Source organism: Passer domesticus, chromosome 27 (assembly GCF_036417665.1).
Source record: "Passer domesticus isolate bPasDom1 chromosome 27, bPasDom1.hap1, whole genome shotgun sequence".
Taxonomy (NCBI): Eukaryota; Metazoa; Chordata; class Aves; order Passeriformes; family Passeridae; genus Passer; species Passer domesticus.
In genome coordinates, this window is record NC_087500.1 from 1911394 (window position 1) to 1966126 (window position 54733).

The 54733-nt window shown below is 55.1% G+C and overlaps 4 protein-coding genes across 7 annotated transcripts; 1 reads left to right on the forward strand and 3 right to left on the reverse strand.

Moving 5' to 3' along the window:
- Positions 1 to 419: 419 nt before the first annotated feature.
- On the reverse strand, positions 420 to 10667 carry ADAM11 (ADAM metallopeptidase domain 11). Its single transcript, XM_064399782.1, has 26 exons — positions 10442 to 10667; positions 8966 to 9153; positions 7598 to 7674; positions 7182 to 7248; positions 6722 to 6807; positions 6578 to 6644; positions 6382 to 6430; positions 6218 to 6285; positions 5845 to 5919; positions 5686 to 5757; positions 4942 to 5108; positions 4783 to 4867; positions 4611 to 4701; positions 4403 to 4454; positions 4147 to 4246; positions 3810 to 3881; positions 3639 to 3731; positions 3455 to 3535; positions 3324 to 3374; positions 2737 to 2800; positions 2569 to 2668; positions 2376 to 2495; positions 1896 to 2064; positions 1707 to 1821; positions 1146 to 1236; positions 420 to 728 (listed from the first exon to the last, which is right to left on the reverse strand). Exons 1-26 carry the CDS (start codon positions 10497 to 10499, stop codon positions 683 to 685), a joined length of 2304 nt encoding a protein of 767 aa, XP_064255852.1. The 5' UTR covers positions 10500 to 10667; the 3' UTR covers positions 420 to 682.
- A 1251-nt stretch (positions 10668 to 11918) lies between these two features.
- DBF4B (DBF4B-CDC7 kinase regulatory subunit) lies at positions 11919 to 25166 on the reverse strand. 2 transcript variants are annotated; one of them, XM_064399723.1, is made up of 11 exons: positions 25035 to 25166; positions 21895 to 22086; positions 20546 to 20596; positions 19866 to 19935; positions 18949 to 19019; positions 18214 to 18250; positions 16314 to 16356; positions 15321 to 15437; positions 15033 to 15159; positions 14299 to 14408; positions 11919 to 13801 (listed from the first exon to the last, which is right to left on the reverse strand). In XM_064399723.1, the coding sequence occupies exons 1-11, from the start codon at positions 25143 to 25145 to the stop codon at positions 12424 to 12426; spliced, it is 2307 nt and encodes a 768-aa protein (XP_064255793.1). In that variant the 5' UTR covers positions 25146 to 25166; the 3' UTR covers positions 11919 to 12423. The 2 variants fall into 2 exon arrangements, with proteins under 2 accessions (XP_064255793.1, XP_064255794.1); XM_064399724.1 differs by lacking the exon at positions 25035 to 25166 and adding an exon at positions 22235 to 24964.
- Positions 25167 to 25477: 311 nt separating this feature from the next.
- Positions 25478 to 34786, forward strand: CCDC43 (coiled-coil domain containing 43). The gene is made up of 5 exons (XM_064399725.1): positions 25478 to 25702; positions 29110 to 29197; positions 31361 to 31496; positions 32059 to 32114; positions 33404 to 34786. Exons 1-5 carry the CDS (start codon positions 25478 to 25480, stop codon positions 33589 to 33591), a joined length of 693 nt encoding a protein of 230 aa, XP_064255795.1. The 3' UTR covers positions 33592 to 34786.
- Positions 34787 to 36386: 1600 nt separating this feature from the next.
- On the reverse strand, positions 36387 to 54463 carry MEIOC (meiosis specific with coiled-coil domain). 3 transcript variants are annotated; one of them, XM_064400009.1, is made up of 7 exons: positions 54414 to 54463; positions 47500 to 47657; positions 47268 to 47372; positions 44045 to 45884; positions 42002 to 42136; positions 39776 to 39956; positions 36387 to 37952 (listed from the first exon to the last, which is right to left on the reverse strand). In XM_064400009.1, the coding sequence occupies exons 1-7, from the start codon at positions 54417 to 54419 to the stop codon at positions 37660 to 37662; spliced, it is 2718 nt and encodes a 905-aa protein (XP_064256079.1). In that variant the 5' UTR covers positions 54420 to 54463; the 3' UTR covers positions 36387 to 37659. The 3 variants fall into 3 exon arrangements, with proteins under 3 accessions (XP_064256079.1, XP_064256080.1, XP_064256081.1); XM_064400010.1 differs by lacking the exon at positions 54414 to 54463 and adding an exon at positions 52130 to 52247; XM_064400011.1 differs by lacking the exons at positions 36387 to 37952; positions 39776 to 39956 and adding an exon at positions 42310 to 42428 and having other exon boundaries at positions 42001 to 42136.
- Positions 54464 to 54733: the final 270 nt, after the last annotated feature.

A 54733-nucleotide genomic window follows, 5' to 3' on the forward strand; every position in this document is an offset into this window, starting at 1 on the left:
CCCAGCCCAGGCACTGGGCAGGGGGGACAACTCCAGGCCCTGAACTGGGGAAGGGCACTGGCCTGGTACTGGGGACACTGGCCTGGTACTGGGGACATTGGCCTTGTGCTGGGGACATTGGCCTGTGTCCCTGACACTTTTGGGGTCCCAGGCCCGGCTGGAAGATGCTCTGGAGGGCAGGGGCGGGCCGGGGCTCCGCTGGCCCCGCAGGTACATTCATTCCTCCAGGGCCGGGGGGGCCGGGGGTCCCCGTACATTCGTGGCGCTGCGGGGGGGCCGGGGGGCGCTCCCGGGTGCCCCCCCCCGCTCTCCTCCTCGGCCGGGCCCTCGGCAGCGCCGCCCCATTTAATTGCTGTTAATGAGGCGCTGGGGGGCTGGGGCGGAGCGGCCCCGCTCAGGCCCCCCCGGACCTGCAACACAGAAGTGGGGTGCGTTTAGTGGGGGGCTGCGACAGGGGGGTGACACACGGGGGACACTGAGCTGAAGTGAGCCAGCGCCGGGGGAGGGGCTGCTGCCAGAACCCCCCAGCCGCTGCTGCCCTTCAGCCCCGGGGGCACAGAGATGGAGACAGCACGGCCGGACACACAGCACACGGACAGACGGGCCCGGGGGCTCCCACGCCGTCAGGCTGCCGGACGGTGACGGTGACAGGGACGGTGACGAGACGATGGGGGGGACACGGTTACACTCCCTGCTGCGCCGGGTCGTACCTTCCTCGGCGGATGTTCCTTGGGGGGGTGGCGGGGGAGAGGAGAGCAGCATTAGTGCCACCCCCGTGTCCCCGCTGTCCCCCCCGGTGCGTGCCCCCACCCCAGGGTCCCTGGTCCCACAGGCAGCAGCGGTGTCCCAGGGCCAGGCAGGAGCACCCCATGCTTGGGGACAGACACGGCCATGGGGGCCGGGTGACAGTGACACCCCAATGGCTCATGCAGGCAGGGCAGGCAGGGCCGGGGGGCAGGCAGGGGCTGGGACAAGGGACCAGGCAGGGTCAGGGGACCAGGCAGGGTCAGGGGACCAGAGGCCACACCCGGGGGGACTGCAGTGCCCCGGCAGGGCACGGCCCGGCCCTGGCGCGGTGTCGCTGTGCAGAGGGGACGTGGCCGGTGACAGCAGCACAGGGGACGAGCCATGCGGTGGCTGCTTACTTAAATCCCCAGCCTGTCCCCCCTAGGACGATGGCAGCCACCAGCACGGCCCCCGCGATGGAGCCGATAATGATATTGGTGCCACTGGGACCTGTGACAGACGGGACAGGGAGGAGGGGACAGGGTCACACATCTGTGGGAAAGGGACATGGGGACAGGGGGACATGGGGACAATAGCCCCAGGGATGCCCCAGGGTCATGGGGTTCGGGAAGGGGACAAACCCAGCCACAGGGAACGTGCCAGTGGGGAGGGGACAGGGGGACACAGGGACACAGCCCCAGGGCAGTCTCAGTGCTGCGGGGACCCAGGAGGGAGACAAACCCAGCACAGGGACCCACCTCAGTGGGGACGGGATGCGGGGACAGGGGGACACAGCCCCAGGCATGACCCAGAGCTGTGGGGACCTGGGAGGGGGCACAAACCCAGCCCTGCCCAGCTGAGCTGCGGCACCAGGGTGGGGGGACGCTCTGGAGCCGCGCTGTGGCCGGGGACAAAGCGGGACAGCCCGGGCTGTGTGGCCTGGGGACAGCAGGGAGCCTGGTCCCCGCGGGCACACGGACCCTTGTATCGCTCCGTCTCCCCCGTGGGCTTCCGCTCCGGGATGGGGTCGTAGACGCTGCAGTCCTTCCCCGTCCACTCCGCCCGGCAGATGCACTTCCCCTCGTTGCTGCAAACCTGTGAGAGGACGGGTCATCCCCCGCCACCGTGACACTGCCCGGGTGTCCCCCTGTCCCCGGCGCACCCCTCACCCCGTGGTCGAAGCAGATCTTCCCGTCCCAGCTGCCGGGGCAGGAGCTGAAGTTAAAGGCGGTGGCTGGAAGGCATTTGCGGTCGAGACAGAGCATTCCGGGCCCGCAGGGCGTCCCGTCCTCCACGTAGCTCAGGTCCGAGCCGTCCACCAGCTGCACGTGGCCGCCCCTGTGCCAGGACAGCCTCAGGGTGACACGGGCACCACTGGCAGCCGGAGCCCTGCCAGTGCCCGCGGTGGCATTGCCCGCGGTGGCACTACCCGCAATGACAGTGCCCCTGGTGGCAGTGCCTGTGGTGGCAGTGCCTGTGGTGGCAGTGCCCGCGGTGACAGCAAGTGGCAGTGCCCCTGGTGGCAGTGTCCCTGGTGGCAGTGCCTGTGGTGGCATTACCCGCAGTGAGAGTGCCCCTGGTGGCAGTACTCGCGGTGGCAGTGTCCCTGGTGGCAGTGCCCGCCGTGGCAGTGCCCGCGGGGTCAGTACCTGCAGTCCACGTAGCGGTTCTGGTGGTAGAAGGTGGTGGTGGCGATCTCCCCGCTGAGCTCCCCCAGCCGCGGCGAGCCCGAGATGTTGGCGCAGAGGAGGAAGCCGCAGAGGACGTCCCTTCAAGGCAGCGGTGGTGTCACCAGGGCGGCGGGTGGCACCGGGAGGGGCCGCGGGGACAGGGGTCACTCACTGCTTGTTGCACTGCAGCCAGCCCAGGCCCTCGCGCCCGCAGTTCCCCCGCTCCGTCCCCTCCACGTTCAGCTTCTCGTAGCAGAAGCGCTCGGCCGAGCCTGGCAGAGAGCGATTGTCACCTGCTCGTCACCCGCTGCGTCCCCTCCCGGCCCCGGCCAGCACTCACTGCGGCCCCACAGCGCGTTGCACTGACGGTCCCGAGTTTTGCAGCGCCCGCCGTAGCATCGTCCCTGCGGGAGGGGACAGGGGTCAGGGCGGGGACCCAGGGGCTGGGGAAGGGTCAGGGGACTGGGGAGGGGTGACAATGCTGGGGAGAGGCTCACACACGTGCCCTGCAGGGAGGTGCTGCAGGGACAACGAGCTCCCCACACACACATCTCCCCATGCCTGGTCCCAGGAGCACGGCCCTGGCTCATGTGGTGCAGGGATCAGAAGCCACATGTGTGCACAGCCAGGGGACAGCAGGATCCCCAAAACCCACACCCAGGGGCTCAGGGCCCCCAAAACCCCCAAACCCAGGTGTGTGTGCATGGCTCAGCTGTGGCTGTGATTGCTGACAAGAAGTCACAAACTGGTTTGGGTTGGAAGGGATCTCAAAGCTCATCCAGCTCCATCCCCTGCCATGGGCAGGGACAGCTCCCACTGCTCCAAGGCCCGTCCAGCAGGGCTTTGGACAGTCCCAAATGCACTTTTAACATGCAAAGCCCTGGTGCTGGAGCCTGTGGGGATGTGCCCAGCCCGGGCTGAACTCACCTGCTCGTTCTCACAGAAGTATCCATCCAGCTTGTGGAGGTTGGGGGGACACTGAGGGGACATGGAGAGGAGGCTGGGTGGTGGCACAAGGCCCCACAATGTGTCCCACCGTGTCCCCTGGCCCCACTCACCTGGCTGGAGTCCCCGGTGCAGGTCTCGGGGATGTCACACTCGTTCACAGCCTCCCGGCAGGACACTCCACGTGGCTCGTACTGCCCGGGGCACAAACCCAGCTCAGCAGGAACGGAACAGGATCCGACTGGATCCCCATCCAGACCCTGCCCCCGAGCCCGCTGGGTGCTCCCAGCCCCGCACCTTGCAGCCCTTGCAGCAGAGCCCATCGCTGCACATGGCGTCGTGGGTCAGGGTGCATTTCTTGCAGCAGTTTCCGCCGCTCCTCGCACACTCCTGCCAGGATCAGCCGGGATCAGCCCATGGCAGCCCTGCAGCCCCCGGGGCGGGGGGAGCAGCCCCGGCCCTGCTCACCGCCAGCGAGCCGCAGTCGCACTCCTCGCCCGCCTCCACGAAGCCATTGCCGCACTCCGGGGGGTCCAGGAGCTGCGGGGACCGAGCGGGGACAGGACACAGACACACGGGAGCTGCTGGGGACCCCGAGCCAGCCGCTGCCGTGAGCCCCCCGAAAAAGGCATCACATCCCCGGGGAATGGCAGCACCCCCAAAGCGCTGCCAGGCACGAGGTCCCCCCGCCCTGGGAGCTCAGCAGCAGCTCCCTGGCTGTGTCGGGGGCTGGGGACACCGCCAGGGACCCCGGAGCTGCCCCCAGAGCAGGGCTCCCCACTGTGACCCCCCGAGGGGCCGTTACCTTCAGGGGTTTGTTGAAGAGGCAGCTGCCGCCGCCGTCCTGCAGGAACTGGTTGTACTCATCGATGCTGCAGCGGGAGAACTTCCGCGGGAGGTAGTACCTGTGGGGTGGGTCACTGTCACAGCGCCACACCCCGCCCGGGGGCACTGCCCGACACACGAACCCGGGCGGGGCCGCGGCGATGTCCCCCGGGCAGGCAGCGGGGACGCGAGGTGCGGCAGGGGATGTGGCAGTGCCACCCCGAGCGGGCACCCACCCTGTGTCCTCCATGATGCAGCCCAGCCACGAGTCCGGGCAGCGGCAGTCCCCTGCGAGGAGAGGAGAGGGCTGCGGCTGCAGAGTCCCGCCGCCAGCCTGGTGGCACTGCGGCGTGCCCCCACGGTGCCCGTGTCCCCAGGTGCCCGTGTCCCCAGGTGCCCGTGGCCCCAGGTGCCCGTGGCCCCGCGGGAGGTGGCTATGGCTACCTGCGGCAGTGCGGTGCTTGTTCCACATCATGCCCACGTTCTGCCCCAGGGTCTGCGCCAGTGTCACCGCCATGGCCGCCACGTTGCCGTACTGCGCGGGAGGGACGCGGTGTCACCGCGGGGACCCCCGTGCCCGTCCCCAGCCCCCGCGCGGGGGTCGCGCCGCACCCACCTCGTTGACGCCGCCGGCGCGGGCAGGGGAGCAGATGCCCCCGACAAAGGCGGTGCCGCTGCGGCTGCTCTGAAACGTCCGACCCCTGCGAGGAAGAGGATGGTGGGGACGGGGACGCTGTCCCCGGCCCCGGGGGGGACACGTGGCCACAGCGCTCACGAGAAGAGGTGGACGGTGTCACTGTGCTCTGCCAGCCCCTCGCGCCGGTACTTCACAAACTCGTTCAGGGTCTCCAGGGAGTCTTGCCCCATCCGGATCCGGTCCTCGGCCGCCCACGTCTCCATGGCCACCAGCACGATGCGGGTGTTCAGCTGCTCCTTGTAGATCTGTGGGGACAAAGGGACCCCTCCCAGGGACAAACCCACCAGCTCCTGGGGATAAACCCCTGTGGATAACTTCAGGAGCTGGGTACACACATCTGTCACCAGGGACAATTCCCCCGGGACAAAGGACTGCTGGGACAAACCCACCATGTGCCAAAGAAAAAACAAGAGTAGGACAAACTCCCTGGGGACAAACTCTCAAGGGACCAACCCAGCAGGTGCTGAGGACCAAACCCCGGGGTAAACCACCAGGAACTAGGGACAAAGTCCCTGGGAACAAATCCACCAGCTGCGGGGAACAGTCCCCTCAAGGATAACCCCCGCAGGGACAAACCCACCAGGATGCGGGATAAACCCGGGAATAAACCCACTGGGGATAAATCCCTTGGGAATGAAGGGCAATGAAGCCCCCAAGGGACAAACCCGCCAGGATGGGGGATAAATACTCACTCCAGGAATAAAACCCTTGGGAATGAAGGGTAATGAAGCCCCCAAGGGACAAAGCCATCAGATGCCAGGAATTATCCTCCCAGGGACAACCCCCCCAAGGGACAAATTCCTTCCAGGGGCCCCCCCTCACCATGTCAGCCAGGTTGACCACGGACTTGGCGAAGTTGCTGGTGAGAACTACGGACTTGCGGAGCTGCAGGAACTGGGGGCACACCAGGGCCAGGTGGGACTGGGGGGGGGCAGACGGACCCCTCACCGCCCCCGCCAGCCCCGGGACCCCCCCGCTCACCAGCTGGTGGTCGTTCACCACGGCCAGCTCGATGTACTTGGTCTCGCTGTGCACCGTGTGCTGGGCTCGGCGGACCTGCAGGGGGAACCCGCGCCTGGGCTGGCACCGGCTCCCGGGTGGGCTCCCGAACCCTCCAGGGATGTTTGGGGTGCAGGGAGCGGGCAGAGCCACCGGGTGGTTGGGATGCAGCCCCACCAGTGTTCCAGGGGGTGCCCTGGACACCCCTGAGCCCCGGCAGGAGCAGCACTCTGCAAACACCCACGGAGGAGCCTGGCTGCACCCGCAGCCCACGGGCGGAGATCAACCAGGGTCCAGCACACTCGTCCCCTGCCCGTGTCCTCTGTCCCCTGCGTACCCCGTTGTCCCCACTGACCTGCCGCCGCCGCCGCAGCTTTGGAATCCCACCCGGGACACGCTGGCTCAGCGCAGGGAAGAGGCAGCCTGCAGGGAAGGGACAGAGCTGGTGTGACACCAGGACACGGGGCCAGCGAGGCGACGGCCGCAAATCCCCGGGAACAGCTTCGTGAGGAGGCTCACCCAGTCGGGGGCAGCTGGGGATGCGCTGCACGATGTGTGGTCGAAGACCCTGCCACGGGGAGAGGCGTGTCACGGCCACGCGTGGGAGAGGAGGACTGCCGCGTCCCCGTGTCCCCAAGGCTGTCCTCAAGCCACAGGCAGACCCCTAAAGCCGCCTTGGGGTGCTCGGGCAGCACCTGGCGGTGGCAGCGCTCACCTGCCCGCGCTCGGCGCCCGCCTGGGGCTCGATCAGGTACGTGGCTCGGCCGTCCGAGAAGACCCCGCTGCAAAGAGAGGCGGCGTGTCGGGGGGCAGAGGGGTGCAGCCCCCCGGCCCCCCTGCGGGCACTGGGGATACTCACCGCAGGCCCTGGCAGCTGGAGAGAGCGGCGAAGGAGCGGGGCTGCCCCCGGAGCCGGCCCTGGTAGTAGCAGTGCTCCCCCGCGCCCTGCGGAGGGGGACGGGCGCTGAGCCTCGGGTGCCGCCCTGCCCCGCACCCCCAGGGCCGCAGCAGGCTCTGGGGTTCACTGCCAGGCACCCCCAGGGTGTGCGTGGTGCCCACAGCACCCAGGATGACCCACTCGAGAGATCCCAGCACCATGGCAGCAGCACCCGCCAGGCAGGGGCTGGGCACCCAGGGGCACCCAGGGGCGGGTGGGGGGATAACAAGCTGCTGGGGACCATTCCTGGGCTTTTGTGGGATTTAGGAACTGGCCACCACCACCCCTGCACTGGCACAGCACGGTTTGACACAGCATGGCGCAGTTTGGCACAGTGTGGTTTGGCACGGCATGGTTTGGCACGGCGTGGCACACATCTTACCGTGCTGTGGCTGCCGTTGCTGCCCGCGCCGACGTGCCGCTCCACGTAGTGGGAGGCGAGGAGGTGGCTGCCGGGAGCAGGTGGGGGGTAAGAGGCCGTGGGGTGGGGAGGAAGACGAGGAAGAGGAGGAAGAAGGAGACGACAGCAGCGATCCACGTGCAGGGAACCACCCCGGCGTGGGAGACCACCCACCATCCATACACAAGGTGCCACCCCAGCACGGGACCCTCCAGTTTGGGAGGGCGCTGGCATCCCATGGGTCCCTGTCCCCTCTGCTCCACCCCCGGCCGAGCCCGCACTGCTGGGATGGCTCAGCACAGCTCCCCCATCCCGGGCACCCCCAGCTCCTGCCCTCCGCCCGGGGGGCAGCAGCAGCCCCGCGCTGGCTCCCCCGCCAGGACCCCCGGGTCACTCACTGGTTCAGCCGGAGATCGAGCGTGAAGGCTGAGCCGAAGGCACGCACCATGAAGCTCACCTGTGCCAGGTGCAGCCCCTGCAGGGGGCAGAGCCAGAGCAGTCAGCCCCCCAAAACATTCATAACTAAAATAATCATTAAAACCCCAACCCAAATACGCCGCCTGTGAAGATGCACTTTTTTTTTTTAACCCAAAAAATCAGCATAAAGAAAACCTTTTTTTTTTTTTTTCTTTTTAAACGCATCTCCCCTGGAGCACTGGGATGGCACCTGCGTCCCACCGCCCCTCCGCGGCTGCCGTGCTGGGGAGGGGGTGCCGGGGGTCCCCGGCGCTGGGCCCAGCCCGGCCGCGGCAGCCGAGCCGCCGCTCCTCCCGCCCTGCGGCGCCGCCGCTCCTGACCTAATTCCTGATTCCCAATTCCTGCCGCCGGCAGCGGGAGCCGAGCGCTGCGGCGCGGCCTCAGACCCGGCAAACTCGGCGCACGGGTGAGAGCCCGGCACGGGCTGCGGCCCCCTCGGTGCTTCACACGGGGAAACGGCACAAAAGCCAAACCCCTCCTGGCGTGCCCCGTCCCCTTGCTGCGAACCCGGCACAGCTCGGGATGAGGACAGAGGGATGAGGAGCCGTCTGTCATCGCAGGGAAGGGATATCCCGGGCCCTGACAGCATCCCTGGGGTCCGGCAGCACTGCCGGAGGGGGCTGTGTCTCCGGGAGCCAGCCCCGAATTCCCGCGGGTCTCCGCTGCCCCTCCCGCCGCGACACCCCGGTTTAACACCTCCCTGGCCCCCCGCCAGCGCTGCCGGCGCTTCCCGGCGTCCGGCGGCTCCACTCGAAGCCGGGTGTAAATCACCTCTGCGGCGAGAGCAGCGCCTCATCCCGCCTGCATCCGGCGCGCACGGGGATCGATGGGCGCCGGCCCCCGCGGCTGCCGGCACCGCAGCTCCCCCGTGCCGGACGGGGCGCGCTGCTGCCCCCCGAACCGCAGGGACAGCAGCATGGCTGGGGGCACTGCCCGAGCCTGGGCTGGGCTGGGGAGCGGCACTGTGGGGCCCGGGGCCGCTCCTTCCTTGCCGGAGCCACGAGTCTGTTCCTGTGCTCGCCACCCGCCCGCTCCCGCTTCATCCCTCCCCACACCCGCGCGCTGCCGGTTCCCAGATTTAATGGGGTTTTGCGGCACAGGTCCGTGTCCCTCCGGGGAGCACGGCAGCGGGATGGTCCCTGGGGCACGAGGGCTCCGGTTCGGGGTGCCGGTACCCGCGCACACGCTGGGGTGTGGCTGGGCCAGCGACGGCGGCTGCCTGGGGACCTGGAGCTGCCACCTGCCCGGGACCCCGCAGAGGGAGCGGGTTGGGGCTGTCGTTCACTTACGGGTCCTCCTCCTCCTCCTCCTCCGGGCTCATGCCTGACCCTGGTGTCCAGCTGATGCTTTGGGACTTCTCCGCCCGAGCTCTGCCCCACCAGCCGGCTGGGGTGGGTGATTTGGGAGAGCACCCGCCCCTCCTGCCATGCGGCCCGCGGGAGCCTCCGCGGCAGTGCTCCGGCCTGCGCGGCAGCACCTGGGGAGAGGGGACAGGGTCGCGGCCACCCTGGGAGGGCTGGGGGCACGGGGACCTGGGGAGGAGAAGGGACAGAGACACAGGGGCCTGGGGACAAGGGGACGTGAAGGTCTGCAGGAAAGGAAGAACAGGGAGATGGCAACATGCAGGGATGGGAACTGGAGGGGACAGAGTTGGTGAATGTGCTCAGGGGGTGGCCCAAGAAGGGGACACTCCTGTCCTGGATGGGATGCCCAGGGAACATGGAAAGTGGGCACAGGGATTGTCCCAGGGTGCACAGCTGGGGGACATCCAGGTACCTCGGTGTGCCCAGGAGGGGACAGCCAGCAAGCACAGGGTGAGAGGGGTGCCCAGGGCATGGGGGTGAGCAGGAGGGGAACACAGACAGGTGGGGAAGCTCAGGAGGTCTCAGATACCATGGCATGTCCTGGAGGACACACACAGGGGACATGGGTGGCTGATAAAGTGATGCATCCCAGAAGGGGGCATGCAGCAGAGAGGGGGCTCAGAAATGCCAGCACACCTGGAGGAAAGGTTGGGGTGGGGTCAGCATATCCTGGAGGGAGCATGCAGGGAAAAGGGGGGGCTGGAATGGGGACACACCTCAGAGGGGACACCCAGGGGACAGAGAGGACCGGGATGGGCCCACCGAATGGGAGGTGGAAGACTGGTATGGGGACACCCCCCTAGAGGGGACAACGAGGGGACAGCAGGAATGGTGCAGGGACACCTTTGGAGGTGACAGCCAGGGGACACGGTGCGTGGCCGCTATGGGGACACATCCCAAGGGGACGTGGATGGTTGCTATGAGGACATCTATGGGGCATGCAGGGAACGGGGGATGCGAGACGGGGACACATCCTGGAGGGGACACAGGGGCTGCTATGCGGCCACCTCCGGAGAGGGAGCGCGGCGGGGGCCCTGCGGGGACAGCGCGGTGGAGGGCGCGGGGCCGCCGCAGGTGCGGGGCCGGGGGGGACGCGGGGCTGCGGGGCCGCTGCGGGGCCGGGGCAGGTGCGGGGCCGGGGCTGCGGGGCCGGGGCCGGGCAGGTGCGGGGGGATCGCGGGCCCGGCCCCTCCCGGGGCTCTGCGGGGCGGCGCTGCGGAAAAATGTGTCGATGCAGCGAAAAAGCCGCAGCGGCGGCGGCGGGGCCGGGAGCGGAGCGGGGCGATGCGGGGCCGGGAGCGGGGCCGGGAGCGCGGCGGGCGCGATGCGCGGCCGGTACCGGGGGCCGGTACCGGAGCCGGTACCGGGGCGATGCCGGAGCGGGAGCGGGTCCGGACCTACCTGCCCGCGGGGCGAGCGAGAGCAGCGCGGCCAGCAGCCACCCCCGCAGCGGGCTCATGGCTCCCTCATGCTCCGCCAGCGGCCGCGCCGGGCCCGCCGCGCCGGGGACCGTCACCGTCCCGTCCGGCCCCCCCGCCCCGGGCCGGGCCGGCAGCGCCGCCCCCGCCCCGCCCGCACGCGGCCCCGGGCCCGCCGGACCGGACCGGCACCGGCAGCGCCGGCAGCGGCACCGGCAGCGCCGCCCCGGGCCCGCCCCGCCCCGCCCGGCCCGCCGCCCCCGGTACCGGCCCCTTCCACCCTCCCCGCCCCGGCTGCCGCAGCGCCGCTGGCACCCGCGGCACTGCAGCACCGGAGCCCCGCTGGCAGCACCCCCGGGCCGGCAGCACCCCCGGCCGGCACCGGAGCTGCCGGTGCCATCACCCCCCGGAACGGTACCGGAGCCCCGGGCCGGCGCTGGGCACCCCGCACGGGCAGGGACTGGAGCGGAGCCGCCAGTGCCAGACCCCTCCCAGGCAGATCAGTGTCCCCCCACAGGCACCGGGACAGGCACACCAGGACAGGGACACCAGGATGAGAACGCCACAGTCAATACTGGAACCTCGGGACAGAATCAAACCCCCCTCAGCCAGTGCAGGACCCCCACAGCAGTATCAGCCCCTCCAGCCAGTCCCAAACCCCCCCAACACCAGCACCAGGCTCCCCAGCCAGTACAGGGCCTCCAGCTGGGATTGGAGGCCCCCAGCCTGCACCAGGCCCCCCTCAGCTGGTACTGAGGCCCTGACATGTCCCCAGCCAGTCCCAGAGCCCCTGCACAAACCAGTACCAGGACCCACACCATGATCAGAGCTCCCCAGCTGGGACTGAAGCTCAGGAGGAGCCTCTAAAGCCTCATGTGTCCCAGGTCCCTGCTCCCACTACATGATCCCACTTCAAGCCTTCCCTTGGAGCCCAGAGTGAAGGAGGGAGTGGTGTCCTTCACTCAAGGACTGAACATCTCCAAGGACAGACAAACCCCACTCCTCTGGGTGCCTGGTCCAGGGCTGTCCCACCCTTCTGGGCCCTGAGCCTTTCCTTTTCCCAACCTGCAGCTTGACATCTGGCACCACAGAAGCTCCATTCTGCTTGGAACTGCCCTTCAAGAAGCCAGAGGTTGCTTTCAGACACTCCGGAACATCCTGTTGGCAAGCCCAGCCTGTCCCTGACCTCCCTCCCTCGGCCCCATGCCCAGGAGAGAACAGGCTCCAAGCAGCTGCTCTCCAGGTTCTCCACACCCCTCCTTGCTGGGCACCACCCCTGCACTGGGTACAACAGCTTCCCAGTGCCTCTGGCAAACCACAGATGGGGTGAAGTTCTGGGGCTGGACAAACTGCTGTGCCCATTGCCCACAGACCCCTTCCAACAAACCTTCCTCCACCCAGCCCCTACTGCTCTGCTCCTGCCCCCAGCCACGTTCCACTCACAGTAAGGCAGAACAGAATCTCATCCCTCCATTTTATTTCAAAGTTTAAAAGTTTGTAAAAAAATCCAAAACAAGTTAAAAGCACCTGAAAATACTCAAAGACAACCCCCAGACCACATGAGGAGCACAAATCTCATCTCCATGACCCTCCTTTCCTAAGTCTTTGCAGCTCTGGGGACCATGTGAGAGGAGGAACAGCTCTTCCTCTGGAAGGGCAAAGAGCGCATTGGTGTTGGACAGAGACTTCCAGAGGCACCACTGTGTCAGTGGCGAGTCCTGTGAGGAATTAGAGGAAGCTGCTGGCTCTAAACGTGGCCAGCAGAGAAGAGGGAAGATCACAGCCAAGGACAGGGAAGCCACTGCATCCCCATCAATTCCCACTGGGAGAGCTGCCCACGCTGCCAGTGCTGTCCTCACTCCTGGATGTGCCTCCTGGTCCTGGCATGGAGGGTGCCTCTGTAAATCCCATCCCAGCCCCTCCTCAGCTCCCACCGAGGGTCCAGAGAGCAGCCTGCAGGTGATTTTAGCTGCCAAACAACGTCCCAAGTATGGGGAAAGAGGTTCCTCTGGTCTCTGTGCAGCAGTTCCTGCAGCTCTTGTCCTCTCTGGCTGCCCAGGCCAGCTCTGACTCCTCCAGCACAGGGCAGAGCTGAGACTTGTACCCGCTGTCCCTCAGCCTGACGTGTGGCTGCTGCAGCAAGTCCCTGTCCACAGCTGGAATCCTGCAGCCCTGGACACCTGAGAGGCTGGGGAGCAGCTGCACGTCCCAGTCTGACTCCAAGGAACTCCTGAAGCCATGAGCAGCCTCTGGGCTCTGGGGAGCAGGCAGGAGGAGTTTGGGGCTCTGCGCCCGCTCCGTGCCCTGCCTGGGCACGCCGGGAGCTCCAGGGGCTGCTTCTTCTGCTGCCCTGACACGGAGCGAGCAGCAACATCTGCCTGCAGCCACAGGCAGTGTGGGAGAGGGCAGGCAGCCAGCAGGGCAGCTGGTCCTGCTCGCTGTGCTCTCCAGAGCAGGCCTGTTCCCATCCCTGGGTGTGTTGTCACCGTCCCCTCCGTGCAGTTTCCCTTGGGATCTGTCCCTGCTCCAGCCACGCTCGCTGGCAGTGCTGGCTGCAGCTGCCTCCCCAGCATCCAAACCTGCAGCCACGGCTCCCGGGGATCCCGGCTGGGATACAGGGTCCCCAGGGCTCTCACACAGGCACAGATCCAAAGCAAGGGAGCTGTGAGTTCTGCTGGAGAGCTCTGTGCCCAGGGGCAGGCTGCCAGCCCCTACCACAGCGGGCAGGGCTGGCTCAGACACCTGCCCTGCGCCCTGTGCCCCCATCCCACCACCCACCCGCTCCATCTGCTCACCCAGAGGGGAGAGGCCAAAACCCAGCTCCAGCCTGGGCCTCTTTCCCACCTGGGAGCTCTGTCTGGAGCACAGCTGGCGCTTCCTGGAGGCAGGCTGTGCTTGGGGAGGGTGGCTGACAGACCCAGGCTGTGTATGAGGTTCAGATGAAGAAGGCATTGCCTCTCTGACAGGAGTGGGTGCTGCACAAGGCCCCCAGCCCAGCTCAGGAGCCAAGCCTAAACCTGAAGCCCCCTGCCCAGCCCCCTCCATGGTACCATGGGCAGCACAGGCCCCACTGCTGAGCCCTGCTCCCCTTGGCAGCTGCAGGGAGCTGTGCTTTGACAAGTCTCCTCCTCCTCTGGGATCTCTGACCCTGTCCTTGGGCAGGCAGGGGGAATGTCCCTGGGTTTTCAGGCCATGATCCAGCTCTGTATCCGTTACCAGTTCCACAGCACCCTGTTCAGGCTGTTCCCCTTCCTTTCCCAGCTCTGCTGGCAGCAGCTGCATTCCTCCAGTGCTGTGTGCTTGAGGCATTACACGTTCCTCTGCCAGGCAGGACCAGGGCACCCTGGGAGGAACCATCAGTTAATGCTCACCCAGCCCCAGCAACACTCCCCCCAGGGAGACAAGGCCTCTCCTGCAGTGCAGGGTGTTTGCAGCCCTTGCTCAGGAGCAGGGAAGCAGTTTTAGCCTGGTGAGGCTCTGGATGACTCTGCTGCTGGCAGAGATGGGCAGCAGAAGGGATCTCAGCCTCCTCAGCCCAGTGCCCAGGCACAGGGGGCTACAGAGCAGCAGGGTTTGAGTCAGACACAGGGACAGAAGAGGTAGGCTCAGCTGCCCTTTCTAGTTTAGGAGGCACTAGGAGTCCACAGGGAGTTCCCTGAAGGAGAAACCCCATGGAAATGCAGAACACCTCCCATGGTTTGTCTAAGCTTTGCCCAGCAGGTACCAAGTTGGGCCAGCTTCAGCCTGAGATCCCCAGGCACAGGGACCCCATTCCATGGATGGGCCATGCAGCACCCTGCTGCCTTTGGGCTCCAGGAGTTCCCAGATCCCCAGACTTACTTGGCTGACCACTCCACGAAGCTGTTGGTGAGCTGGGAGATGACACGATCCACAGGGATGTACTGGGAGCTGTCCCTGGCAAACCTCTGGTGCTGGGGGCTCTGGAGATGCTGGAAGGTGGCAGAGGCCCTTTAACAACACTCAAAGCTTTGCCAGGAGGGGAATTTGCAGTAACAGGCACTTCCCACAGCCTAACAGACCAGAGGGCAAAGGGACAAAGCCAGTGCCTGCTGGTTTGGGAACACACAGTGTCCTGTTCCAGCTCCTGCTGATGAGGAGGCTATGTGTGGATGCAAGGGCAGCCCACAGCCTCCCCACAGCAGGAAATAGACTCCACCACCACTGTCTGGCACTAACAGCTGGGCTCTGAAAGCCCCCTTGCTTGGCACCTTCCAGGAGATAAAAAACATCCTCCCACCTTTTCAATCTGCCTGTGCCCCATGGCTGCCATGGAGCAGCCTCTTCACCTTATCATCATGGATCATGCAACAGGATGATCCTTGAGGCTCTTGCACCCCAAGAGAGGAGCATGTTGTGCTCCAACCTTCAAACCCCCTGTGCTCTGACCTGCTGGTCTGGGCACACAGATATACCAGCTCCCATCTCACAGGCAGATCCTGCTGGATGCAGCAATTCCTCCCGAAGGAGCTCATAACGAGCATGACACGATTAACAAAGCCTCTGAGTGCTCCCCACAACTCCTGCAAGGAACCAGCTCCCAGGGGAACCTTTACCTTCTGCAGCTCTTCAAAGGTCTCCTGGCAGCACTCGCAAAACCCCCTCCTTTTCCTGGGCACGGTGACGTGTGTGGAGCGGGGGCTCTTCCCCCCGGCGCTGTGCAGGGCACAGCCCTCAGCACCCCTGCAAGGGACAGCACAGGGTCACCCTGCCTGACAGGGACAGCAGGGGCCAGCACAGGGCTCCTTGTGCCCACACCCAAGGGCAGGTGGTTCCCAGAGCCCAGGAACCAGCAGTGAGCAGGAGCGGGGTTAAACTCTTGCACAGAAGGAGCTGCAGCCTACCTGGCTTGGCAGGAATTGGAGAGGCTTTTCAGAGGCTCAAATGGGCTGGAGCTTTTGGGTGCCAGGAAGTTGAGGTCAGGAAAGCTTTGGAACTGGTGATGGAAGGGCCGGAATTGCCTGAAAGCAGCAGATCAGGACATCAGACTCATGGTAGTGCTGGCAAGGCTTCAGAGCTGTCCCTGCTGCAGCCTGGAGGGGCTCAAGGTGCCACCTCATTCATGATGAGGTGCTGCCCATTGCTCTCCTGTGCTGTGCCAGAGTTCCCATTTCTGACTGCACATGAGAATGAAATTCTCATTTCATTAAACACATTTAAAGTGTTAAACCCAGTTTCTAGTAACAGCCCCAATGGGGCATGTTTTGGACAGAAGGCAAGTTTGCCTGCCCAGCCCAAATTCCACCTTCTGTCCCAGGGCAGAGCAGTGCAGTATTTCCAGCTACCCCACTGCACAGGAGGGTTTTGATTCCCAGGCCACATCTCTCCCCTCACACTTCACTGCATGCAGCATGTAAACCACAATATCTGACTCTTAATTGAGATGCCTTAAATGTTGCCTTTGGAATAATTAATTGGCCCTGTGGATGCTGGTAGAGTTACAGAGTCCTCAGAAACACCACAGGGATCAGGTCCCCTGTGCCCAAGGCTGTCCTCAAGTTACAGGCCCTGACCTCCTGTGCTTCAATCTCACTCCTCACTGCTGAGGGCTTGGGTGGATTAAGTGACCTGCTGAGGATCACACATGGAATCTGAGCAAGGAAGGAAACTGCTGTCAAGTCTCGTTTAACACCTTTTTTCTCCCTGACACACAAGACACCTGGATTGTTTCTCTAAACTCCATCTGCCTCCCTCTAGGAGAGAATCAACTTCCCAGTGTGGAACAGGGACTGCAGAGAAGCCAGGCTCTGCCTCATGGGCAGAACAGTCCCTGGGAATGAAACCAGTGAAGGAGAGACCCCGAGGTTTTAGGGTAGGATATTTAGAAAGGTCTTTACCTGCTCTGGTCTTCAACTTTCAGAAAAGGGGGCTTCAATTTTCCTGCCAGAGAGAAACCTGGTTAGTATTCCTGGCCAAATGCCCTATTTAGTCACTCATTCCCCAACAGAACTGGGCTCCAGAGCTGAGTGCATCAGAACCTCTGGCACTGGTGAATGCCAAGTGGTGGCCAAGCACAGACAAAACATCTCTAGGTGATCCTCGACAGCCCTGGGCCAAGTGTGTAGTGGGGTAACCAAATCCTAGGCAGCCCACTTGGGACACTTCCACCTTTGAAAGTGTATTCAGCCATTCCCTCACATCTTTAATGCCTCCTCAGCCATACAGCCACTGTCCTAACCCTAAGCCTTCTGACCCCAACCCCAAGAACTGTCACACAACTCCCCCACAATGTGCTACTGAGTATGAGAAGGGAACTCAGGGACTTCAGCAGCTGCTGCACTGGCTCAGAGCTCTGCACCAACTTTCAGCACCTTTTTCTCCATTCACCCTCCCCCAAGTGCAGAACCTGGCTCACAACCCTGGCTCAGGCCAGGATGGTGATGTCAAAGCAGCAAGAGATGCTGGAGACAAACCAAGGTGCTGCCAGCCAAACCTGGCACCAGGACACTACTCGAGAGCAGTATCTGGCCTCTGCTCAGTTCCCAAGGAGGGCAAACAGCAGCTTTGCTTCCTTTGGAGAGGAAGAAGAGAGCAAAACAGTCTCAGCAGTGCATTGAGGGAAAATGTTTTCAGAGCCAGGCTGGGAGGGGAGGTTCCAAGGTCCCTCCTGTCCTGCAGGTACGTTCAACTCACATTACGCTCACCTTGGAAACCCGAGTCCTGATCTGGCTAAGAAACAAAAAACACCAAGGTGTTCCCACAAGGCATCTGCCTGACCCTGAAACCAAGCCTCTCCTGCCTCCCTCATGGCCTCTGAAGGGCGAGGAGTTTTGTTTTCTTGTGATCCTGGCACTCAATGCTATTTTTTCCAAAGATATTTCACCCTCCTTCCCCAGAAAGGCTGAGCCCACCTGTCCTCACCAGCCTCACCCTCTGCTTGCCTCAAATGTGCTGCTACATCACTGAAGCTGCTATTTCAGTACAGTTTTTTCCTTGCAAACACTGCCAAATGCTCAGCACTTCTGAGAGAGAGGCCACGTGCAGGCCCCAGATCCAGCTCAGATGGTGCACGAGTCCCAAGTGATCCCAGCAGAGACAAACGGCTCTGATGGCACTGTGAGACCCTGGGCCAGGCTCAGAGTGTGCCCAGCACACATCTCAGAGCTTGCAGGCACAATCTGCCACATCCAACAGCTTCTTGAGCCTTTCTTCAGCACCTTCCCCTCACCCCAAACTGGGAAATAACTCCCAAGTGTCTCACACACCACCCAGGTTGGAGTCTGCTCCAAACCGGCGCAGACCAGCTGACGTCACCAGGGCCAATTTCAGCACCACAATTGGCTCTTGTCTAATTGCAGATGAGAACCTGGCTGTTCCCCCTCCCTCCTCCCTGCAAGAGCCATCCCCAGATTGGTGTCTCAGCAGCACATCTCAGCCCAACAGAAGTGAGTGGGCTGGGAGGAACACGCTCTCCTCTGCAGGATGCATTATTCCTCAAAACCTCCTTTAAGCTGCTGGATTCAGCACTGTTCTCAGGTGCCTTGGGATTCTGGGAGCTGGCAGCAAAGGGTTTTTAGGTATTTTTAAACACAGTGTGAAAGCAAAGGTCCTCAGCTGTCCTGGGAGGCTGCAGCCAGACTCCAACAAGGAGTAACAGACCCCATTCAAGGGGAACTCCTTGAAGAGTTGGCATATTTTGGGATTGAAATACATCAAAACCTTTGGCAAATTCTAAATGAGGCTTCTCCAAGCAGCTCCACATCTGAACATAAATAGCAGCACAACTTCCAGGCCTACCTTTGTGAATTTTGGATCTGGAGGCAGGGCATTTCACCTAGAGAAAAAAGGGACACACTCAGCATGGGAGCAGCACAAGCACAGTTGCAGTTGTTGATCCCAGAGCAGCAGCAGCCTCACCCACCACTTCAGAGCTCCTGTACCACCTAGAGCACCTCCCCTCATTCTGTCTCCCAAGTTACCCAGGGTTAGTTGAAGTACAGCATAAAGGCTGCCATGCCCTGTCTTACATCCCACCTTCCCTCTGACCTCTCCAATGCATTAACCAATCCTTTGGTGAGCCAGTGTACCAGCCACATCACCATCATCATCTTACTTTGATTTGCTTGTGTGTGTGGTTTTTGCTTTCCCTACTAAATCATCTTTATCTCAATTAATGAGCTTTCTCACTTTTTTCTCTCTCAGCCCCCTTGCCATCCCAGGGGGATCCCAGAGGGTGGCTGTGTAGGGCTGAGTTGCCATCTAGGGTTAAACCATGACCCTTAGTCCCTTAGGGTCAAAGTCAGTATTAGCTGTGCTATGAATGCTGATACTTAGCAACATCTGCCTCACTCTCACCTGGATTTATCCCCAACTTTATAAAAATAAAAATTCTTTGATTTTTTTTCATCTTCATCGCTACCACAAGCACCAGATTGGATCCAGCACCCCCCTGACTGGCCCAATGGCACTGAAACTGCTACAAGAACTGTTCAAACCCTGAACTCCTGAAACTGGCTGCAGGTGAGTTGTTACCTCTGTCTTCTGGCACTGCTTCCTTGCTCCCGAGATGGCTCGCAGCAGCTGCTGGGCATAGGACAACATTTCTGTGTAGGTGGGATGTCAAAGAGCCAAAGCCGAGCCAGGGAAGGGAGCTGTTCCCCTCAGACTGCAGCCCACCCCCCACGGCACTGGGAAAAGCTGGAGCCTGCAGCCCCTGGCAGAGCATCTCCCCAGGAATGGTCCAAGATGAAGCCAAGAGAACACTTTGAGGGACAGCCCCTCTGTTTGCTCTCTGGCAGAGCTGGAGGCTGCTGGGGCTCTGCAGGAAGGAGACACTGGCAGGAGAAGTGCAGCACACAGAGCAGAGCCCAAGGTCTGGCAGCCCCAGAGGCTGAGCAGAGCCCAGGGACATGATCCAGACAGGCTCAGCCACAGCTGTATGTCACTGTCATCAGACACTCAGGAACCTTTTACTCCAGACCTATTATTAGTATCTGAGTTCTACCATCTGTCTTTCCCATCACCCCCTCCCCATCCATCATGGGGACAGGAGGTGCCTTCCAGAACAGGTCCTCAAACACCAGCACTTCCTAATTAAACCCGACCAAATCCTGCCCTTATCATGATTGTACTTCCAGGTTAATTAGCAAAAACTGTCTTTTTGGAACAAATTGATGTACTGACCAAGATATTGACATTTCCTAATGTTCCACCTTCAGTAGATGACAATGCAGCCTGTGTTTGCTGTTGCAAATGTGACAGTGGCACATTCTGTACACACTGATCTGGTGTTTGAGGGCAGACCCGGCCTCGGCCAGGATGGCATCACTCCAGGATATTTGCTTGCAATTTCTTCCTTCTGTTCTACTCTTTTTACATCACTTTTGCTCCACCTGTCTCCAAAATCCCTCATTACCAGCAGCCTCCTTGCACCCCACAGGGAAGGATACCATCCACATGCAGGATCTGGACTCCCCACAGGCGAGCGTTGGCGAGGATGCTGCTGCCACTGCAGGTGTCCTGTACAGAGAGGTTTGGCAAAGCACAGCTCAAAGCACAGCCACGTGCAGCTCTAAGCTGAGCCCAGAGCCCTTCCTGCTGCCCAACTGACAGAGTGTGGCTGTTACTAAAAATCAGGGCACAGCAGTAAAGGATCGAGCTCATGCTTTATCCATCTCAAATTAACAGCAGCACCTTGGGTAAATGTTTAATCCCTGCTAAATCATGAGCTTCTTAGTGGGCACTGAGATTTATCTGGCCATTTGTGACCTCAGGGAAAGGACTGCAGGGGAGCCTTGTGCCCCAGCTACATTGCTTTAGTTCTTCTTAAGCTAAAAATTCATCTAACAACAGGCCTTGTATTAATAATTCTCTTGTGCTGAGCACCCAGGCGGCTGGGACAGGCCTCAGAGGTACAACACTGGGTGACATGGCTCCAGAAATAGCAGTGACCAAGAGCACTCCACAATGTTCTGCAGGCCACAAGCAACTGCTTCATGCCTTTCCCAGCCCCAGGATCTGCTGTGTCAGCAGGGCAGGGGCTCTGCAGGAAGGCTGGCACTGGTTCTGCTCTGCTCAGCAGAGCTCTGAGCACGCCCAGCCCCAGCAGAGCCCATCCAAGGCTGCCCACCTGGTTCTTCATGGCCTTGTTCAGCAGCTCCTTCCCCCGGCTCAGCAGTGCCTGTGGAGAGAGGAGACATGAACAGGTCATGGCAAAGAGCTGGAGAGCAGCAATCCCTAGGGATCCCCACACTCTGCTGGGCTCATCTCTGCCAGTGCAGAGAGCCTTTCAGAGAATGCAAGCTGCAGAGAGGACCACTCAACTGCACCTCCACACCAGCCAAGGCTTGGAATTATCGACCAGCAGGGAAATGAAGGCTCCAGAGTGAGCCAGGAGGGAGCAGCAATTTAGCCTGGAAACTGCCTGCTGCATCATGGAATTGTTCAGGCTGGAAAAGCCCTGTAAGGTCATCAAGTCCAACTCCTCCCCAGCACAGCCAAGGTCACCACTGACCCCAAGTGCCCAGCTGCCACATCCAAAGAGTTTTTAAATCCCTGCAGGGATGGGGACTCCACCACTGCCCTGGGCAGCTGTGCCAGGGTTGGACAACCCTTTCCATGAAGGAGTTTAGCTAACATCCAACATAAACCTGCCCAGCACAGCTTGAGGCTGTTTCTTCTTGTCCTGCCATTTGTTCCTCAGGAGAAGTGACCAAGCCCCACCTGGCTACAACCTCCTATCAGGGAGCTGTAGACAGATCAGGTCCCCCTGAGCCTCCTGTTCTCCAGGCATCTGAACATGCTGGCCAGGGTTAGGAACCTCCTGGGAACTGAGCCAATGGTCTCAGCAGATTGGTTCAGCTCTTTACAAGACAAGGGACAGTGCTGGGAGCCAGGACAGGGGACAAAAACTGGGAGAAACCTCTGCAGCTCAGGTTCCCCCTGCAGGTGGTTCAGCTCCTGCACTGGGGCAGCTGCCTTTCCCCACTCACAGCTTTCAGCAGACACCACATTCAAGGTGGGATGTTGGAGTTTGGCCACAAGCATTTGTGAGCAGAAATCCCAGCCCCAACAGGCAAATGGGACCAGGAGAAGCCCCTCATGCATCTCCTCCCAGGTTACAGGGGCCTTGCCCTGTGACTGTGAGTACCCAGAGTCTACAGTGGTTTTCCCTGCCTATATTTCTCTGGCTTTCTCACCACACCTCTGCCTGTTCCCTCAAGAAGCCAGCCAAGGCCTCTGCATCCCCTGCCATTCCAGATTTCCTTGATTACAGCCCAAAGCTGTGACATGCATGTTTGAGTAGACAATGATGGCAGACAAAGAACAAGGATATGAATAGGGACAGCCAGGGAGACAGGAACAGAGCAGGGAAAAAACACACATAACATTTGCTCAGAGCAGGAACAACTCCACCTTCCAAAACTGCCCCAGATTCTACCCTCCAGACCCCTTGGACAAAACCTTTGTAGCTCTTACAGTGTATGGTGGCTTCTGGCGAGGTCTGGCTGGGGCTCCTTTGGGGGCAGCAGGCACTGAGCTCGTGGGTTTTGTGCCTTGTGCAGCTGGGCTGCTCTGCTTCTCCTCCCGAGCCCTGGCCTGGCCCTGCTTGGCCTCTCTGTTGCTGGACACCACGCAGGTGACTTCTTTGCTGAGAAAGCTTTCGGTCACCTGCAGCGAGACAGAACAGAGCAGCTCTGCAAGTGCCTGACCCTGAGCTGACAGAGCCCTGCTGAACAAAGCTGCTGGCCCAGCTCAACCCCCACACAGCCAGGGGCTGCTGGGAGCAACCACATTCCTTCTTTCATTCCATACTGACCAGGAGATCCTGTGATGCCCCAGAGATTCACTGCAAATAGTCACCAGAAATTCAGATCCAGGCATCCAGGACTCTGTCACCACCACCCACTCCTCACAGTGCTTTAAAAAAACCCAAACATCTGAGGAAAAGGGCCTGGACATCATGGATCAGCCTGGAGGAGCTCTGTCCTCAGGACAGCATAATCAGTTTTAGAAAAATAAAGGAGAAAGAGAACAATTGGGCAAGGAGCTCCACAGGCAACAGGGCAGGAGGGAAGCAGAGATGAAACACTTACACACACCTTTGCACAGAGCTACCCAGCCAAGGAAGAGGTGGAAACCCAAAAGTTGGGACACTAATGGTATTATAAGCCAATAATGACTTGGCTTCTCAAAATCTGTGCAGGAGGCAGTCATAGGGCCCAGGTGTGACGCCCTCTGGAAGATAAAGATCTTGGCAGCCCAAAATCACAGCTGCTGAACAAGCTGGTTCTGCTCCATTGCAGGATCCCATTGTAGGTGGAGACTCCCAAACCACCAAGTGGGTGTGAAGTGCCACAAGGGTCACTGCAGGCTGCACTGCAGACACAGAAGAGAGGAAATCACAACCTCCCCATCCAAATAACACTCCAGAGCGTCACCATGTCCCCATGCCAAGCCCAAGGCCACAGGATGTCCTGGTCTGTGTCCTGAGCTACACACAGAGCCTGGGCTCAGATACTGCTGCCTTCACAGACAGTGGCTGTGGTGTAGGTCAGTATCTCCACAGGAGCCAGAGGAATGAGAGCTCCACTGCCAGAGCACCTCATTTCAGGAGGGACAGCCAGGATGGTGTGTGACAGGAGCCAGAAGGATGGCCAAAGTCTAAAATGATTTCCAAGTAACACAGAAGCTGCAGAGAGGAGTAGCTGTCTGCTGGGAGCACGGGGTTCTCAGACATGAGGATGCCCAGCTGGGAAAGAGATGTCCCAAGAGCGGGTGGCACATCTGGGGGAGGGCAGAGAGAAACCAGCAAGTTCAGGATGAAGGTGCAATTCACGGAAGGAAAAAGAGTGCAAGTCACCTTCCCCACGTGCCTGTGCAGCCAACCCCTGCTTAGGGCTGAAGGGACACAGCATCAGCAAGAATTAAAAGATTTTACAGTGTGTGTGTGGGAATCAGAAACTTCCACAAACATGGAAGGATTTGATCTATAGCTCTAGAAGAAGCTTAGATTAATACAAAAACACAATATACAGCCATTAAGCAGAAAAATCATAAACTTATGTTGCTATAGTTGTAAGCAATAATATGCCTTAAGTGACAAACTATATCAATAAGATAGTGAAAAGTTTATAATGTAGAGGTGTAGTTGTATAGAATAAGCTAAGAGTTTAGAAGTTATAATAAAAGCATATGTACATGTAAAACAGAAGCCCACTAGAGAAAAGTATCCACAGTACAACAAAATTAAGTCAAGATAAGAAGTTAAAAAGCAAAATAAACCTTGTAACATCCATCTACTAGTTAAAAAACATATACTGTCTTGTAACAAAAAACTTATAACTACTCTTGAACTATAACCAACAACTCACTCCTTTAAAATCTCACAATCTCTAAAACCAATATTAATCTAAACAATAAATTGTTTTTAATCCACAAATAATCCAATTCCTTCATTACTAACAGCAACAATTGTAAGTGTGTACATTGTAGGATTTAAGTTTTGAGGCTACATGAGATGATCACCTCAGAGAGAATAAAGAGCTTGAAAACAAATAGTAGGAACTGCTAGAACCAAACTGTGCACAAGAGCAGAAAGATGAACAACAGGTACAACCCCATGCTCAGCTCCAGCTTGAGGGACTGGGGTGATGCTACTTTTTGTAAGGTTTTGGGACGGGAGATAAGGAATTGATGAGGAATATCAGCAGCAAGGAAGCCTGGAGGCCATGAAGGATGCCACAGGGATCCACACAAATAACAGCCTCCCAGGGAAAAGGGTCCAGATGGCTTTTCTGGGAAAATCATGATAAAAGCACACCACTCCATGATAAGAACCTTGGTTGGCATTTCCCTACTTTACCATATGCTGAATTGCATTTGGAAGTCCCACAACCTCCCTAAAAGATTAAACTGCCACAGGCTGTTGTCAGCGATGAGGGGGAACAACACACCAGTTACAACCACCTGGAAAAAGTACCAGGGAACCATTTATCACTGGCTGATGGGGCACCCATCACCCCTCAAGCAGTTCTCACCTCTGGGAGGTGCCCCCAGGAGCAGCAGGCAGCTCCCAACCCTTGGGAAGCACTCCCAGGACCAAGTGACCACCCTGGAAGCACCTCCATGGGCAGGGAGCTGCTCTCATGGTGGTCACCATGAGACCAGGCAGACAGGAACACCTGGAGTGTTGGGAGGGAAAGGAGTTCTGTCCCCAGGAGAGCACAACCAGTTTTAGAAAAATAAAGGAGAAAGGGAACAAGGAGAAAGAAAAATAAAGGAGAAAAGGGCAAGCAGCTCCACAGGCAACAGGGCAGGACACACCAGTCCTTCCAGCACTTGTCGGACCTAGAACACCTGGAAGGTTGGGAAGGAAAGGCCAGAGCAGCCGGAGCGTCGGGAGGGAAAGGCCGGTCCCGAGCCCAGGGGCCGCCGAGGGCCGGGGGAACTCAACCAGCCCCAGGACCGAGGAGGGAACCGGCCCACCGGAAAAAATAAGAAAATCAGGAAACATTAAACAATGAGCAGAGTCAGAAAAGAGGCGAGGCCGCCCCAGGACACCCCCCGGAGCCCCGCAGTCCCGGGCCGCCCCCGGCCCCTCAGGGCCCCGCGCTCACCCCCCCGAGCCGCCCGATGGCCTCCGCCAGCTCCCGGGCGCTGCGGCCGCTCGGCAGGTCCAGGTAGAAGGACTGTCCGCGGAGGGGCCGCGGCGAGGCCGTGCCGGCCATGGCCCTGCCCGGCTCGGAGCGCCGGGAGCCCGCCGCTGCTCCGCGTTTAAATTCCGCCGCCCGCCCCGCCCCGCACGGCGGCCGCGCAGGGACGCGCCGCTCCCCGCGAAAGCGGTCTCCGGGGGAAGGAGAGGCTGTGCCAAGGGCGCAGGTGGCGCGGGGCGCTCACGGGGCACACCGAGCACACCGGGCTGGCTGGCTGCCCGCCCGCCCGGCCCCGCCGCTCCCGTCCGGGCACGGCCGCACCGACCCCGACCGCGCTCCCTCCGCTCCCGCCGGCGCCACAAGTTTGTCCCGCCGCGGCCGCCGTCTCCTCCCTGTGAAGGCGCAAGATGGCGGCGCCCGGCGGGGCGGGCGCGGCGCCGATGGCGATCCCGATGCCGGGCCCCATCCTGCTCCCGGAGCCGCCGCCCTTCCCGGCCTGGCTCGCAGCGCGGCTGGACGCGCTGGGGCTGGACCGCGCCGTCTACGGCGCCTACATCGAGGGGCTGCTGCGGGAGGAGGAGAGCGACGAGGAGCGGCTGGAGGCGCTGCGGGCCGTGCTGGCCGCCTGCCTGGTAAGGGCGGGGGTCCCTCCGCGGCCCGGCCAGCGGGGTCTCGCCGGCCGCCCCGTGCCCATGAACGCGCCGTGCTCCCGCCGGGGCTCCGTGGGGCGGACGGGCGGGGGGCTCCGGGCTGGGTGATCGGCCCCTTCCCGGGGCGGGTACCCCTTCCTGGCAGGACACCCCCATCAGCGGCTTTTCTGCCCCCACCCGGGACCCCTGCGGGGTTTTCGGGGCTTGTTTGGGGTTTTGTGCCAGGCTCGGGCTGATGGAGGTTCGTGGGGAGCGCAGGGATCGCCCTGGTTGGGTGCAGCGCTCAGGGATCCCCGCGGGCTGGGCGAACTGGCAGCGCCAGCTGGGCACGGGAGGTGACTGAACGGAGAATCCTCCGGAGCAGGGCGCGGGGCGCTGCTGCCGCGGCGCACACTCGCCTTGTCCGTCAGGAATGGGATCCCGCTGGGGCTGCGACGGACGGGAGCAGCCGTGGGTGGGCAGGGCTTGCCTCCGCTCCTGCCGGGTTCCTGGGAGCCAGGACAGGGCAGGGAGCCATTTCTCTTCGATAATCCGCCTTGCGTGATTTTACAGTGTCTGGGTCTCGGGGTTTTTCATAAATGGATGTTTCATAGTGTAAAACGCGAAACCATGAGTAGTGCTGGTGTTGGGAACTGTCTGCTCAGTGGCTGTCACTGGCTTCCTCCCAAAATATCAGTGTGGGAGCACAAAACCCAGAGGGACTGGGCGGGTACAATCAGCTTTTTATCACAGGTGGACTGACTGTGCCATTCCACTTTTAGGGTTTCCTAAAAGCCAGAGCACCCTCCCTGCTGTCCCTGTCCCCTCCCCACCCCGGGGCACAGCAGTGAGCCCCTTCAGCTTTGAGCCTGAAAGAGCCAGGGAAGCAAAGGCTGCATCCTGAGGGACGGAGCCAGATGTCTTTGCAAAGTGCTGCTCTGCAGTAGTCGAGGTTAATTAACCTCCCTGTAATTACCAGACTTCATTCCATCCCCATCACTGTGCCTGGGAAGTGTGTCCTGGCTGAGCAGTGCTGGCTGGCCCTGCCACTGATATTCCCCTTTGCTGATATTCCAGTTTTCTGCTGTTTCCCCTTTCCTGCTCCGTGCTCTGTTCCCTCCTGTGCTGCTGCCAGGACTGAGCAGCTGTGGGGCTGCCATGTCCCTCCAGTCCAGGGCTGCTCAACTCCATGAGTTGAGCTTCATTTGCAGTTTCTGGCTCACTTTGATTTTTCTGCCATTCCTGTAAAACATTTTTGTCTCTTGAACCCTCAGACTTTGTAATTATTCTTTGTAGTCTGTTCTTTTTTAATGTCTTTTTTGTTTCTTTATTTTTAGACTCTGTGCTTATTTCTGTACTGACTTTTCAAACAGTGTTTTATTTGGTGAATTTGGGGGTTTTCTTGCCAACTCTCTTCAAGTTCCATACACAAATTACAGGGGATTTTTTTTGTTCACTTGTTTGTATTTCACAAACACTATTAAAATAAGGTGACATCTCATGTGACATCTGCTCTCATGTCCATGGTTCCTCAGTCCTGATCATGTCTTGCACTAGTGATGTTCTACCATTACTAATCAAGAATTACTAATCAACTTCAAATTGAGTTGTATTTCTGTCCAGTTCTTCTCTTTAAACCAGACAGAATCCACCTCACTTGTACTTTCCATGGTTGATTTTTCTCTGTATTTACTGAATGTCAAACCAACATAATTTTCTTGTTTCTTTGAAATATATGGTGGTGGCCCCTGAGCTCTGTGACCCCCATCTGTGGTGTTTGGCTCTCCTGTGTTCCATGGAGCAAATGCCAATGGGCTCCAAGACATTCAGCACTTTTAAGTAACAAATTTAAGTAGGGAGAAAAAAAACAGGAACACAGCTGGAGAGAGGAGTGAGAAGCTGTGAGGGCTCTGCAGGGTCAGGAGCTGCTCCAGGTACCATGGCTGGGATCCCCCTGAGATTCTGTGGGGACACCACGGTGAGGCAGCAGTGCCCCTGCAGCCCCTGGAGATCCAGGCGGGAGCAGAGATCCACCTGCAGCCCCTGGAGATCCACGTGGGAGCAGAGATTCACCTGCAGCCCCTGGAGATCCACCTGCAGCCCCTGGAGATCCACCTGCAGCCCCTGGAGATCCATGTGGGAGCAGAGATCCACCTGCAGCCCCTGGAGATCCAGGTGGGAGCAGAGATCCACCTGCAGCCCCTGGAGATCCATGTGGGAGCAGAGATCCACCTGCAGCCCCTGGAGATCCAGGTGGGAGCAGAGATCCACCTGCAGCCCCTGGAGATCCAGGTGGGAGCAGAGATCCACCTGCAGCCCCTGGAGATCCAGGTGGGAGCAGAGATCCACCTGCAGCCCCTGGAGATCCACCTGCAGCCCCTGGAGATCCAGGTGGGAGCACAGATCCACCTGCAGCCCCTGGAGATCCAGGTGGGAGCAGAGATCCACCTGCAGCCCCTGGAGATCCACGTGGGAGCACAGATCCACCTGCAGCCCCTGGAGATCCACGTGGGAGCAGAGATCCACCTGCAGCCCCTGGAGATCCACGTGGGAGCAGAGATCCACCTGCAGCCCCTGGAGATCCACGTGGGAGCAGAGATCCCCCTGCAGCCCCTGGAGATCCAGGCAGGAGCAGAGATTCACCTGCAGCCCCTGCTGGAGCAGGGCCACGTGTCCCACTGCCATTTCTTAGTCATGTTTATTGTTCCAGCAGGTCAAGGGGGACCAGGATGTCCCTGCAGGTGGGAGGTGATGGTGTGTCAGCACCAGCACAGGGGCTCCAGCTCTGCACTGACCCTGACCTGTGATTTATCCCATGTAATTTATTCCCTCTAGTGAGCTTGGTGTGGAAGCACTGAGTCACTTCCCTGTGGCCTTGCTCAGGAAGAGAGAGGATGCAGGGCAGGAGGCTTTGGGAGCCAAGACCCCCAGTGGCCTCGTGGGTGTGGGCAGGGCTGTGGCACCTGCAGAGCCACCCTTGAGGTCTGAGCTCTTCACTGACCAAAATAGAAGAGAAAGTCCTCTGAGTTCTCTGCTTTTAGCCCCCTGTGTTCTCAGAGGTGTGTTCCTGTCTTCAGTGGTTACACCAGGTGTCAATATTCAAATCTGACCACTGACTGGTTTGGCTGTGACTTCCTTCCCAAGAAAACTCACTTCCTTGTCAGCCTAGGACAGGAACCCACGTGTGTCAGTGTCCATGTGCACAGTGACCAGACACGGTGTGGTTGTGTCATCCCAGGGAAACCAGAGTCCTGTGTGTGTTTAACAGCAGATTTGGGGTGACAAGCTGCTCCTGAGCTGACTGCTGGGTGTGCAGATCCTTTGGAGCTGCTGCTTTTCTTGTCTGATGGGTGCTTGTTTGAAGCAGCCAGCTCTGTTCCAAGTCTGAGGAGTATCTTTTCTCTTTCTAGGAGGAAGATCTCTTGAATGATGTGTGCAGGGAGGTTGTGGAGAGGTGGTCTGACTCCCAGGTCGTTGATTCCAAAGAGGAGAAAGAAGGTAGAGTGCTGTGCCTGGTCCTCAGTGTGGGGTGCCCTGCAGGGCCTCACCTCAAAGGGAACTTTGTGTTTGTCCTGGCAGCAGTTAAACCAAAGGTGCCCCGTGGCTGCAGGTCTGAGCTGCCTCTCACTCCATTGCTGCTCAGTTCTCAGTTACTCTTTCACCTGGCATGGGGATGAGCAGCTTCACTGTGGGCTGCCCCAGCATTTGCTGCTCTTTGGGTTCATCATCCTGCAGGGGAAAAGTGTTGTGGGTTTTGTTTGTTTGTTTGGGTTTTTTTGCCTTCTGTTGTTTTTTGATTTTTTTTTTTGTGGTGGTTGTTTGGTTATTTTTTTTTGATTGCTTGTTTTGTTTTTGGTTGTTTTTTGTTTTGTTTGGGTTTTTTTTTAATGTGTGTGGTTTTGGTGGGTTTTTTGTGTGTGTGTCTGTTTTTTTTTTCTACAGGATTTTTTTTCTGATGAGATGGTCATTAAGGTCGAGCCCGAACCATTCTGTGGTTTTTTCAGAAACCTTTCCCAGCACATCCAGGGCTGTCTGTGCTCAGTGCTGGCACTGCAGCTGTTATGGTATAAAAACCCATGCTGCTTCTGTGTGGGCAGTCTGGAAAGCAGCTGGTTTGTCCAGCTGCAGTGCCCCTGTGGAGAGCTGGGCTGTCCCTGCTGCTCACCCCACTCCCATGTCTGTATTTCCTCTTCCAACATTTTCCCTTACAACTCTCCTTTTTTTTCCATAAATGCTTTTTGGAGGAAGCTCTGTGAGGCTGCCAAACTGTCCCTGCTCCTTCCCCAGCCCCACTGTGCCTGTGGCCATCCCTCGTGCTCAGCTGGGAGCCAAGGCCTGGCCCTGGCTGTGTGTGGGGTTTGTCCTGGTCCCTGTGCAGGGCTCTGGATCCAGTGGAGCTGGGAGGATTTGTGGTTCAAGCACAGATCAGTGACATTGCAATGGCACAGACCTGACAGGAGATCGTGACAATGGAATGTCCCTTTGGTCCAAATCCTGTTTTTTGTTTGCTTTGCATTTTGCCTGTGGTTGCAAACAGCACATTGTCAGTGCCTGGTGTCACCCAGGAATGGCTCTGGCAGCAAGACCCTGATGACTGCATCAGCCCCAGATCCCCCTCTGCCTCCCACTGCATGGACACTGCAGCTCCACCACTCAGCAGCTCAGTGGCTTTCCAGAAATCCTGGAAGTCTGCTCTTGGCCTGACCTTGCCTTTGGCTGGGGACAGCGAGAAGTTAATGCTGTTCCATGCATTAAATAAAATAAATTCCTCTTGAGGACAAGTGACTGGGATTGTTGGAGCTGCTGCTGGGCTCCTCCTGCTCCTGACAGTGCTCACCCACAGGGATTTTTCTTGTTATAAAAAGGCAGCACAGTGTGTCTGGGTTCATGGAATTTCAGGGTGAAATTATATCACTGGGGTTCCATAAAAGGATAAATCCCCACTGAAGTGTGTATCCACTCAGAATAACAGAGTCCTGAGGATAAGTGATTAACAGACTAAAAAAAAAATTGTCATCAAAACCCAGATGTTATTTAGGAAATGGAATTTCAGTATTAAAAGGTAAATAAGCTGTTGGTCTCTCTTGGTTGGAAAGAAAGGGAGAGCATGGAACTGATCCCTCACTTCAGGTTTTCAGAATTTCTCTTTGATGGGGGTTAAGTACATACTTAAATAAACTTATTAAGCTGCTTTGAAGCGGAAGAGAATGTGATTTGGAGTCAAATGGATTTTCATTAGCCAGAGCCTGACTGATTCCAGTTTCATTGTGAGACTTCCCTTACTCCAGGAATAACAGTGTCTGGTGGTGGCTGGGGGCAGCACAGGGAATTCCCCTCCAAGAGAGAAGCACAGGGTGCCATCACCTGTCACCTCAGGGTGTCAGCCCCATGCTGGCCCTAGCCCCGTGGTGGCTCCTCAGCAGCTCCATCTCTCCCAGATCCCAGCTGGAATTCCCCAAAGCAGCTGGCTCTGACAGCACCACTAGTGCCCTGGGGAAAAGCTCAGGGGGTGTTTTTGGGTGAGACATCTCCCTTTGGGTGGCTGCATTTCCCCTGCAGGGCACGGGCTGGGTGCAGCTGCAGAGGGAGCAGCAGTGAGTGACACCAGGGGCTCGGTGGCTGTCTGTGGCTGGGCTGACACTGTCACTCCTCTCCTGCCAGATGAGGTCCAGGCCATCGCCAGCATGATGGAGAAGCAGGCCAGGATCGTGGTGAAGCCCAAGGAGGTGTCCCAGGAGGAGAAGCAGAGGAAGGCTGCGCTCCTGGCCCAGTACGCCAACGTGACTGATGAGGAGGAATATCCTTTTCCTGCACTGCTGGGGGCTGTGAGGGACATCACCTGCTCTAAACCTCCTCAAACAACACCCTCCCAGCTCTGCAGGGCCCTGGGGAGAGCTGGGAAAGCTTTGCAGTCTTCCTTCAATAAAATAACTGCCATGGACAAAGCCTGGAAGCTCCGTGTTTGTGGAGTGCTGGGTGTTTGTCCCCAGCAGCACGTGGCTGTGGCGCTTTGCCCAGCCCAGGTGTGTGGCAGGAGAGCAGTGAATGCCCCCATCCCTCAGCAGCTGGTGCTGATCTCTCTTCTTTCCCAAGAGAAATCTGCTGAAATAATCCTGTACAGAGAGAGTGTGTGGAGTGGGAGGGTTAGGAGTTAACTCTTTGTGGTGCTGAAGAACAAGCCCAGCAAAGTGAATCGTAGGCAACTGCATCTGGCCCTGGAGCAGCAGGAGCTGTGCATGCCTGGTCTGTGAGAGTCCAGCTGCTTCTTCCTGACTTTATAAGGCTGTTACTTGATTCCAGTGTGGCTGTAGAGAGGCACAAGATCATTACTGATGTCTGTGTTTCCTTAATTCTCTCACTGGTGGGGATGAACAGGATGGATTGACGACAGCTGTAAATATTGGATCAGAAAAATGTATCCTTTGAATTCCTGGTGACTCAGGCTGCTTGTCAGGCAGGCAGCCTCCATGGTGAGTTTCCCATCCTTCTCTCCCTGTGCTGTCTCCCTGTTTCTGTAGGGCCAGTTTTTAAGCTTGGGGATTGGTTTTTCTCTCTGTGTACCCTGACCTTGCTCACAGTGACAGTGACAGTTGGTGTGCTCTGTGCACAGCACTCACACCAACCCTGCCATTTATTTCCTTCTCCTTCCCTCTTTCCCTCTTCCACCTTTTTGCAGCTTCATAGAACGTGCTTATTGATAAGGACAACGCTCCCAGAACATCAGGTTGATGTTAACTGGTGTCCAGAGAGGGAAATCGTGTCAGGAGTGAAGCTTGGCAGGCCATGGGGCAGCTGAGCTCTGAGGGTGGGCAGGACCAAGGGACCCGTGTCTGTCTCAGAATTGGGACCATCCTTGAGCTCCCAGCTGGCAAATCTAAGATGGAAGCAGGTTTTATCACATAATTGAATATGAAACCTAAATTATTCTTGTCCCTGCATTAGGGACATGTATGTACCTGCCTGTCTGCACATACATACATGTATGTACATGTATGTATGTGTTCAGACATGTCATACAGAGCTACAGTGAACCTCCTTGAGGCTGTGCCCTGTGTGTTTGCTTCCTTTCAGGTTTGTAGAGGTTTGACATGTATTTTTACACATCAATCTTAAGATCCAGTAGGCAACCTTATTTTTCTGGGAAAAAACAAAATCACTAATGTTGGAAAAGCCCTCTGGGATTGAGTCCAACCATTCCCCCATCACTGCCAAGGCCACCACTAAGCCCTGTCCCCAAGTGCCAATGCCTGACCACCCTTTCCATGAAGTAGTTTTCTCCAATATCCAACCTAAACATCTCCTGCCATAACTCGAGGCTGTTTCCTCTTGCCCTGTCCCTGTTCCCTGGGAGCAGAGCCTGACCCCCACATGGCTGTCCCCTCCTGTCAGGGACTTGTGGAGAGTGAGAAGGTCCCCCCTGAGCCTCCTTTTCTCCAGGCTGAGCCCCCCCAGCTCCCTCTGCCACTCCACTGGACTTGTGCTCCAGACCCTTCCTTCTCTAGGAGTGGGTGTTTTTTCAACCTGTCTGACCTTTCTAGAAAGCAGTCAGAGATTCCTTCTCTCTGCATTCCGCAGTTCCTTACCTGCCTGGTGAGGAAGCAGGGAGTCAGAAGGTGAGGGAGGAGGTAGAACAAACCTGCCATGTGCCCAGGCACTGTCCCAGGTGAGCTCAGCCAGAGCGTTGTGACCCTTAGCCCGGCCCAGCGCTGTTCCGGAACACCAACGTGGAGGATGTGCTGAACGCCAGGAAGCTGGAGCGGGAGCTGCTGCGGGATGAGTTCCAGAAGAAGAAAGAGCAGGACAAACTGCAGCGGGAGAAGGACAAGCTGGCCAAGCAGGAGCGGAAGGAGAAGGAGAAGAAACGAACACAGAAAGGCGAGCGGAAGCGGTAGCTGCTGATTTCCAGTTGGACTCTCAGAGGATAAAATTAATTCTGAATACGGTGTGTGTTTAAAAAGCAGCAAGAATTCCAGGCACGTGGATGGGAGCAGTTCTTGGAAAGTGGTGCCTTTTTTTCTTTTTTTTTGTTTTGTTACATAGCAGAACAGAATCTCTGAGCAGCCCCTGGACTCAGTGTGCCCTGTGCTTGTGGTATCAGTGTTCCAGTCAGTGTTCGTGGCCAGTGTCTGTACCAAAGAAGGGTGAAGTGATTATGTCTGTGTTGTTAAATTGATCCATTTTTACTTCTGACCACCTGGGAGCAGAGCATGGTGTAGGAGCAGCCCCTGCACTGGCCATGGTTTGAGCTGAGCCTGTCCTGCCACTAGCCAGGACACGCTGCCCTGGGGCACACATGAATTCCTTGACACAAGCCTTGAAAAATGTGTTTGCAAATTGCTGTGTTTGCACTGCTGAGGCCAACACTCCACCCTGCTCAGGCTGGGCTGCAGAGCAGGACTGGAGCTGAGCTCAGCACGGGGCAGTGCTGGGCTGCAGCAGAGGAGTGACATGTGTGAAACAGAGGTGAGCTGCAGTGATGTGACTGCATCACCTGTGGACTGTGAGTGAGGGAAACACCACCCAGGCAGGAGCATTGGCCTCAGCAGCAGCAAATCACACTCCTAATGCAATTTTAATACTCTAGAGAGCTGGAAAATTGTACTCCCTGATGTTCTGTGCGTGAACATGGACTGTTACTTCCATGGCTGTTGCCAGGGTGAAGTCTGAAGCTGGTTTGGCACAAGCAGGGTGAGCCAGGGATGCAGTGGGGTCACTGCCCACTGGGCACAGCTGCCTTCAGGAACTGCAGTGCTCCTCCTCCCCACAAAGGGCTCATCCCTGCTGCTCCAGCCTTTTTGTGATGGTGTTGCCCTCTGAGGAAGGAGAGAACTAATCCTGTGAATGAGGGGGAAGGAGGGGCTGTGGGAGGAAGGGGTGTGCCTGGGCTCTGTGTGCAGCATGCTCCAGGTGTTTGCTGAGCTGTGCTGAGCTCCAGTGCTCCTGCACTCCCTGGGTGCCCGACCCAGCGCCGCTTTCAGCACGGCTCTGACTGCAGGGCCAGGCCTCCCTCAAGCTGCTGCTGTGTGTGTGTGAGTCTCCAGCTGCTTTGTCTTTGGACTTGACTATTAAATCTTGATTGACGAAAAATGGGTTCCTCTGAGTGATGTTGCCATTCACGCTGGCAGTGCCAGTGGTGTGTCCTGTGTCCTTGCTGGCCCCTTGCCCAGCAGCATTTCTGAAGGCTTGCCTGTTGCTGCCTTGGTGCAGATGCAGCTTCAATCATGCCCTGTTTCTCAGGGCTGTGGTGCTCTCTTTCCTGGGAGCTGACCCAGCTGTGCTGCTCCCCAGGGCTCTCTTCCCAGCCTGGCCTGGTGCACTGCAGCAGTTCCTGGTTGGAATTTCAGGTGGCTCAGGCAGCTGCCAGGGTGTGGGACTGCGGTGAACAGGGCAGGGAGCAGCGCTTGAGGGAGGGGGTGTCACTCAGGCCCAGCTCCACAGGCCAGCCCTCACATCCTGGAGCCCTGTGCACCAGCCCTGGGCTGAGGCTGGGCAAGGCACTGGCTCTGCCCGAGGCAGCCCTGGCCACCTGCAGGGCTCAGGAGGCTGGAAGCAGGGGCAATCTCACCTCCTGCTGGCATCCCCCTTGCTCTGGCAGCAGCTGCTGCCCCTCCTTGTCAGCTGAAGTGGCTTTTCCCAGAGCTCTGTGACCTGGCACTGAACTGCTCAGCCCTTGGCTTCCAAGGAAAATGCAGGCTGAGGGCTGGAGCTGCCTACCTGCATGGGCACAGCCCACCTGAGCCTGTCATGGCCTCCTGAGACCTTTGGTTGTGAGGGTCCAGGGAAGGGCAGTGTTCACCTCTTCAGGAGAGGAGTCCCTGAGCCTGTTCTGCCCATGCTGTGCTCCAAAGCCTGTCCAGGAACAACAGCTACACCGTGTGTGCACATCTGTAGGAGTCAGCATGGATGCAAGAAGGACACAGTCACACGCATGGTGGGAACTGGCTCCCACAGCCCTGCAGATCCCTCTGCAGGCACCACTGTCCCCTGCACTCCCAGCCAGGCACAGGGCTGGGCCAGGCTGTGATGTCTGTCTGGCTAAACCAAGGCCCTGTAAGGGACAGGAATCAGGAGTAAGGGCAAATCCAGCCCTTTGGCATCCAGCAGCTGTCCTGGGCAGAGTGGAACCATGGCCAGGAGCAGCACCAGTGGTCTTAAAAACCCTCAGTGGTGTTGGAAACTTGAAGTGAGCTGAGGCTCCCAGCCCATGAGTCTGCAGGGCTGCCCCCTCTGCCCACCCCAGGACGGTGGGCCCAGCCCTTCCCATGCCAGCAGTTTGTGCCATGAGCAGGTGCCCAGGCAGGCAGCAACTCAGCTTCTGGAGCTCCAACCACTGCTGCTCCATTCAGGACAGTCAGCAGTGCACAGCTGGCACTGACAGCACAGTTATTTATAGAGCAGGAATACTCTGGACTCACCCCTAAGATTCCCAGTGCAGATGACAGAATTGCTGCATCAGCCTTCCCTGGCAGTGCAGAGCTTGGAGCTGAGACATTTGCAGGGAAGAAACATTCCCTACTCTGGCTCCCTTGGCATGTCCAATGTTATGGTCAGAGCTGTCTCCAGAGAGGCATTTCAGCATCCCCTTTGCTTTTCCTGAACACAGTTTCATAACAGACCGAATGCTTCCCCCTGGTAGTGCTTCAGGCTCGAGGAGCCTGGCCTGGAAACACACTTGCAGAACAGAAGCTCTTCAACAAAAATGAATTTATTTCTTATAGACAACTCCAGTCAGCACAGTCAGTTTTGCTTTAACATCAACACAGCCTGGGTCAAACTGAACAAGCCCCAGTGCAGTGGCTGTTAGGAAGCTGTGCTTGTTCTGCCCCTCTCACCCGGCAGCACTTCTGTCGTTGCCGTGATCACACCCCACCTTCTGCTGAGCCTTTCTCAGTCGTTTCTGCACATCATCTAATGACAATTTATCTAATGCCATCACCCCTTCTGCATATCAGCACTCCCAGCAGCAGGAAGGACAGAGCCATGTGGGTACCAGGGCGTGCAGGCGTGGTCAGCTCAGTAACTTTAACCCACTGGTAGAGTGGGATTCCCAGGGCCACTCTGTCCCGAGCACCAGCGCTGGGTGCTGGTGAATCCATCACTCCTGCTCCTAAAGACTGAGAGCTGCAAGCAAACACCAGTGCTGGGAGATGCCCAAATGCAGAAGGGAACTAAGAAGTCTAGAAGCTGACAATCAAATTTCAAACCAAACTAGTAACTTTAAGAAAATCCAAATTTCAGAACTTGGCACGACCTTTTCTGAAGTTAAATTAAAAACAACGCTCATTATTGAAGCTCCTTCACAGCTCTGCAGGACAATCCTGTCTGCCTGTCGTAGTTTGATTATGCTTAAATACTTTACAACAGTAGTTCATTTGTTCCCAAGAGCATTCCATATACCTGAACACATTCACTAAATTCATGGTTTCACACAGCAATTATGCTCTACTGGTAATTTAGTGGCACCTGGTGCATATTGCCTTTCCCAAACGTAGACTTTAAAATCTCAAATTCATAAATATTTGTATTTTAAATATCTAGTTTTACATGAATATTGGGTATTTCTAGCCTTTTTTCTTTCTGTTTCCAGGTTTTAGTTCAGTAAGGAAACCATTTTACATCACAATCTGATCTGACACCAACCTCACACCCCTCACACCACAGTCTTTAAGAATCATTATTTAAAAACCTATTTCCTAAAGCAAAACTAAAAGGAGTTATGGGGAGAGTTGGACACCAGGCTTCACCTGCAGGAGTTAAATAATATCTTGGCTGTTAATGAATTAGTCTGATTATTTTAAGTTAACATTCACCAGTTTGGCTTTACAACATTCTGACCCTGCCCATCACGTTAACAGCTTAACCTGAGAGCCCTTAAGGCAAATCTCACTTCTCATCAAGATATAGCTTTAAATATGAACTTTAGCACTCAAAACTTTGAAGTAACTAAAAAGAACCAAAAATTACGAGGAATTCACGTCTCCTCTCTCATACACACTGCGGAGCAGGTCCGTGCACGGCCCCGGGGCTCCCTCTGCCCCCCCTTCCCTGGGCCCCCGCGGGGCCGCGGCCGCAGCCGGGGGAGTCTCGGCTCGTTTCTCTTCGGGCGCTGCTCCCTCCTGAGGAAGTCTCTCCCGAGCCCGTTTGCCAGCCGAGGGTTTGGGCAGGGTCATCTGGAAGGCGCACCAGAGCACGGTGCGCACCTTGCGCGTGGCCAGGCACAGGGCTCGGAGCGCCGCGGCCAGAGCCAGCACCACTGCGGAGGGAAAACGGCCCTTTAGTCCCGGAGCACTGCTGGGGCTGCCCTCGCCCCACACCACCTTGTCTGTCCTTTCACAGGTTTATAAAAGCTGGATCTGAATTTCTCTGCCCTCACACAGTGAGGCAGGTGGGAGGTTTTTAGGTTCTGAGTTTGTTACAGAACCTTCCTGCTGCAGCTGCACCCCACGTGTGTGTACATGCTCCATGTACACACACACTAATGTCACCTGAGCCCTCCCCTTGTGGGTCACAGCAGGGTCCTTCACCTGTCCTGCCAAGAAATCCCTACCATGGGTGAACTGAAGCACACAGGTCATGTTCTGTGAATGGGTTTGAACCACAGAGCTGTAAAGGGTCACCTGGGCTGTGGTCCCATTATTCTGGCACAGGCTGCCCAGAGAAGCTGTGGATGCTCACCCCGGGAAGTGCCCAAGGCCAGGTTGGACAGGGCTCAGAGCAGCCTGGGACAGTGGAAGGTATCCCTGCCCATGGCAGAGGTGGAGCTGGATGAGCTTTAAGGGCCCTTCCCACCTAAGCCACCCTGTGATTCTGTAATAAATGCTAATATTGGATCACATGAAATAGAAAGGTGTTGTGGAAAGAGGGCTGGGCAAGACCTGCTCCTGAAAAGCTTCAGGCCGTTCCCTCAAGGTTTTGCCTGACAGAGCAAATACAGTTACTGCATCCAATAATTTACTGTTCAAAAAAATCCTCCCCAACTGCTGCTCCAGGTTCAACACCCCAAGACAGTGATGGCAGGCAGAGGACCAAGCACCACCCCTCCAGGTAAGTAATCAGATCCCACTGTGCAGAACCTCCTCTCCTCTCCTAGCAGCTGCACCAAGAACCTGGATCTCCAGGTCTGACAATTCTTCCCAGACTACTCTGTTGCAAAGACAATTATTTTAATGGGCTTCAACACCCAAAAAAACCCTTTCACCTTAACAAGTCCCATAATCTTCAGTCAAGGTAAAGAGATACAAGAATGATGGGGAACAGGTGAAAAGAAAGAATGCTGCAGTGTATCTTCTGAGGTAAACTTCAGCATTACAGAACTGCTTGATGGGACACCCCAAAGCAGTAAAATAATCCCTGTAATTCAGATGGAGAAACAACAGCAGAAGAGATCAGAAGATGTAGAAACATAAGACAGCTTCTGACACAAAGTAGGGAGGTCAGAGTGTCGCAGGGAACAGGAATTTACCCTGACTCCCATTTCAGAGACAAGGGAACCTGCCACCCTGCCTGTGCACTGGTAAAGATTAAGCTATTTGGCTTATTTGGGACACCATGAAGACTGAAAACATCCTTCCCCTTGTATTTTTGTGCATCCATCCAAAATATGATTTGTAATTATGCCAGTCTAAGACAGAAGATGCTTGAAGAGGAAATCCATTTGTAACCTAAGGCCATCTCAGTCACTCTGGGCAGATTCAGCATGGAGATACCAAGGAAGTTCTAGACAAAGAGCTGCAGGGTTCATAGGAAGAGGAATATGAGGGACAGGGAGAAGCCAGAGGCAATAGCTTAGTAACACCTCCAATCCCTGAATGTGTTGTCAAAAAACCCCACTAATTTTTATTCCTTGCTGGTTTATTAATTGAATGACCACCTCTAAATTGATTTAACCTATTTATCTCTAAAACCCAGTTTTAGTGTCTCCTCAAACCCTCATCCAAACCCCACCCAGTCTGCCTCTGACAAAGCTCTAACATTGAAAACTAAGTTAAAACTTGAATTACAACCCCCCTCACTAATTTTTGCAAGAAGCATTCAGCTTCCCAGCTACCTTATAAAGGTACACAAGCCCAGCTGTACCTCTCTCATCCTGGCACCTGGGAGGGCCGTGCCGCTGCCGGCTGGAAGCACTGACAATTTCATCCTTCCTGCGAGCCTGCACCACGTGGATGGACTCCAGGTGTTTATCCAGAGCAGTGGAGATGTTGGCGTGGAGCGGAGAGCTGCGCAGGCGCTCCATCTTCCCCAGCAAAGTCACAACCTAATGAACAATGCACATCTTACAGGGGCTCACACTGTACCCATGCACACTCACAGGGAAATTAACTAACTAGGGAGAACAGATTAATGATAATCATTACTTTCTTTTAGAGCAGTTCATGAATGTTACAGCTGAAGTAGTTTTAAGTTCTTACCTGGGATTTGTTGATCTCCAAACCCAAAGCTGTGGTACAGCTGGGTGTGCAAAGCACAACAGCAAAGCTACAACACCCCAGTAAGGACCCCCAGGTTACTGGTTAATACCAGATCTGTACATCCCTGAACAAAAGGTGGTTTCAGAACAACGTGCATTTTCCTGAATTCACAGCACTGGGCTCCTCCCTTCTCACAGCACTGCTGCAATTTCTGAGTGAAAACCCAGATGGGCCCCTTGTGCTGTGCAGGGCAGCCTGGGCCAGCAGCAGTCACAGCTGCACTGGGAAAGGGAAAGCTGCTGTGGAACCATGTGTGGGCTGACTTTGGGACAAACCCTCAACACTAAGGGAGCTGAGAACAAACATTCTGAAATAATTCACGTTTGTTTAGTCCACTGAAAATGTGCATCTTTGTTGTCTTATCTTACACCAGTCACAACACTTGTGGGTTTCCCAGTGGTGAGTGACTTCTCAGCCACAGTCACATAATGCTGAGAACCTGGTTAGTAGTCTGCAGAAAAAGAGAAACTAAAACTCCCCAAACTGGGATGTTCCTTGGGCATGGCTACACTTAATGCCTTAAAGGAATGCATGTGACTGTCATGAAGATTTAACTGGATGCTCCAACTATGAAGAGTTAATCCTTGATTCAGCCAACTCAGCTTCCACTCAAACCTTTGTACCAGGGTTCCTCTCTGGCCATCATCAAGATTTCTGATGTTGGAATCCAGGTTTAACAGTCCCATTCTGCTGTTGAGCATCCTTAAAACTGCCTAACAAGGTGTCTGACAAGGGTTTGAGGTGCTGTACCCTGAAGTTTGGTTCCTCAAATGGCAAGAGAGGCTTAAGCAGTGTTTTGGAGGCAGTTTTAAATTACCAGGACAAGGGCAGGCAAGCCTTCTAAACATGGAAACGAAGGCTGTTCTTTTGGCATGCACAGAGCAGGATTTTAGTACACTAAGCCCATCCATGTCTTTCAGTCCGTCCCTCAGCTGGATGAGCAGCACCAGGCAGGTCCTGCAGGCAGTGAGCTGGCACAGCTCCAGGGATTATTCCTCCTGTGTGAGGCAGGCAGGGCAGGCTGCTGCTCCCCCCTGCTGCCCAGTGGCTGCCCCAGCACTGCTGCTGCCTCCAAACCCAGCATTTCCCAGAGTCCGTCCACCAGACAGCCCTGGTAGCGGGGACAGGTTGGTTTCTGCTTCTCCTTGCCTGCAGCAGCAGCACTATGGCTCTGGTCTCTGGGCCTCAGGAGGGCCACAGCAGTCCCTCACCAGTCTGATGGCAGAGTTTTTGCTCCCTCTTCCCCAGCTGTCACCTCCCCAAGGACCCTGGGGCTGTCAGCAGCACCGTGGTTTGCCCACAGAGCTCAGCAGATGCCAGTCTCCCATGCCCTACTGGGTTAAAGGGCAAACTGGTAACAAACTCAGGCTGAAGGTGCATCAAATAATCATTCTGCATTAAAATATACCAGACTCAAGGAAATAAATATGTCATTATCTTCCAAACATTACTTAAACCTGGCTTTTCCCACAAATACAACCTCCAAATCCACAGTGGACATTTCCCTGCCAAGCTGCTCTGAATGCAGCACCCCTGAGAGCTGTGCACAGGCTCCAGGACTGGATGCTGCACCATGTGCACGCTCCTGCACCACGTCCTCCTGACACATGGGGATGTAACTGTGAGCCTCAGCCCCTCTGTGGTTCCCTGGAAACAGCACCCTGGAGCTGCAGAAGCTCTAACAGAGACTGCTGAAATGCTATTCCCTGCACAGCAATGAAGAACAAAGCTATTTTGGGAAAAGCTGCTCTGATCATCTTACCTATCTCACACCGTACTCTAAGTTCTGTGGGATAAGTTCAATAGATTTTTTTTTATTCCTACAACTCACTCTGGCTTGTTCCCGTAGCTGATCCACAATTAAGCGATCAACCCTTGATGGATTTGATGTCAGCCTTGGAATTGGAATGTTGTTAGTACTGGAAACCTTCTTCCCTTGGAAATTCTTAGCAAGAGCTGATTCAGTCTGCAGGAAAACAAAAGAACAACTCCCTCAGAATGTACATGCAGCGTGTGCTTCATTACAGAAACAAGAAAAAATATCAGGTTCAATTTCTTCCCATCAGGGTTTTGCAGATTTTTAAAGGAGACAATGAGGATTCAGGCATTTGGGATTTAACCCTCTGGTGAGACAATCACCTGCTTTAAGTGAACAACTGCTTTACTCAAAGCAGTTCAACTAAAGCAATCGTGCCAACACACCGTGTTCCAGCAGTGCTATGTCTGCTCACTCTGACTACAGCCTGTACTGGTTTTGCCTGGAAATAAAATGGAGGCAAGTCAGAATTACAGGGAAAAAAAAAGGACCAAACAGATGTGGATCTCACACATAAAATTAAAATAAAACTGTTTCAGTCAGCAATCAACCCAATTTTTGTACAGATTAAACTACAGAAAGATTTGTTCCTAAGCACCCTGGTCTAGTGGAAGGTGTTCCTGCCTCTGGCAAGTGGGTGGAGCTGGGTGGTCTTTAAGGTCCCTTCCAAACCAAACCACTCCAGGATTTAGATTTTATTTAGCAATCAGAAAACTATTTTGAAAACTATTTGCAAGATTCCAAGTTTCCATCTGTCATCCCCTTGTTATGTCACTCTAAAACACCCATAACAACATAGAATTAGTTAAAACTGATTTAAAACTGCAATTCTTGGATGGTTTCATAAGTGGTCCACTACCAACAAGAGCATGGAGTGCCAACACAAGGGGGAATGGCTTCACACAGAGAGAGCAGCTTTAGACTAGATATTAAAAATAAATTGTTCCCTGTGAGGGTGGAGAGGCCCTGGCACAAGTTTTCCAGAGCAGCTGTGGCTGCCCCATCCCAGAAGTGTCCAAGGCCAGGCTGGATGGAGTTTGGAGCAGCCTGGGATAGTGGAAGGTGTCCCTGCCCATGGCAGGGGTGGGACTGAGGGAGCTTTAAGGTCCCTCCCAACCCAAACATTCTGGGATTCTGTGATAAAGCTGAATTCCTCCCACCATGGCTCCTGGCCATGCACATGCCAGCTTTTTCTCTCTTGCACTTTCCATGCACTCCAGACACCACCTGCCCTCCTTAAGCTGGGCTCACTCTTCCTCAGCCCCTCTATACAAAGCAACTACTGGCTTTTGTCAGGAAACACCACCAAAAGAATCCCCACATGACATCTTCTTGGAATTGGTTTCTTTGTAGGGACTAGCACAGGAGAACTCCCCAAGGCCCCACTATTGCCAGGTATCATTTGGCCCAGCTTCCCCCACAGACAACCCCAGGTATTGAAATTCAAACCCCATCTCAGCTGGTGAAATGAAGACAGTTTTCCTACAGACCAAAAAAGGCAACTGCTTTTAGCAGGGCTCCACACAGCACTACCTTTACTGCAAGTAAATGACCCTTCTCTCAGCCTCTGCTTCTGGGGGGAAAAAAAAAAGAACTCCTTCAAATACACCTTAGGTTCAAACCTTCAGGGAAACAGGAGGTAGGAATTCCGTATAGCTTCTAAAAAATGGAATTGAAAGAATTAAAGTTTAGTTTAAATTCCAAACATATTTACTGGATTTGCTTTCAAAGTTCCAGAGGCACTGTATTTATTGTATTAATAAAAAAGGTATAGCACATCTTTGCTGCTCATGAACACACCTTCCCCAGCCCTGGGACTGGAAAACCCCCGAATTCCTGCTTGTAGTGCACTGTTCCATACAACATTAGCCATGCATCCAGCCAGGCTACAAATCTCCATATCTTTCACTTTCTCTCCCAAAACAAACTTGTAACTTGAAGTCCCATCAAGCATTTCAACTTTTCATAGCAGAACTACCCATCATTTGTGACTGCACTGAACAGGACGAGATAGATCTACATCAAATCTGTAATATTTTTCTAGTTCGGTTTTCTTACCTTCTTTCTTTCTTTCTCCAATGCTCTCCACTGCTCATAACACTCTTCCAGTCTCACGTGCAGCTCGCTGGCAGGCCCACTGCGACTTTTAACTTGCTTTTGAAATCCAAATGCTGACACAAAACCAGAAAGGGCATTGTCACCATATATCTTCTCTGTGAAGCAGGGGTAGAGGCGTTTGAGATCATCCTGGGAGAACAAGGTGTGGGGCTCCACCAGAGGCACCACGGAGCGGCCCAAGAGGTGAGCAGATCTCATGGGGAAGGTGCTGGGGCCCAGCTGCCGGTTCCGCCTGAAGTCACCCACCACGCAGTTGGGAATGCCTGGAGCCTGCAGGCAGCTCCCAGCAGCAATGGCACTGGTGTCCCCGTTCCCTGCCCCGAGATGCAGCTGCCCCTGAGACTCCAGTAACTCCTGGTACATGTCCTGAAACACCCCATCTGCCTGGTTCTGCCCTTCCAGGTCACAGTGCTCGCTCTGCGGCTTCAGCTGGAAACGCTGCTTGTTCAGATTGTCAATGATCCCCAACTGCTGAGCCAAGTAACTGTCACAGAATCCATTTGGCTGCTTCAACTTCTTCTCACTGAGGTACTCGATGAGGTTCTCTTCTCCACCCCTAACCAGGGCTTCCATGCACGCAGCTGCCCGAGCTCGCTCTGCAGTGCTGTAGCCAAAGTCAAGGCTGGAGAGGAATGGGTTGTCTTGACAGTACTTGTGAAGTAAATTACTATTTAAAGGCAAATTTGAAGATGGCAACTGAAAAACATCATTAGAATGACGAGAGCTTTTTGGAAATGCAGGTGACTGATTATTCAGTTTCAACAAAGGACTTGGATTCTGGAAGGGGCCAGAAGCCGTGGGTTTGGTTTGGATGTTCATCCACCCTGGCCTGGCACTAGAGCCTGCTGAGGGGACTGCTGCACTGGGCAACAGTGGGAGTGATTTATAGAATTCAGGATTCTGAAGATCGGCCTTGGAAAACTGCTGCTTTTCCACACCATTATTCCCTGCACAAGCTGCAAAAGATTTTAGTCCATATTCAAATTTTTGCCCAAAATCAGTGCCGAAGGAAGATTCGCTTGCAAATTGTTTTTCTGATACAAGTCCTACAGACTTGGGAAATGTAAAGTCGTGCTGATCTGAAATTGTATCTTCAAATTTTTTCTGAGTTCCTGATTTAACTTGAAATAATTTAGCATAGGGCTCTGCATCCAGAGATGGTGCCTCAGGGGTTCCATTTACCAGCTTTCTATTTTCTTGGAGGCTACAACTGGTGCCCTTGTTGGGCTTTGCTTTACCAGCATGAGAATATTCAGTGTATCGGGTAAAATCTGTGTTCTCATTGTATCTGTGACACTGTGGAAGGAATGTTTCTGCCCGCTTTGGGTGCACCTGTGCATCTGCTCCTTTGGGACACACCTTCTCCCTTCCATAAGAATAAGCATCAGCTCCCGAGTCTTTGATTGCTTCTGAGTACCCAGCCTGGGCTGCAAAGGTGTTTTTCAGGTAGGGGTAGTTCTGATATACAGGTGCTGTCTTCACACTCTCATTAGCCTGCAAGTTGCAGCCATTGGCACGATCGCTCCTGGCAGAGTACAAGCTCTGCTCCTCCAGGTCCACGCCGGCAAAGCCGCGGTAACAATCGTCTGCTTTCTGCTGTGCCACCAGAGTGGGACTCTGCAGGAACTGCTTGTCAGCAGCAGGGAGGGACTCACTGCCATAGAAACCCTGCTGGGGCACTGCTCCAACCACTGCCCTCCTGGCTTCTGGCAACAGGTCGTGGTGCTCCATTCTGCTCGTGTTCACTGGCCACACTGACTTCAGGGTGGGAGGGCAGCTCCTTGAAAAACAAGAAACACAAGGTTAGGCACTGATCTGTGCTGCTGCTCTTCATTCCCAAACACAAAACATGGTTTAAGAAACAAACTATTCTCAAATAATTTCTCAAATGATTCCAAGATGTTTGACTTCAAATTCTACCCACTCCTGTTATCCTCAGTTTCCCATACTTAGCTGAGAAAACTGATTCTGCCTTGTCTGAACACACCACCACAGCTCAGGAGCTGTGGACAGGCCTTCAAGCTGCAAGGGATGTGTACACATCAAACCCTGGTCTGTCAGTCCTGTCCATCATCACCAAAATACTCCTGGTTCAGCACCAACTTCAGGCACCCAGACTGCTCTCAGCCTTCCAAAGCCATGTCCCAGCACTTCAGAGAAAATGCCTCTCTCTCACCTCACTTGTGCACTGCTTCCTGCAGGTAAAGCCAGAGGCAGCATCCCAGCACACCTCATTTCTTTCCACTAACCAGCATGAATGAACACAGGACCATCAATCCCTGACTGCCCATGAGAACTGTAAACAGACTAAGTAAAGGGGAAATGTTCCTGGAAGCCATTGCAGGCCAGATCTGGGAGTGCTGAACCAGCCCTGCCTGTCCATAGCAAAGGAATAAATGAGTTGTCTCATGATACCAAGACTGACTCTGAAGTTTTCCCTGATTTCAGCCCCCTAACTCAGCACACATAGAGAAATCACTGGAATTGTTTGGGAAAAGGAAAAGCAGTGCCTGGCTTGGGAACCTGAGAACTGGACTCCCTGTCTTGTCTCTTAGACCTGGAAAAGACAGAGCTCTGTAAGGATCATGGAGATGCTGGACCTGCCCTCCTCAGTTCATGCTGTTATGACTATGGAATTGCCTCTTCTGGTGCAGGAATAGAGGCAAAATAAACCTGACATTTAGAAACACAAATATTGCTTAGGTAGCACTAACAGCAAGAAACATTAATTTTGCATGGAATTTTCTCCTGCCAGTTCAGACAAATGTCAAGGAATCTGTGCTTTTTGTATTTTTTATGTGAATTGACATTAATTAAGAAAGAAACCTAAAGTCTGAATTCAGTCTTGATTAAAACAACAAAAAAAAAAAAAAAAAAACAGACCAAAGCATACATCCAGGGGATTCATCTGAATACAGCATGTCCACAACACTTGATAAGATCTTATTAAAAAATGCCAATTAACAAGTTCTGTAAATACCAGAGAGCCAGAAGCTGCCATGCAATCTAAGTGCCTTCCAAGTACCCCAAACAAAATGTTGGAAGATGAGGGGAAGGGAGAGAAAGCTCACAGAGCAGGGGGCCTGGCCAGCAGCAGATGGAGCTGACTCAGGAGCACAGTGAGATCAGAGAGGGGAGTTTCTGTCACCTGCACCCCACTCACCCCTCAGCAAAGCACGGCTGTGGTTTGTCTTGTTCCTCCAAGATGTTTGACACGAGTCCATATAAATCAGTTTCACTGCCATAATCATTCCTTTCGGGCTGAATCCTGAAAACCAACTGTGTATTAATAAAAATAATTCCTTCATTCCAAGTACTTCCTATGTTAAATTAAACAGAAAAATATAATCCATCTACTCCAACACACAGACACACTCCCTGTCAAGGATGAGTACCTGGACTTCAGGTTAATCTGAGGAGCAGCAGGCTGCTTGGTGTCATCTGTACACGTAGACCAAGGGGGGTACAAAAGGGAAGGGTCCATGGGTGCAGAGTACTCTGATGTTGAAAGGGAAGAACTGTAGGCCTGAGGTAACTCCACATTTTCTTCATTCTGCATTTAATGTACAATAAAAGCATTTATTTAACATGAAACACATCAAACTGTCATTTTGTCATTGTACATGGTTGTAACTGAGTTCACTCTTGGAGCAACCAGCACATGAGAAATAAGCAAGCCACCCACTTGGAATATAACTTATTTCAGGCCATGTTAATGTCTTTAAGCAGAATTCTCAGAATCCTTAAGCAGAACTCTCTGTCCCTTCCCTTGCTCTCTGTTGCAGATGGAAGCTGATGGTATCATTCTCACCTTTCACCCCTCTTTTGAGCACAAACAGATGCTCTCAGGTGTGCTAAAGGCTTATGGAAAGCTTTCATATTTTACATCCTGCCTGGCAATTGTTTAAGAAGAAGGTGCTAGAACTGCACATCACAGCTTCTTTGTCACTCAGCCTTGGTTTCTGCATGTCCTGAGCTGACCTTTGCTGGAAACTGAGTAGGGGACACCTCCCCATCCACCCAGAGACCCCCAGAAAGGCCCAGGCAGGCATTGTAACAAGTATTGGTACTGGACTTGTAAGATGCTTTCTTCTACCCCACCAGACACCAAAGTCAGGAGCTGTTTGCATTTGAATGGGAGAATCCACAAATGGGGCCAAAGACTCAATTATGCTGGACCTTACCACAGGGATTTAAGAACAAGGTTCTGGAAAGAACAGGATTTCAGAACAAGGTTTTTGGAAAACAATGTAAAACTCTGTACTCTTGGGACTGGAATGGGAGGCATCACAAAAAGTATAGTGAAGAAATATGAACCACAGTGTGCATCCACAGATCCAGCATCAGCCTTCCCCAGGACAAGCCAAAAAAGGAACACACCAGGAAATTATTGGCAAATAGACTTCTCTCATTGCCACAGCAGAATGGGTATCAATACTTATTGGTAATAGATGATACATTTCCTGGGGGCCTGAAGCCAACCAGGCTGAGGAGGTAGGTGAGGTACTACTGAAAGAGATCATTCCTAGGCACGTGGTACCTATAGGTGTGTCAGCAAACTGTCCTGCTTCTGGCCAGGACAGGGTTAATTTTTGCAGTAGCTGGGAAGGGGACCCAGAAGTTATTCTGTACCACCCAACCTCACTGCCTGGGGTGGGGGAAAGGGGCTCTTTTCCAGGGAAAAGGGGATCCTTCCAGCTGAGAAAATGTGCTGGAGGGAGCCATCCAGTATTACAGGAAACTTTTCCGTGTGAATCCTTCCCTGTACCCTGTGCTGTTGTTGCCTTCCCCTTTCTTCTCTCATTGCTGCTCCCAGTAAATTGTTCTTAGCTCAGCCTGTGACCTTTGCCTTTTGTGCCTCCAATTCTCCTTCCACTGTGCCCCAGCAGGGAGGGGAAGGGGAGAGCAGGGGAGATCAGCGTGTGGTTTGGAGAGTCTCAGTGGGAGAACTGAACTGGTGCCATTCCCAAACCAGGACAGCCTTAACTGGCACCCCACAAACGTGAGACATGAAGGGTTGGGTTAACAACAGATCTGCCCAGAGCAGGCTGGAAACAAATCTGATCAAGCATTTGTTGTAGTGGGTATGGAGCCCCAGGCTCTGGGGAAGCTGAACAGTACAGTGTACTGTTAAAAACCACACTGGAAAGAGTGGGTGGTGGGACCTTCAAACATTGGGATCTACATTCAGTGAAGGTCACCGGACACCTGAGGCTGCACCAATGCAGCTGGCCCTGCCATCAAAACCTCCATGTATCACAGAAGGAATAAAGGACAAAACAAAGAGGCCTGAGATGCTGCCACCAGCACTACTGAGGATCAGAATAACACCTAGATCCAGAGATCAACTCAGTCCTTTTGAAATCTGTACAGGAGACCTTATCAGGTAGTCTCTTACAAACCACGTTCTGTGAATATCTGGGCCATGAACACTTGTGTAATTATGTTATCTCCCCAAGGAGAGTTTTGTCCTCTATCAACAAGTACTTTCACTGCAGAAATCTAATTGATCTGGACCTTCCTGTTCATGACATCCAGGTGGGAGATTGGGTCTGAGACCATGGAACAATGAGGCACCACAGGAAAGGACCATTCCAGGTTCATTTCACAACACACACAGCTGTGAAACGTCAAGGACTAAAGCTGTGGCACCACCATTCAGGACTGAAGAAAACTACAGGACCAGGTTAAGTGAGAAAGCACCTCCTCTGGACCTTTGGGACTACAAAAGTTAAAAAGTAACTTCATGAAGTGTGCCTGGGAAGAAGGCCTGTCTTACACAGAACTTGAATGCCCTCAAGGGGTAGCAGCAATTCCAACTGCAGTAATTATTTTAGACAAACACAATTGCACAGACCAGGATTGCAAAGACAGTGCCAGATGTCAAACTTGCTATAATGTTGGTAAAATTTTACTCTGGTTAGGATTCTTACTGTGACATGTTTCCCTGAACTGCCTTAACCCTTCTGAATATGACACATATGTAATCCTTTTGTTCTTTCTTGTCCAGTCAAAGACAGGAACAGGAAACCAACTGTACAATGGTTTAAGGAGGATGGAAGAGAATTAATTATTAATCAATGTTACAACTAGATGGGAATCTGACAACATACACTCTCTAAAATTTCCTTTGATGCATAAGGAGGATGAAGGTATACATCACTGCTGAGGTATAGGAGATAAAGTAGTAGCAGAAGGCTACAAGTAATGGTAAAAGGAAACCCCTGACCATTAACACATCCCTAAGCATCTCAAACCTGGGAAATCGGTCTGTATGTAATCAAGGAAGCAGGGAAACAACATTGACTACTTAACATTGACTGTACTTAAAACTATAGTATATAATATTCATTATATTGTTGCTCTAAACCTGATCAATAATGGAACCACAAGGCATCCAACAGGACACAGAGCATGGACCCATTAAGAAGGAAAAAGATGACAAACCACAGGTGTCAGCACCTGTACAGCACATGGACAACAGCTGAAGGAAATACAACTGCAATTCAAGATTTCTGCCTAGATATGGAACAGAACAGCTGCAATTTTGAAATTTCACCAGTAATTAATATAAAAATGATACTCAGATACATGAGTAAAAGGTGGGTATGCTTTAGTACTCGTTGTGAAGATATAGAAATAGATAATTAATTAAATCACATTCTAATTTTTGTGTTTGTAAACTTACCCAGCTCAGAGATTCTAACTCTTCAAGTCCCAGTAGCTTCCTTTAAACTAATAAGAAAACCCCTATATCCTAATTTCAACTGTACAACCTAGCCCTATGGGTAGGAGCCTTATGCTAGTATAGAAATTGCTACAATGTAAAAATTTGCAAAGGCAGTTTAAAGCAGCTAAAAACAATAGCAGAAACGCTTTCTTACTATCCATCATGACACTAAAGAAACCCATCAGGCAATGGAATGAGCAAAGGAAGATGGAGATCACAGGTGGGATGTTTTATTTAAGGCTGCACAAGCTCGGTGACTGCATTAGGCAGGCAGGTTTATGCAAACTTTAGTGTCTAAATTCTCACTTTTCACTCCTTGGTGTGCCTGGTTTGTGGGAAACTTCCCCTGGAACCACGCACAGAATAAACAACATCTCCTTTCTCAACCTGACCCTTCCTCTACATTTAGAGAGTTCTTAAAAGCAGCAACCATGCTAGCCTAAAACACCTGCTCCACTTCCTGCTGGTTGGCCCCTGCCAGGAGTTAGGAATTACACCCCCTTTCTCCCCATCATTACAGAGTCTTAAGGTTCTGAAAAAAACTTACAGCCAATTGATTTCTTGAGGAAAGGCATTATATCCTGATTAAGTGAAAAGGAACATCTTTACCTTTGTCTCATCTGATTCTTTTAGACACAATAGGCCTTCTTAGCTCTCAGTAAGTGACACAATAAATGGTGTTTTGCAGGGTTAAATGTAAAAGACTCATAATACACTCCTTTGTGGAGCAGAGTAGTCTGACAAAATAACAAGTCCTGGACAGAAGAAGCAGCAAGTCTGTCTTGAAGGTACTGAGAATGAATTTTCATTTGAGTCTTTTACCTCAGTGAAAGTTTATGGCTATGAAAGGCAAAAATTCTAAGAGAGCTGACATATTTAGTTCCTGTCCTGGCACTTTCTGCTGATCAGACTAAGAACTGGTTCATACAAACTGTTGGATTACAGAAACATCTGAGGCAATAGCTAAGGTTCTCTCTTACCCGCTTTCCAGTTTTCCTAAAAGAGTTGTTTGCTCCTCACTCTGCGTACAATTGTTTATGCCAACAGAAGAAAAATTACCATGAACATTTCACCAGAACAATGGTGAAATACCATTTTAACAAACATTCCCTACAGCTTCATCAGTGACTGCATTAGCAAAGCCATTGTTCCCTCTGATGAAAGTCACAACAATGAAGATTTACTACAGTTACATCAAACACTGATTTATGTTCACCAGTGTAAGCAATGCTTTAGAAACATCTTCTGACCATTTTGTTCACAGAGCCATAAAAATAATCAATAACCAAGCAAACCTGTGATTTGTAGCAGCCATAGAGCGAGGCAGAGCCCGGCAGGGCGGTGCTGAACACGTCCGTGGGCCTCCCGCCCGCCTCCGCACTGCCCCAGCAGCGGCCGCCGCGGAACGCCACGTTGGGCTGCGGGGACACGGAAAGGACAGGGACATCAGGACACAGACTGGTGTGAGGGGCTGTGGGGACAGGGACAGGACAGGGACATCAGGACACAGACTGGTGTGAGGGGCTGCGGGGACAGGGACAGGACAGGGACATCAGGACACAGACTGGTGTGAGGGGCTGTGGGGACAGGGACATCAGGACACAGACTGGTGTGAGGGGCTGCGGGGACAGGGACAGGACAGGGACATCAGGACACACAGAACGGCATGAGGGGCTGTGGGGACAGGGACAGGACAGGGACATCAGGACACACAGAACGGCATGAGGGGCTGTGGGGACAGGGACAGGACAGGGACATCAGGACACAGACTGGTGTGAGGGGCTGTGGGGACAGGGACAGGACAGGGACATCAGGACACAGACTGGTGTGAGGGGCTGTGGGGACAGGGACAGGACAGGGACATCAGGACACAGACTGGTGTGAGGGGCTGTGGGGACACGGAAAGGACAGGGACATCAGGACACACAGACTGGCATGAGGGGCTGTGGGGACAGGGACAGGACAGGGACATCAGGACACACAGAATGGCATGAGGGGCTGCGGGGACAGGGACAGGACAGGGACATCAGGACACAGACTGGCATGAGGGGCTGTGGGGACAGGGACATCAGGACACAGAATGGTGTGAGGGGCTGTGGGGACAGGGACAGGACAGGGACATAGGACACAGAACAACAGAACAATGAGGGGCTGTGGGGACAGGGACATCAGAACACACAGTCATAATTACACACAGAGACAATTACAAGCAGAGCTGACAGTTATGCATTTTATACCAATATTAACTTCTTTAACACTTCTAATTTACTGCTGGATTCTGTTCCATCTGAATTTTCAAGGATGTGGTTCTACATATGGAGGTAAAACACATTACTATTTACCCTGAAGGAAAAGCTGGACCTGCCAAAGAAACTCCAAAGGTGTTCAGAGACAGAGGAGGTGCAGATCAAGAGGAAATCTGCACTCTCCCTGATTCCACCAGCTGAGCTTCCCCACATCAGAGCCACCACAGGGGAACACCAAACGCAGAAGAATGCTCACAGAATCATGGTGGGGTTTGGAAGAGCCCTTAAAGCTCATCCAGTTCCAGCCCCTGCCATGGGAAGAGAACCCTTCCTTCAACAACAGTAGAGGAGTTATTCAGCCTTCACACATTCCTGGACACCTCTGGCCCTTCCACCACTGCTCCCAAACTCTGTTTAAGTTACATGATGGCATGGATGTGCATTTCCAGTCGTTGGGAGCTGGATATTTCCTACAATACACACCCTGAGAGCTGTGGGGAAAATCTGCTCCATTCTGTAACTACAGGAGAAACAACTCCAACTAGAGGGACACCCCTCCAAGTGCCAGAAATCACAGGCCAGCAGGAGCAAGGAATGAGATCAAACAAAAATGGAGAGCTCTTCTCCCAAGGGTGAGGCACACAAGGAAAAGCTAAACTGGCTAGCCAAAACTCCCTTTAGCCAACAAATAAAAAAGTGAAGTTACCCACATATTACCACAGCAGCTCATTTGGAATGATGAATAAATTCAGAAAAGCCAGAGTCAGGTTCTGAATAAGCTCTGCTCTCCAGAAACACATCCTTCTGCAGCTCCCAAGTGACCTTCATTGTAGTTCACACCAATCTTATGCCCTGGTATTTTTTCTGGCACACTTTCCAATAAGTGAGCACACTGAGCTATTGTAGAGCTCGGCTCTATGTCCTGAACTTATTGAGCCATATTTTCTCCTCAGAGATTACCATTAACAGGGACACCCGACACTGCGATCCCACAGAACAAAGGCAAACTTGTAATGCCAGAGACAGCCCTGAGACACCCCCAAACCCACACTTTCTTCCTTTTCCCACAAACAGGTGTTTTTCAGGATGCTGAGGGGTACTTTCCCCACAGGCCTGAGCTCCGTGTCTCACACCTGCTCCCACACGGGAGGCGCCGGATCCCGGAGGGGGCAGCGGGGCTCGGACACCCACCGGGGTCGGGCCTCGGTGCCTCCTCAGCGCCCAGGGGGTCAAGCCCAGAAGAGCCGCGGAGGGCCGCCGGGTGTGCGACGGGCGGAGGCGCAGAGCGAACCCCGGCCCCCAGCTCGGTCCCTGTCCCGCTCCCGTCCCTCACCTCCATGGCTCCGGGCCGGTCTCGGCGCGGGCCCGCGCGGGGCGGCCTGAGGCGAGTTCCGGCCGTTGTCCTCGCGCCGGCCCAACGGCCGCCCCACCCCGCGCGCCCCCGCCCATTGGCCAGCGCCCGAGGCGCTCGCCCAATCAGCGCCCGCGCGGCCGCCTCGCACCTCCCCGCGCAACGTGAGCGGCTCTGTTGGCCATGCGGTGACAGCCGCCCGGCCAGCACAGCGCTGCGCCGCGATTGGCCCCGCCCGCCGGCGCGCAGCCAATGGGAAAACAGCTCGCTCGTGCCTCCCGCCAATGAGCGGCCGAGGAGAC

Bases quoted from the DNA above. Each gene is read 5' to 3' on its own strand.
- MEIOC (XM_064400009.1), bottom strand. The intron at 39,957-42,001 runs GTGAGTTGTAGG...ATTGTTCATTAG, and splicing joins AGCTACGGGAACAAGCCAGA to GTTGTGACTTTGCTGGGGAA. The intron at 37,953-39,775 runs GTACAGCTGGGC...TTCCCTCCGCAG, and splicing joins CAGGTGCCAGGATGAGAGAG to TGGTGCTGGCTCTGGCCGCG.
- CCDC43 (XM_064399725.1), top strand. From the start codon at position 25,478: ATGGCGGCGCCCGGCGGGGCGGGCGCGGCGCCGATGGCGATCCCGATG. The intron at 29,198-31,360 runs GTAGAGTGCTGT...CTCTCCTGCCAG, and splicing joins TTCCAAAGAGGAGAAAGAAG to ATGAGGTCCAGGCCATCGCC. The intron at 31,497-32,058 runs ATATCCTTTTCC...TAATTCTCTCAC, and splicing joins AACGTGACTGATGAGGAGGA to TGGTGGGGATGAACAGGATG.
- ADAM11 (XM_064399782.1), bottom strand. From the start codon at position 10,499: ATGAGCCCGCTGCGGGGGTGGCTGCTGGCCGCGCTGCTCTCGCTCGCC. The intron at 6,808-7,181 runs GTAAGATGTGTG...CCCCCTCCGCAG, and splicing joins GCAACGGCAGCCACAGCACG to GGCGCGGGGGAGCACTGCTA. The intron at 2,801-3,323 runs GTGAGTTCAGCC...CCCCTCCCGCAG, and splicing joins ACTTCTGTGAGAACGAGCAG to GGACGATGCTACGGCGGGCG.
- DBF4B (XM_064399723.1), bottom strand. From the start codon at position 25,145: ATGGCCGGCACGGCCTCGCCGCGGCCCCTCCGCGGACAGTCCTTCTAC. The intron at 22,087-25,034 runs GTGAGCGCGGGG...GTCTCGCTGCAG, and splicing joins CCATCGGGCGGCTCGGGGGG to GTGACCGAAAGCTTTCTCAG. The intron at 18,251-18,948 runs GTAACAACTCAC...TTTTTTCTCTAG, and splicing joins AGCAGTGCCAGAAGACAGAG to GTGAAATGCCCTGCCTCCAG.